This window comes from Carassius carassius, chromosome 18 (genome assembly GCF_963082965.1).
Source record: "Carassius carassius chromosome 18, fCarCar2.1, whole genome shotgun sequence".
Classification (NCBI taxonomy): Eukaryota; Metazoa; Chordata; class Actinopteri; order Cypriniformes; family Cyprinidae; genus Carassius; species Carassius carassius.
Window position 1 is genome coordinate 19,129,803 of NC_081772.1, and position 58,208 is coordinate 19,188,010.

The 58,208-nt window shown below is 37.5% G+C and overlaps 3 protein-coding genes and 1 pseudogene across 4 annotated transcripts; 1 reads left to right on the forward strand and 3 right to left on the reverse strand.

Annotated features, from left to right (window-relative positions):
* Positions 1–8,182: 8,182 nt before the first annotated feature.
* sirt5 (sirtuin 5) lies at positions 8,183–15,045 on the reverse strand. The gene is made up of 10 exons (XM_059497996.1): positions 14,699–15,045; positions 13,109–13,234; positions 12,890–13,023; positions 11,211–11,282; positions 10,510–10,663; positions 10,234–10,321; positions 10,076–10,129; positions 9,216–9,339; positions 8,659–8,774; positions 8,183–8,419 (listed from the first exon to the last, which is right to left on the reverse strand). Exons 2-10 carry the CDS (start codon positions 13,206–13,208, stop codon positions 8,347–8,349), a joined length of 915 nt encoding a protein of 304 aa, XP_059353979.1. The 5' UTR covers positions 13,209–13,234; positions 14,699–15,045; the 3' UTR covers positions 8,183–8,346.
* Positions 15,046–15,751: 706 nt separating this feature from the next.
* Positions 15,752–19,880, forward strand: ftr85 (finTRIM family, member 85). The gene is made up of 7 exons (XM_059497997.1): positions 15,752–15,908; positions 16,050–16,474; positions 17,418–17,513; positions 17,643–17,876; positions 17,953–18,112; positions 18,629–18,688; positions 18,802–19,880. Exons 2-7 carry the CDS (start codon positions 16,139–16,141, stop codon positions 19,332–19,334), a joined length of 1,419 nt encoding a protein of 472 aa, XP_059353980.1. The 5' UTR covers positions 15,752–15,908; positions 16,050–16,138; the 3' UTR covers positions 19,335–19,880.
* Positions 19,881–22,685: 2,805 nt separating this feature from the next.
* Positions 22,686–26,948, reverse strand: si:ch211-121a2.4 (transmembrane protein 205). 2 transcript variants are annotated; one of them, XM_059498926.1, is made up of 4 exons: positions 26,774–26,948; positions 25,305–25,458; positions 24,331–24,494; positions 22,686–23,127 (listed from the first exon to the last, which is right to left on the reverse strand). In XM_059498926.1, the coding sequence occupies exons 2-4, from the start codon at positions 25,402–25,404 to the stop codon at positions 22,825–22,827; spliced, it is 567 nt and encodes a 188-aa protein (XP_059354909.1). In that variant the 5' UTR covers positions 25,405–25,458; positions 26,774–26,948; the 3' UTR covers positions 22,686–22,824. The 2 variants fall into 2 exon arrangements, with proteins under 2 accessions (XP_059354909.1, XP_059354910.1); XM_059498927.1 differs by lacking the exon at positions 26,774–26,948 and adding an exon at positions 26,397–26,668.
* A 4,921-nt stretch (positions 26,949–31,869) lies between these two features.
* LOC132091727 (delta(24)-sterol reductase-like) lies at positions 31,870–39,727 on the reverse strand (annotated as a pseudogene).
* Between the last annotated feature and the right edge of the window lie 18,481 nt (positions 39,728–58,208).

Genomic DNA, 58,208 nt, shown 5'->3' on the forward strand with positions numbered 1-58,208 from the left:
AAAACGGCAACATTACACACTAATGTTAAAAATGTGAAATCGCCATCAACCACTCCTTTAAAATTTTGACAGCATCTGTTACAGTATATTGACATTTCTTTTGAAGTCTGTTTGACCAAGGTTATATTGTGTTATATCAAGTTACACTGTGTGATCTAAAGCCAAAATTATGGTATAAAAAATATATAGATATAATTATGAGAAAAACATCCAAGAAATAAAGACATAATTATGAAAAAAAATTTTATACAGATATGCAGTCACAATTGCAAGAAAAAAAAGGGGGGAAAAAAAGAAAAAAAATCACAGTTACCAGAAATAGTTGCAATTGCAAGAAATACATTTATGGTTACAAGAAATATATTCATAATTATGAGAAATAAAGTTACAATTGACTCATTTCAATTGAGTCAACTCAACCAGAGGTCTCCTGCTTACATTTTTTTTTTCTGAAGAAAGATAAACTGTGTAGTGATGAAAGCCAAAATATTAAACGTCATGGATGAATATTTACTTTTGATATTTAATATTGTTATTATTAAAAATGAAGAAGGCCTTAAAAATGAAGATGCCAAAAGGGAAGTTTGTTCAGACTGAATATCTTATATAAGATATCTTAATATTTTTTGAGTTACAGGCCTGCAAACATTGGAGAAAAAAATTGAAAAGTGCTCTTTCTCCATTTTTGATTGGTCACTATTGGCACATAATGTAAAAAAGATTGCTGAAGTCAACAGATTTTGCAAACAGACCTCCCAATCTCTGTGTAAATATAACATAAGGATGCTGCCATCTTTTTGAAGTAATTTTTAACCCCCAGTAATTTGTCTTTTTGACCCCCCTCTACAAAACAGTGGATTATTTATCCATGACATTTAATATTTTGCCTATCATCACTATACATGTTTATCTTTATCCAGAAAAATCTGACATTTGAGGCAGGGGCCTCTGGTTGAGTTGACATGGTATGACCCACTTGTAAGATACAGTCACAGTTATAAAAAAAGTATTCATGCAATATTGTTGCGAGAGATAGTCATATTGCGACATATAAAATCACATTATGAGATTTAAAGTCCCACTTACATATAAAGATATAAAGTTGCAATTAGGAGAAACAAATTCATGTTATTGAGAAATATATTTACAATGACAAGAAATAAAGTCAGTTATAAGAGGGATATAAATTCGCAATTATAGAGCATAGTCATTATTGCAATCATAGCTACTTGCTCTGGTATTTTCCACACGTGACATGCATTTTCTTGCAAATCAGTTATGTAAAGAACATAAATGTAAATTTAAATGTAATCGTGGGTGACGCTTTGGCCATGGCTCATTGGAAGTGTTGCCAGTGGGCTGGGTTTCTCTGTCAGTTTGCTAAACCTGAACGAGCTGTTGCATTTTTTTCTCCCCCAGACTAAGATGAGGACACATTTTGATCATTCTAGGCTAAAAATATCATTCCCCCCCCAACCCTTTGCACATATTAGCTTATGCTATCTGCTCAATATGGATTTGACTGTCTGCCTGAACAGATCAAGCCAATCCCATTCACACTGAATGCTCATTCTATCGAATTAGGGCTCCTCTTGTATATTAAACATCAAAAAAATTAGAGAGAGACTAACTGGTGAAGTTTAGAACCAGAAATTATCTGATATGTGACAAATTCCACAAAAAGTATATTAAAAGCATTTCTGAAGTTTGTGCTCTTCAGTGAGTTTGACAGTGTGCAAACACAAGAAATGCTATGATTGGCTATGTTTGTGATTTGATTGATTAATTGATTTTGACTTTCAATGTGAATAGACAAACTTCTTTCACATTGTGTCCGATTAGGTTTTGATTTCTCCCATTAAAACTGTAGTTCTATGTTTGATGTCTTCATCCTACTCTCTTTGGTACCTTAATATTCAAAATCAGTATGAAATATAGAATATTGGCAATATATTGTGCTACTTTGGTTTTACTGTGTCTATATTTGTTCAATAATTAAATTTTTTACAGGTTTGATATTTTGTTGAATTACTATTATTTTTACAACTATCCCCCCACTTCTTAATACATTTAGCACTTTTATCTTTGACACTGAAAAAAGAGCCTTAGTAAAGCAATCAATCAAGATGGCATCACTGAAAAAGGATAACTGAGAAATCTGTTCGATTTCCAGGCTGACAAAAAGCTGCATTTTTCACCAACCCCAAGCTGAGAACCATAGTTAAGTGTTGAGACTCCCTCCTGCTAGTACAGAAGCCACATGTACCAGACTGCCCTTGGTGAAAGCAAGAAAAAACTCTCAATTTCAGTTCAACAGTCAGTGATAATAATTTTAAAATTTCCAAATCTATTCCATTTATGCCCGTTCATTTACTTTCTACACAGCAAATATTGATGGAGTTGACACACTAACCACCCCCTCATAGGACAACTTAAAGTTTGCCACACTGTAGCCAATGATTGCAGTGGTGAGGACTAGAAGCTTCAGTAAGACAATTTCCGTACCTTTGGTTGCACTACGTCATTCATGTGCCCTTCCAGTGTACTATGATGGATCCATGTAGGTCTGCAATTGAAGTTTATGCATATAACATGGTTCTCCTTGATTGTGCCACAATCAATCCAGAACTAATTCCTCTCCGGAAGAAACTTCTAAAAATACTGCAAAGAACAAGAGCCTGAAGGGGATGCTGTCAAAGGTGATGGCATTCGTAAGTGGAATCTCATGATCCTTTATGTCCTACTTGGCATTAAAATGATATGGCCCAAATCCCAAGTTCTCTTTTGTTGCTACTATTACAAAAGCTACTATTACAAAATCCCTACTTGGTGGTATAATATTTAAAAACAAAAAATGGGTTCAGCTACCAAACATTCTCTGACAAAATGGAAATATTAAGACGGTCCAACAATTTCTTCAAAAATATCTGCATGTCAAAGTGGATCATACTTTACCTCCTAAAGCGCCAGGGGGAAAACAGTTTTCTGAATGTGTGGAAACTGTTCTTGCTCACTGTACTCTTCTCATCCAAATTGGGTCCCCAATCACATTCCCTCAGATCAGGGTACACACTTTATTTCCAATTCCAATTGGAAGGAATCTTAATCTAATGGACACTGACTGGTCATTCCTTTCATGTCATTCTGGTTATTAAATAGAAAGTGAAAATAAATAAATAAATACGACAAGGAGGGTATTCATCACCATTTTACCAACCAACAGTTTAAATTTGTGAGAACCATGAAAAAAAACCTTGAGGGCAGGTTATAGGAAGGGATCAGTATTTGGCTGGTTTGCTGGTTTTACTGTGTCGGCACCATGGAGAATGTTATACTTTTGCATTTCCAATGACAATTCCAATGCTTCCCTCTCAACTTTACTCACAGACAATAAGTTCTTGACCATTGTTTGAACCAGCCACTTGAGCCATGAATCAAATGTGACTAATCACATGAAATTGTTTCTGGATGAATGCTAACAGATATCTCTCTCCAAGCTTCCTAGACCTCCTTAGATAAGGGTAACCTCAAGAGCACTGGGATGATGGTGACAGCCTTGATGCCTAAGGAAACAGTTGTCCAAGACAGATGTTAAAGATACCCATGAGAACATCAGTCATATTGGCCTCACATTTCTTTAGCTAAACCTGAAAGCTAAGCTACTACTGAGTAGGGACCTCTGCAATTAGCCAAAGCCTCTAGATTGTTGAAACATTACTGAGATTGCAAGTAGAATTTAAGGCCCCTTGTTTTAAAATGCATAACTTTTGCTATGGTTACGATTATTATTAACACTACATGGGTACAACCTGCACTGGGGCCCCGCATACCTTAGCTACGGCCCTGCTGCAAATCCATATTGTGACGTATGTCAGAGTGAAACAGATTATCAGAAAACAACAAGAAAAGTAGAACGGGACTTTTTTATCCATCGGGTATTGAATGGAGTGTTAAAAGTGAGCATTGCATATCGGAATTGAGGCAGCTCTGAATCCATCTTGTTTTACTATAGAAATGGGGAAAGTCGTGGCCTAATGGTTAGGAGTTTGACTCCTAAGGTTGTGGGCATTACCATGACTGAGGTGCCCTTGAGCAAGGAACCGAACCCCCAACTGCTCCCCGGGACCCGCAGCATAAATGGCTGCCCACTGCTCTGGGTGTGTGTTCAGAGTGTGTGTGTATGCACTTTGGATGGGTTAAACGTAAAGCACGAATTCTGAGTATGGGTCACCGTACTTGGCTGTATGTCACATCACTTTTTTTTTCACTTTCAGAATACATCAGCAGAGAAGTGGGTCATATCACAAGAATAGTAAGTCATGATATTTCTATAAATGTAATATATATATGCAAAGAAATATAAATATAAATGCATGGATGAATCAGTCTCAACCAGATCATTTACGTATATAAAAATAAACGGGGTTCATTTTAATTTAATCCCACCTTTAAAATCATGTTCTAGAGACTGCACTCACACGCAACAATTTCTAGTCAATTAAATATTTTATAGCAGATAACAGTAATACTATTATTATTCACAGTAGAAATGTCAGTTGTCTCAATTTTAATGTCTTTTAAATAATTACTTTCCAGGCTTAAAAATGACCATGTTTAAATTTCCTGAAAAGTCCAGTTGCTTGAACTGTGTAAATTTTCTAAGAAGATATCTAGGAATGAATCCAAACAAAATCAACAAAAATAAATAAACTATAATAAGAAAGTACTGTATTTTCGTATTATAGTTTATTTATTTTTGTAGATTTTGTTGTAGTATACTATATATAATTACAAATGATCAAAAAAAGGAGGTGGGGGTCCTTATCACACCATAAGTATCTCCCACTAGTGTCCTCCTCCTCTCCATCCCTATTCTCCTGGATCGCTCCATCCCTTGTCCTTGAACAAGCCCAGACTGGGAAGAAGCTCATATTGGTGTGAAATCGACATGTAATGGGGCCATGCATGTATGTTTGTGTAGGACTGATGTTGTGTGTCTCAGAGGATTTTAGAGGCTAAGCGTATGTCAGGGGAGATATTTATTGTGCATGTGTGCGTACGTCGTTAAGCTCACATTGGTGTGAAATTGTGGTTTAATGGACAGGAAATGGTGTGTGTTATTTTTGGAGCAGACCTCTCTCATCGCCTAAGAAACTAATGAGCCACAGTCTCTCCAGGAGACCAAATGCACATGCACCCACCAACAGCATTCGGTTACTCAAAATGACACACTCATTGATCATTTACAAACTAGTGAAGGGAAGTTCGGATCATTTTAACGACTTGGACCTTTGAGTCTCGTTCAGCAAAATGAATGAATCTTTTTACGAGTCATTTCGTTCATTTTTATCAAAATAGAATTAAAATGTTACGTGTTACTTCCCTAACATGTCTACCAATACTTATGCAAATGTTGATAACACTACAAACAATACAAAACTATAATGCCATAAGAAACAGAAAAGATTAGTTCATTCTTTACCTGGGTCTTCAGTCTATGATTAGCTCACCTCATCTCTTATCTGCCAAGTCTTCGGGTTTGAGTCGTTCTTTTATCACATGACAGCACCATTAGCTTTAACAATAGACTGTAGGCTACCAAAGGCTTTAACCTATCATTCTTTCTTTTGTCATGTGACGTGAAAGCATTGGATAGAGAAATTAATTTACAAGCTTCCTTACAAACAGTTGCATAGTTATTATTATTATCATTATAATTATTATTTACTCTTACAGTTACTGCATTTCTGGTCTCAAATTGTAGCTTTTTACTTCTTAGAGTTTTATAAATGTGTGAATTTCTGTCATGATGGTTATTTTCCATTCACTGAATTTTGTAAAAAAGGTAATAAAGAGTTGCTTATCATTATTATTAAGTCTATTTCCTACTCAGACTGCATAGGTTAAAGCTTATGGGTCTGTCACGTGATGAATGAATGACTCGAAAAACCCGAAGACTCAAGAGATGAACTAATCAATTCTCTTTCCGGCTCAAACTGCATTGACTAAAGCCTTGTCCAAATACCCACACTTGCAGTCTTTGCCATTGACTACTTCTAAGACGTATTTCCTGTATTTGGACCAAGTGTTCAAGTGAGGATGAAGACCACAAGTGTGTGTCAAACTTTTCATTACCTGATGGGACACACAGCTAGTATTGTAAAAATTCAAGTGTTTACATAGCTTTATTTTATTTTAATTTTAAATACTTTGCATTTCAAAATCAACTTCTAAATGTCTGTTCAGTAGTCCCTATAACATGACAATTTTATGTCAGTTGACAATAATTTGTCAGTTGACAAGTCCAAATGTTGTACAAAATAAATATAGGATTACTAATCTATGCCACAAAATAAATGTTGCACTTTGTTTTAATGCCAAATTAAATGTAATATCTAATTATTAATATTTAACTTACATTGGAAAGGTTTCCGTGATCTTGGCAAAAAGTGTTGCAATTTATTTTCACTTTTTTAAAGGGTCAAAAATTAAAGGGCATTAAATTTCTTATACGCAAATGTGAATTATTTTTGCACATTTTTAAGTCAAATAAGTCAAGCGATTGTCTCTTATTCCACAGTCCTGTGTTAACATGCAAAGATTTAAGAACATGCCAAGAAAATGTCGCTTTTCTGCTGCTTGGTTGTACAAGTCATGACAGTGAAAGAGAAAGAGAAAGGGAGAGAGAGATTTACAGCTGGACCGTGGAATCTGGCATCGTACTAGACAGAATCAAGGTGACCTAATGCCACAGGGGTGCATGCACTCAAACAAACACACAGAGTCACTCAAACTCGTCTACTGACTTTGACCAAAAAAAACATACATATGCCAACGACTGGCTAAAAAGGCACTATTTTACCAGTAATCTCTGACAAATTTTGCAGTCAACCTTCATATCAATCAAAACACAAACTAGGGCTGTGTGAAACAAAATAAAATAGCAATATGGTTTAGCACGATTTTCAAATGGCAAAATCTGCAAAGTTAATACATATGTGTATTTGTAGACTGAAATAAGGAACTTTGTTCATTTACAAACAAGCAGCTCATGATCCAGTGTTTTCAGTGACTGTTTTCAGAGCGCCTCAGCTTGTAGTAAATGCTGCTCTAAACAAACTCGTCTCGACATGTGCGGAGTTTGGGACGTTTATTATGTGCATTTGGGAACACAACATGCACCAATCATCTTTCCATAACCGCAATGAGAAACACTTATCAACAAACAAGACATTGTAAGGGTTCCTTGTGGGGGTTTTTTCGCCTTAATAAAGGTTAGTATCCTATTTTCCTATTGTACTGTAAAATAAAGTTATTATTTTTCATAAATACTGTTTAAGTGAAAGATTTCAGTAGTTTTTGATATTATATTATTATATTATATTTTGAATGATATTATATATATATATATATATATATATATATATATATATATGTATTATACTCATAATAAAATATTAATATTATCATCATATTAAAAGTCATCATCATATAAGTACAGAAAACCTGGAGATATATATTGTATTTTTATATAGCTTTTATTTGCAATTTGATCTAACACCAACCATAAAATTGAAAGGAAAACCAGCCATAAATCCTGTTCATGTACTCTCATGTGTTCATAAATATTCCCTTTGGACACTGTATTTTATGGTCTGACTCCATATCCACTGTGTCTGTCTGTGATCAATTTGACACAGCTCATTCAAAATCATTATATTGCATTTATGTCTAGTCCTAAATTCAGGGTTCCCACAACATTTGACCAATCAATATCAATGATTTTTCCAGCCAGTTATTTTAAGCTGATTGAATATTCCATATACATGGAAGTAATGATTTGTAAATTCCCAGGGTTTCCATGACTGTGGAAACATCATAGATTATCTTAGAAGTTACCCATGAATCAGCTGGAAAAAATCTACTAAGGCTGATGATACACTGGGCAACTTTTTGGGCAATGTTGCCATCATTGGGCATCCAGGTGAGACACAGAGCCCACGACCGATCTAAAATATCCAGATAAAAATCTGTTACCCATTCTCAATGGGAAAGTGCCCAAGCAACAAAGTTGCCCGGCAAAATTGCTCAGAAAGTTGCCTGTGTATTATTAGCCTAAGACCCACTCCCAAAAACACAACTTGCACAGAATGCTGCTACATAGACCAAGCAAACAATCAAAGACACTATTTAAAATTGAATTTCAGCCAAGTTTTGCAGTAAATCTTCACAGCACACAGACCATATGAAAACCAATCACATGAAGGCATGAACCAATCCCATGTGCTCTCAGTTAAAGTGCTCTATGCAGTGGGCATGAACGAATGGGTCATGCCTTCTTTCTCCTTAAATGACCTCGCTCTCGTGGCGTTCCAGGGCGGGAGGCAATGTGACACCACAAGGACCCTCAAAGTGATATCTGTTGGTGAGAAACACATCTCAAGTCAACCACACGCAGGTGTTCAATCTGTTTTGTGAAATCTACTGTTCAGTGTTTGCTTTTCAATGTGACAGCAAAACACGTCACTTAAGAGTCAGAGTGCGTGTGGAGGCTTGTGTGCAATAGAGCAGTTATGCATTATCCCGTTGAATGAGGCTGACTGAGAGGCATCTCTGTGACTCATGTAAAGTGATAGTTTGTGTATTTGTATGTCTTACTTAAAGCGCATAGTAGCAGGTGTGCACTCCATGTTGAATTCAGCTACAGGCACTCCTCTACCTGCCACCTGAGGAGCAAACATGGCTGCTGGGTAAACTAAGGAGGAGGTGCCCACCTAGAGACATGAAACAGTCAGAGCTGACAAATTCTTTATGTAAAGCTGTCAACACAAACGCATCTGTATGAGGGATTAACAATATAGTTTTATAAATATTTTAGGCAGACATTTATGCTCCGTTCCAAAACAGGCAGCTATCTTCCGTTGGTCTTAGTACACAATGTAACTACATAAGTTTCAAGTTTTAAATAGGAAAACTATAGAAACTCTTTGGTCATTTTTGAACAAGATGCTAATGGCCTAATCAGATTCAATGAACTATGCTAAGCTAAGCTAAAAGTGCTAGCACCAGATCCGATTGGCTGAATTGATCAGATTGGCTGAATTGATTTGAAAACAGTAGAACTCTTTTTTTTAACTCTAGGGGAGTTGGAAAATGAGCCTATAATTAAAAAAAAAAATTAATAGAGTTTCGTGCATTAATTTGTTATCACTCACAATTAAGCAGAGATCACATTTTTCCAGTTCCTGCTCCACAGCGGTGAGAATATCTGAATCCAGAGTCTCTCCGAACCAAACCACATGAGGCCTCAGCAACCCATTACAGCCACTCCTGTCACACCTATAAACACAAAGTATACTAACATCTTTGAATATGAAACATTAGACACGTGGATATATGATGCCCGCTGTTGAAGAAAAAGAGTTACTTTTTCACAAGTCATTTCTCTTCTGTTCCCTTCTGATCTTTACATATATATATTTTTTTATAAATTGCCCCAAGTCCAGCTATAATCGTTGTTGGAGTTATTCAAATTTAAATTGACTGTTTTGTATTGCAATGTATTTAAAATTGTAATTTATTCTTGTGATGCAAAGCAGAATTTTCAGCAGCCATTACTCCAAAAAGAGTTGTGCTGCTTAACATTTTTGTGGAAACTGTGAAACATCTTTTAGGGTTCTTTGATGAATCAAACAAGAAAGTTTAAAAGAACAGCATTAATTGGAAACAGATTTTTTTTCATAACAATGTGATTGTGTCACTGTCACTTCTGATCAATTTAATTTGTCCTCGCTGAATAGAAGCTTTTATTTATTTCAAAACCCCAAACAGTGTAATGTTTAGTTCCCAGTTCCTTGCAAACTGTTAAAAATTCTAAAGTTGAAAAATGTGATCCTGCACTGAACTATGCAGAACATTTAGCAGTTTTGCACACAACTGCGTTTATTAAATATTTTGGCAAATATAATAATGGAACGGCACCTGGTAAAATAGCTGTATTTAACAAAGCACCACATTTTCTGATTAATCAGCACAGTCTACTGATCTGCATTTAATAAAGCCCACAATCACAAACCTGGGCAGGTGCTCCACTGGTATTCTGGCATCCTTGGCACTGGGGTCAGGCTCTCTGAGAATTGAAAAAAGAAAGAGAAAAGCAAATAAAGAGAGTGCAGTCTCTTGTGGTTTAAATATTTGATGAAATAATGGTGATGTGTTTGGATGAGCTTTTACCCTTTCCCTTCAAGAGCAGGACAGATTGGACTCTTGTGGTTGGCTTTGACTTCTCCACAGCTCATGCAGCGGGTTTTAAATAGACTACCTAGAGAGAGATTGAGAGAGAGAGAGAAAGAGAGATCAGCTGAGGGGAATAACCTCAATTTGAAGGAATGATTTCATGGAAGGATGATAGATGCTCTATCATTTTCATTTTTGTTAATCAGACATTAACCAATAATAAATGTACAATAATGGCATCATGCTCCAGTCCTGGTTTAGCTGTTGTCTCACCGTGGATTTCATAGACATGTTTGGAACCAGCTCTATGGTGCAGCTCATCGATGTTCTGAGTGATGATCACAACACAGCGCCCCTGTTTGCTCAGACGGGACTCACACTCTGCTATAGCCAGGTGTGCTGAGTTTGGCATCTTACTACGCATAACCTGCAATATTAAATACAATTAATTGAAATATGAATTTATTTTTGTGTAATGATTTTTATTAATTGTTTGATTGCAACCCCAGTGTTTAAATATATAATGACATGTGATGCTAAAAGTCACTAGTAAAATTTGAAAAAGGTAACAATAATCATCTCTCTGTCGTAGTTTATAATTATAATATAGCAACGGTTTTGGGGGGGGTATTTGTGCCTACAACAAAAATGTTGGTAATGTGAAAACATTAATAATAGCCTTTTTTTTATGCAATCATCCATCTCATAACCGATCTACTGTCCTATTGTAAAGTAACTCCACCCCCTTGTGGATGCTGTGTGAATTTCAGTCCCAGAAATAAATACTGACATTCCAGAAATAAAAACATGCATACAGAAAAAAAGTAATTGTCTCATTTGAAAATTAACATCAAATTCCAGGTATTTATATTTTACAACATCAAATTCATGAATATTACAGTGAAGTGATCACTTAAAAGAACCAAACTGCATTATGACATTGGTAACCATTTAGTCAGTAATGTGTAACCCACCTCGCGCCTGTAATGGTAAAATTCCCAAACTAAAGAAGGATCTCGAGAGAAAGCTTCAGGTGTTGCCAAATCCTAAAAGACAAAGAGATGAAAAGAGAGAAATGCATGATCTTACAAAGATTCATTAAAATGAATCCACCCCCAATCCAACAGTCACACAACTCCACAAAATATTATATTATTATAGTTCATTTTTTCTTATGTATATGTGGTGTGAAATTAAGAACATTTATAAAAACGGCAATGTTCTGTTGTAAACTAATTGTTATATTTACATTTGATTCAACTTTAAAAGGTTGATTAAAATGTTAATTTTATTATTTATATGACATCCTTTTTGACATTAAAATGTAATTACAAAGATTATTATAATCTAACTCCAAAAATAAATAAATATATATATATATATATATATATATATATATATATATATATATATATATATATATATATAATTATTATTATTACTGTTAATAATAATAATAATACAGATGTTGAAAGTTTACAGTCATTATTTACAATGCAAAATGTAAACAACGTTTTACAGGCACATTTGTATATAGTTCTGAATCATAAATGAAAGGCATGCAGTATAATTTACAACAGGTACCTACTGTCCCTCACAGATTCAGTGAGGTGTTTGACATAGCAAAGAAAAACTAAAACTTACCTCTTCATTTCCAAGTGTATTTAGGCTTCTTTATGTTGTCAATTAGAGCGTGATATGGCCTTATAGTCACTCTGCTTACGCTTATGCTCTGCCAAGTACTATATAAGTCAGGGGTTTTCAAACTGGGTATGTGGACCCCAGAGGGCCGCAGGGGGATGGTAAGGGGTCCGTGAACAATTTGACGTGTTTTTTTAGAGCTGTCAAAGTTAAAATTAAGATATTAATTAAATATGTGTAATGTAAATTCACATTCACTAAATTTTATACTATTTTATTATGGTTTTAAAAGATTAAAGAAATCTAAAAGACATTGATTTCAGTCAATTTAGATTCTTTATTTTTCTAATATATTCTGCTAAATATTTCTCTAAAATAAAAATAATAATTGTTAAAATCGCATACATTGTCAACACATACATTATCTTATTTCAATAAGATAATATTTGATCAATGTCAAGTCAAGTCTGCTTTATTGTCAATTCTTCCACATGTACAGTACATACATACAGAGAATCGAAACTGCGTTACTGTAGAGCCAAAAAATCTAGATCAAATATAAAATATAAGATACAACTATACAATAAGGGAATGTAAATAAGACATATAATAGAATTAAAAATAAAGTTAAATAAAGCAGCGCAAGGCACATGGCAGATAGAGTGCAAATCTGATTAAATTGACAAAGGGCTCAAGAGCAGTTATTTTATTTAACTGATGAGGTAGTAGAATGACGTCAGTTCCATGCTGAATGAGGTAGTGAGCAGACCAATTCTGCACAAAGTGACTGTGTTTTAGTATACTGACAATGTAAAAGTCAATTATTTAATTTTGGAAAATAATATTACATTTAATATTCTCCTTTATAAATAGCTACCTGTCAACAGGAGGGTTCATCACAAAGTGATTGTAATATTTGAGTCCTAGCATCAAAACGTTTGAATTTGTTTGAAATTTGAAAGTTTGAAGTCCTATGTGGAAACTAAGATGGTAAAAAAGATGTGATGTGTACCTGTGCCTGCCACTTCCTCCAATAGCCCCCCTGTCCTCTAAACGTTGGTACTCCACTCTCTGCACTGACTCCGGCTCCAGTAATAATAGTGATGTGCTTGGCATTAGCAAAATGCTCGCGAAACTCTGTTAAATCTGCAAATGAAACAAAGTGCAAACCGTTTAGATCACAGGTCATCCACTGCCAAACACACAGAAGAGAGTCTTAGAAGTGCTTTACTTGAGCTTGGTCTCGCCATCTTTGGAGCGCTCCAGTTCAGTCTGACTGCCGCACACAGCTGAGACGACAGTCCCCTACACGTCAACTGCCGCACAATCATTGAGGGTTAACTGTCACGCTGCACAGCTAGAAAATCCAAAAAATAAACACATCAACATCCCAAAATGCAACAAACTCACTAGCAGATATATACCGAATCAGAGAATGAGATTAAAGCACTTCCTCTCTCTGTAAGGAGCTGTTCCTTTGTGTGTCCAGGAAGCAGTCTGACAGGTTGGGAAATTCTGGAATGATATCTTTCTATTCATATTCTCACAAAGCGATAAAAACTTTATTATTTATAATAAAAGTTTCACTTTAACTTGATAATATTATGACTTACATATGTTTATTATGACTTGAGAGTTATGAAATAGATTACTATTTATAGTAAACATAAAAAAACTCTTTCGTGCATTGCTTTTTTTGACAAAAATTCAATAAAACAACATAAAATTGTTATGTTCTTATATTTTCATTTGACTAAATTTAAAAAATATAGTTGTTGTTTTTTGCTATTTATAACATGCATGTGTATATATATATATATATATATATATATATATATATATATATATATATATATATATATGCTATTTTTGTATATACAGTATATGTACTAAATATTTATTTAAATATACATTTTAACATTTAGAATTAACATTTAACATTAAGATTTACTACATTGTTAAAGTTAACAAAAAAAATATTTTAACCATTTAAATGCAATCTAGAAATATGAAAACACTGAATTAAAAAAAAACTAAAACTTTTTTTTTTTAAGGCTTTTACATAAGAGAGACTTAAGGAAATAACTGAGCATTAAAACTGACATTTTAGTTTGTTTTATAACAATATAGTAATATTTAAGTAAACTTAAAGTATGGGTACATTTTATTGTAACTATTGTAAATATTGTAACTACTAAACTGTTTCAAACCATTAATACAAAATTGATAATATTATCAAAATTAACTTAAATTTGACACCACAGTGTAAGCCTTTATTTCCATTCTGTGAAAGGCCCGTGTTTATTTCATTATTTGCAGCCTATTACATTTCATCCTGTTCATTTTATTGCCAATGTGTAAATAATCAAGTTAATTAATACAATCAAGTTAAAAACACTAATTAAGTGCCTGCTTGACCTGAGCATATTTCTGAATATCTGGTATGGTATACCCCTTTATTTGACATAGTTCCCAAATATATATATGCATGCACGAGACTCGTGGCACTATTGCAGGATCGCAGGAACATGAAAAGAGGACAGAACTGGGATGGTGAAAATACAAGTAAAACTTTAATAAACACATGTGGACCTTGAAGGACCTTGTGAAATGACCCCAGCTCTTCAGAGACACTAACTTCGCAAGTTCAAGTGCACAATAGTGTCCTGCTATCAAATAAGCCTATTAACTCCTTTATAATGTGAAAAACACTTGATACTGTAGGTCAAAAATGGACAACAAAGCAGCAGTAAAAGTGCAACAACCACGTGACTGTAAACGCACAGCTATCTGTCTGAAGGAAAGGAAAGTAATAAGTTACCTGACTCCTGTCACACAGACTGTGTAGATGTAGTCCGGCAGAGGGGGAGGTTAAATATGTATTTATTACAGCCACTCAGTTGCTGCCATGAGCCAATGGAAGACAACAACAATAACCATATTAAGACGACAAACGTTACTCTTAACTTTCCTACTAAACACCTCTGAGGGGTTGTTGGCGGCTCAGAAAGCTCAACCCTCCATTGAGTCACGTTCAAATCTCCGAACGCATTTGGAGTTATTGGTTATATTTGTTCACTATAAAGTATAAAGGATTACGTAAAGTCATTTCAAGGATTGTTATCTGAGCAACAAGCAGACTGACTCGCCACAGTAATATTATAAAAATCACATTTGACAAGCCTTATCCAGTAATCACTTTCGAATGTGAGTGGTCCATCCGTATCATCGCGGAGAAAAGTAACGGCTGTCACGCGTAAATGCGGTTCTTCAGCGTCAGGCTAGACAATCATTTGCAACTGAATAATGCCATTAATAACCTTTAATAGACAAAGAATTTATATTAAAAGGGTGAATATTTTAAATATGACAATTATTATTTAGAGACGTATTACTTGACCAATAAGAGAAGACTTCTGAGACACTAAACCCCGCCCTTTTTTACTTTTCATTCTACTCGCTGTGAGTGAAGACAGCCGGTGATGGTTAGAGCGACCTCTAGAGTGACACTGTCAGTGGTTGGATCACAATAATGAAAAATACAGCAGAACTTAGATGATTGTGATTTCATCCATAGCCTGGCAAAGTCATTTGAAGTTAATTTGATATTAAAAAAAAATGTTGATGTACTGTCCTCACTTTGCCCATCCGTCATCCATTTCCAATATATTGCCTCTAATTAGCAAATTATAATCAGCTTTTATATATTTTGTTATTCATACTATAGGTCTAATGCATGTATTTGTTGTGCTTGTGAGTTGTGTAGTTGTGTTTAACAATGATTTTAAAGTTGCATGATTTATTTAGTCACACCTTTTATATCTGTGCACATTACATTACAAAAACCCACACCCTCTTTATCTCCCAAAGTGCCCAAAAATAATCCAGAGAGATCTTATGAAACGTCATCCTGCACGCATTCATCCAGTGGACATGAACAGACACGCACCGGAACAACCAAGAACCAACATCATGGGGTTGATCTTTCCAGAAGCTTTACTTGTGTACTCACTGTGAATCACTTTTCTGAGGTAAAGATGAAAATACTCATTGCAAAATAACAACAACACAGATTTAATGACTTCATTAAGCTTGTGACTCCACTGAAATATGAGCACAGTGGCGCACACTGTACATGACAAACAGACTCCTCCCTTTACAATCTCATATAGCCTACAGACATTAGTGGGAGGCTCCAGCAAACGCCATACTCTCTCCACGACGCTGCTGTACAGTCTCTCTTTCACCTTAACTGTAAAAGATGGCAGAAGAAGAAGCTGGTGTTTTCGTCAACCAGGAGCAGTTCAGCTGTCCCATCTGTATGGACCTTCTGCGGGACCCTGTGACCATTCCTTGTGGACACAACTACTGTATGGAGTGCATTAAGAGCTACTGGGAACAGAAGAACCAGAAGTCGTGCAGCTGTCCAGAGTGCAGACAGACCTTCTCCCCGAGACCTGCGCTCAACAAAAACACCCTGTTTGCTGAAGTCGTTGAGAAACTGAGACAGACTGGAATGCGTTCGCCCACCATCCCTAGAGTTAAGAGTCATGAAGTCATTGCAAAAAAAAAGCAGGACCTCGTCATGTTCTGTCAGGTGTGTCCGACTTCTCTTCTGACTTTAAATGTGATGCTAGAAACTGTATAAGAGCTAAGCATCGCAAGAGCTTTGTATTAACTTTCGTAAATAAGTCATTAAAAGATCAGTTGACCCTCAAAAGTATTTTAACACTTAATCCCTCAAATGTGTGAATGTATTTAAATTATATATTAAAAAATAATCAAATTAAAAAATAGCACAAGTACATTATACATTCCATAAATAAAGTTTTATATGATTAAACATAGATTCAATTATGAAATAGATCAAATGTGTGGGTTTTATATGCATATAAACACACAAACAAAAACATGGAACCTACTTTTAAAATGTGTTTTCTCCAATAATCTTTGTTTTATTTAAAACTATATATATATATATATATATAATTTATAAAACTTTTTTAAAAATATAAATATGCATTTTTTATTTATAAACATCATTACTTTTGGAGTGAGTCACATCACTGCTTTTTTTCCCTAATAAATAATAATAACAAATATATTAATAATGATATGTCTGGCTTTTTTGCTTCATCTTGAGAGGACAGCTTCTGATTTTTAACTTTATGTCTCAAAAAAAAAAAAAAAAATAATAATATATATATATATATATATATATATATATATATATATATATATATATATATATATATATATATATCAAATTGAATCTTAATCAAATGAAAACTCTTCACAGAAGAAATTTTGAAAATATAAAATAGTACAAGTAAAACTAGGAAGCAATAAAAAGAAATCCAGTACAGTATGTGTAATGAAGGAGAAAAAAAAGGTTTGAAATGTTTAAAAACCAAAACATGTTGGTATTATTAAATGTATAATTCAAGGTTTTTTTTTGGTTTTGTGGTTTCCTCATCACATTTTTTATTTAATTTTTTTTTTTTATAAATTTCTTCATGCATGTATCCTTTGGTCTTCAGCAAGAGCTTAAAGAGTCACAGAAGGGATGCCAGCAGGTCATAAAGGAGCGCGAGACGGAGCTACAGGATCTGAGTCATGCCATAATCTCTCTCAAGGTGAGTCTACTGACAGGAGCTGGAAAATCTTAATGGACATGTGGGATAGTGTGGGTCAGCGTATGATCCTTCATTAGTAAGAGACCCAGGGAGGCTCTTGGACTCATCACTCCTCTGGTTCTGTGACAGAGCTCTGCTCAGGCAGCAGTGGAAGAGACAGAGAAGATCTTCAGTGAGCTGATTCAGGCCATTGAGGCACTGTGTTTTGAGGTGACAGAGATGATCAAAGCAAAGGAGCAGGTGGAACTAGATGAGGCACATGGATTCATGGAGAAACTAGAGCAGGAGATCGCAGAGTTCAAGAGGAGAGACGCTGAATATGACACGCTTGCACATCTTGATGATGAAACTCAGTTCCTGAAGGTAACATCAGTGGTTCAGTGGTTCAGGGCACTAAAGTTCAGTTGTGGGTTTGGTCTAAGAGAGTTTATTTCCTCAGAGTTATGAAACACTGTGTAGTCAGCCGGAGTTGGTGACCTCTCCTGCGGTTCTAGTCAATCCGGACTTTTCTTTTGAGATGATGTCGAGAAAACTCACATATCTGAGTGAGGACATTAAAGACCTGTGCAAGAAAAAATTGGAGAAATTATCAAAAAAAGGTAAATCATCATCTGAATATGTTTGGAATAGCATGCCAACTAAAAATCTCCTTGTAAATGTATAGGTTATTCTAAATTCATAATTACATTACTTTAATAGTAATTTCACAGCAGGACTTTTCTTGTGTTAATGACCAACTGGTTAATGACAGCTGTCAGTTCACAGTAAACAAGAGCTGAACATTTTACTTTTTACTACAAAAAAAAAAATATATATATATATAATATATAATAATTAAAATATTTGAATAAAAAAAAAAAAAAGAAAACAAATCCTTATTTCCAAGATTTCAAATGGAAACCATTCACATGTGAGGTTTTCTAATCTTGCATGCTATTGTTTGAAATGTTTATGAAGTGTTTCACTTACTGTTTTTAAAGAACTGTCAGAATTCATACAGTATTAAAGAAGTGCATGCAAATATGCCGAACACTAAAACATTAAAGGAAATTGAGAAAAAAGGAAACATGAATATTTAAAATGCCTGCACTGTTTATATTTTGTCTTATTATTAGTGACAAACCTGAAGTTTATTCCTACCCCTGAACCTAAAATCAGAGAGCAGTTTCTGGAATGTGAGTAACACACACACACACTCAAATGTGTAACAGAAAACAATACAATTTGCAACAGAATACTGTTTTTGTTAATCTTTATATTCTTTATAATAATTGTCTCTGGATTTCAGATTCAGGTCCCCTGACTCTGGACCTGAACACGGCTCACAGAAACCTCAGTGTTTCCTCAGAGACAGGCGAGGTGACGTGCAGCAAAACCTCTCTGTCTGTTCCTGACCACCCAGAGAGGTTTGACGGCTATTACCAGGTCCTGTGCAGGGAGAGCGTGTCCGGCCGATGTTACTTCGAGGCAGAGTGGAGTGGGAAGGGTCCCGTGCACATCGCAGTGTCCTATGAGGACATCAGCAGGAAAGGAAAGAGCACCCTGTGTGCTTTTGGACACAACGCCCAGTCCTGGAGTCTGGTGTGCTCTGAGGATACGTATGCATTCTGGCACAATGGACGGGAAACCAAAATTCCCAAAATGCAGTGGGCTCGCAGGGCTGGCGTTTATGTCGATTTCTCTGCAGGAATTTTGGCGTTTTACAGCATCACAGACTCAATGAATCTCATCCAGGTAATTCGGACTTCATTTAATCAACCGCTCTATCCTGGCTTCAGGATTAACACTGGGTCTAGTTTAAGACTCTGTTATCCACTTTAGTGGCATGAAATGGAGTTTATTCAGTTCCCGAGTATTTGTGAGAAACATATGAAGTACGAGAGGCTGGGTAATACTTTACAATATGGTTCCATTGGTTAACCATATTAGTTTGCAAATAACAATGAAAATGCTTCTAAAGCTTATAGAAGTCTTAGTTAATGTTAATTTCATCAATTACTAATATAACATTAAAATCAAAAGTTGTATCTGTTAAAATGATTTAATGGCCTGTGCTAACATGAACTAACAATTAACAGCTGCATTTTTATATTTGTAATTGTATACAGTATATTTGTATTTTAACGTAATAAATATGTAAAAGAAATGCTCATTTTTCATTAACATTGTTAACTAATGGGATCTTATTGTAAAGTTTCACATAAAGGACCAACACACTCTCATTGCAATTCATAACTATTATGAGTTTTGGCTAATTGGTGACTAATTCATATGCTCTCATATGTAATTTTTTATTTTATTTTTTTACGTGTTTCTGTACAAATCACATCATACAAATTCATACTATATTGCCACCATGTACAGCAGTTACATTTAGTGAAGGTAAGATTTGGCTGGCTGTGCTAATTGTAGAAATGTTTTCTGGAAACTTAAATAAAATAAATACAATGTTTTTTTTTATTTGTTATCTTTGTTAATGTTTTTGTATTCACCGCCTTACTCAAAAATAAATACTCCAAAAGGTTTTTTTTGTTTTTTTTTTGCAGCAATGCCATTAGAGAACAGTTTTTGGTTCTCCAAACAACCTTTCAGTGAACCGATCTTAAAAGAACATTTATTTCCCCACACCTAAAGAACCTTTTGTTTAGTGGAATGTTAAATGTTCTTCATGGAACCATCGATTCTAACGAAGAACCTTTATTTCAAGAGCGTAACCTTCACTGGTGGTCATAAAAACTGCAGTTAAATATCATTTTCAGTCACAAACTGATGAATTTACCAATCATTTTCTGGAACCAGAACTATCGTTTGTATAAAATAAGTCCACATATATTTACAAAATGTTCTTATTTTAGTGCTTTTGTAGTTGTTTGTAAATATATATTTGAATTATATGACAGTAAAATATTTAACTCCAGTTCCAGAGTCTCCTTGACATTTAATATGCACAGTATAAACCTGTTAATGAACAAAAAAACTGAAGAATCCAATTTTACAAATTTATTTGGAAATAAAAAACATTCAACCCATTTCTATACATCCTACAGAACTGCACAGCTTTATATTCATCACAAATTCAGACATTAGTCTTCATTCTTGAAGGCAATGTGTAATTTCTGCACAAATGGAATTGCAAAAATAACTCTTTCCAAACAGATTTCCCAAACACTCTTAATCTGTTATTGGTCAAACAGGCAAACAGTCATTCACACAATAGTTGAACCAATGTTGCTGTGTCAGGCTGGTTGCTTTTCACATTAACTTTCACTGTGCCGTTTAATCGAAAAAATTACATACTTGAGCTTTACTTAAAGAGATGCAGTATAAATTGCAATTACCTTTTATTCAGGCAGAAAACCTGATAATGCAAACTTTTCTTCATCTACTACTTCATTTGCACGTGCAGACAGGAATGAAATTTCAGCTAAAAAATCATGGAACTTCAATAACAGCACAATAATAATAAGCAAAAACTATGCATTTCATTCTATTGACCATATGTTTCACTAGATGATATTTTAAGTTAAGTATAGTAAATAAAACCATTAAAAGAGAGTCCATGGCTGCCGGTTCATTTGCATTGATAAAATATAGTCAATCCTCAATTACAGGGACAAACCCATAGCCTCATCTTACTGGACACAGTCATAACAGTATTAAAATTTAAAGATATCTCTATGCAAGGCACAGTACTGTCACTGACAAGAAGATACAAAATATGAAGGACAGACAGCAGATTGTTTAGGGCAAATGAAAACAGAAGCTACATTCCAAAGTAAGGTGTCACCATTATAATAATGGTGCTTTATATCGGAAAACACACAATTTTATATGACTAACACATTAGATAGGCACATCACATGTGTATATGACTCTACAACACACAATGTGTCATGTACATCCAGGAAGTCTGGTTTGTTGTTGCTTAACATCTGCAAAAGGCACAGTGTGCAAAAGCGGTCAAACAGGACATAACTTGTTCGTGTTGAATCGGTCACAACAAAGGTCAATTTGATGGATCCAGATAGAGTGTGTCTTACCAGCAGAATTCATAATCCAGGCTGCCATAACTATTTGTGCAAAAGTTTGGGGTCTGTAAGGGTTTTTATGTTTTTTGAAACATCTTTTGCCTAACAAGGCTGCATTCATTTGATTTAAAAATGCAATTAAAAAATAAATATTTAAAATAAATGTATTCTCTTTAAATATATTTAAAAATGTAATTTTTTTTCCCATGGAGGCTAAGCTGAAGGATTCAGAGTCACATGATCCTACAGAAATCATTCTAATATGCTGATCTGGTGCTAAAAATTGACCGAATTCTTCCCGAATTCTTTGATGAACAGGAAGTTCAAAAGAACAGCATTTATTTCAAACAGAAATCTTTTGTTACATTATAAACGTCACTTTGATCGATTGTGTCCTTACTAAATAAAAGCACTAATTTCTTAAAGAAAAAAAACTTATTGACCACAAACTTTTGAACAGGAATATATATAGTATGAAATATATATAGTATAACGGTAGTAGTGTAAATAATTTACATATAAACATTTAATATTAATTTATAGTTAATGAAAAATATTTAATTGTATATTCTTATTTATAATATAAGGCACATATTAGCTCTGAGTGGACAGCCATAGCTGTATCCAGTGCACTAAATCAATACTAAACACACTGTAAATCAGTATATAAAAAAAGAATGTGTTTGTGAGTCATTAAAAATACTTGTATAACACACACAAACACATTCTGTGGTGCAACTGCTGCTGGGTGCATTTAATTTCAGCTCTATTTCAACAAACAGCAGCAGAACTCTAAATCTACAGCCAGATGAGAGCATCATGTGCATATTCATCCCTGTTAAAAGGTACTTATAATGAGAGATTGTGCGTGAACATATTGCTACATTCAGACCTATTCCAGGAGAACAGGGTGAGGCTGGCCATTGAAACAGAGAAAGCCTTCAGAGAGAAAATAGAAAATATGTGCCATAACTTCTAGAACGTCAAGAAAAGTTTTGAAAATGTCCCTTCCACTTCCCATTTTTGTTCAGTTATACTCATTCCTCAACCATGCAAATCTTATAATTTAAATATTCAGAGCCATTATCTGTAACATTTACAAAAACTTTTTTTAAAAATCTCTCTATATATCATGTATCTTAACTAAAACTAGCACAACAAAGATTAAAAAAGACAATCTGTAACAATAATGATTAGATTTGTCGGGAGGTAATCCAGTATCTAAAAGCAGGTGATCGCTGCCGGAGCCACACAGACGTTTGCATTGCATTGCAGGAAGGTCATCAGAGTGTGGTGAGGTTTTCTGCCAGATAATAAAGGCTGTATCCATTACATATGATACAGCAGAGGTTACACAGGGAGGAGAGCAGGTGATACAGCCACAGCCGACCACTCAGCTTTTTATACTTGGGGTCTGTCTCGCAGAGCTTGGCATATGCTTCCCGATTGGATGAGAGTCCGATGTCCTGACCCAATCCACAGGCCTGCTCAATCAGGTGCATGTCTGCCATGATTTCTGAGGTCATCTGACCAAACCACTGGGCATTTACTGCCGCCACAGTCACACAGACTAAAAAAATGAAGATCTGGGGGGAAAAAAAAACAGAAAGCTGGTGGAATCAAGAGAGAGTCTGTTACTCACTGTGAACATAATGGCATTGTGTGAGAAACAGTTCATCTAATAGTTGGGGGTGGGGGGTATAATGCTGTTTCATGCATTCAGAGTTGTTTACACTGTTAAAAGAGTTGGATTCTCATGCTACGCATGGACAACGTTTCAAAAAACTATTTGGATGTATGATGGGAGTATTTCTGTGGCAGAAATCATACTTTCAGGTTCATACAGTTTTTTTTTTTTTTTTTCGATCGTGGCCCCTCATGACGTAGTAGACGCGGGTGGAACTCCTTATATGGGCATTTCTCCCGGAAGAGCACGCCCGCGTGCACATCGACCGGAGTGAGAGCAGATCGCGGCCATCAACGCGCTTCATCTGGCAGCACTACTCCACGGTACTCGCCCAGGAAGAATGTCTCCAAAAAGAGTGTTTTTGGTTGTCAGGGAATGATAACTTTGTTCAGCTTCAACAGCTTTTGTTCAACAGCTTTTGTTCAACGTTTTATAAACAAGGTCAAGTTCGATGCTGGATTTGCACATCTTTTGATACTGAAAGATGGAGCGGTCCCAGCTATAAAAGATCCCAGTCATGATTCAGGTAGGTGGTAAGGTAAGTGAAACGGCAGCAAATGTCTGTGTTTTTTTGGCATTAGGCGCTCAAGTGCTCATCACTCTTTAACTCCGCCCACAGCACGCCTCCAGGAGCTCGGCTTTTTGCGGAGAGAATCGTAAAGCAGTATCTTTCTAACACTAAAGACTTTTTGGAAATATGAAGGATTCAGTACTACTCTATAGGTACTCAAGATTAACATGAGATTGGGTGAAACTGTGTGTGTTATGTACCCTTTAATAATTCAGACTGATCCAGTTCTCAAATTCAATCCAAAGATTCAGTCACACTGGTTTTTAGCTCAGGTAAAGCTAAAGGAATTGTCTGTTAATAATAAACATTTGGATCTTCTTGTGTTCTTTTTAAAACTTAAATGTTCCAGTCTCTATTTATTGCAATCGGATGGAAAAGAACGACAAGCTAATTTTTCAAAATATCTCTTTTTTTGTTCCTCAGAAGAATAGAAATTCAACAGGTTTGGAATGACATGATGTTCATAATTTTTGGGTGAACTATTCAAATAACATCTTTTCACAATATCTGGGAACGTTATGTTCTGAATACCTGGAAGGCCTCTTTGTCATCCAGCATGTTGCTAGGATGGTACATGGCAAAGATGGTGAGGTTGAAGAAAGCGCAGGCTGAGCCGATATGCAGGTAAAACGGAAAGAGCCGGCTCTGGATGAAGCCAAACGTGTGTCGGTTCAGATGGCTGTCCATTACAAAGCCTGAAAAAAAAAAAACATTTAATTAAGTTAACCTAACATCAAAACCTTGTTTATAACAGAATACTAGTTTCATGTATAAAACTATCCTTGTTCGAAAAGAAGTACACTCCAGCATACTTTTTAAAATAGTACTTATGGAAAAATATACCTTGAAAGAATGTACCTAAGTGCAAACTGAATTTAAGGTTTTCAGACACTTATCCGCAATTTACAACTACATAAAAATATATTATAATTAAAATGTATTTTAAAATGCAACTGTTGACCAACTTAAGTACATCTTTAATTGTAATTACTTCTACTGTCTTTGATATACATTTATAAATTGTTCTACTGAATAAACAAACAAGCATTTATGGTCAACTGAAATATTTCTATTTAAATGTGTAATACATTTAAATATATTTGTAATTACTCATTTGAATTGAAGAAGCAGCAATTTAGTACACACACACACACACACGTATATATATACACACACACACACACACACACACACACACACACACTTATTTAAATGTAAATGTGAACGATAAATGTAATATAGCTAAAATTATAATGAGGTACTGATGATTTAGTATGTTAGTCAACACATTGTATTTTTTTTAAAGCATGACAAAAGATAAAGTAAAATTATTTTATATTATACTTAAAGTAAAAGTGTACTCTCTTTAAGTGGCCTTTTATTAATATTACATATTATAATTTTTTTTTTTTTACACAACTTTCTTAAAAGTAGCCTACACTAGAATCATTCTATTAATGATCTGCCATCAATGAAATGCAATGAAAAACAGTGATCACACCTACCTGATATGAAGGTGACCCATATCTGCATTCCCCAGAAGGTGGAGAGAAACACGAGGTGAAGGAGTTTGGCAGTGACGGGAGGCTCTCTGTCTGTAGACATTGTGACAGGCGCACGCGTGATCGTCTTTCACCAGCCTCAATCACTGTCACTATGCTGTTTAAAGGTGTGACACAAAAATACCATCTGCCTTATTGTTCTTGCATCACACAAGGTTTATGTGAGACTCACGGGAGGTCTTAACAGTTTTAATATGTTACACAAGTCTTAAGACATGTACTTGATGTGATGCACTCTACAAAAACACACCCTGCATTATAAACAAAAGAGCTGGAGGTGATCACCTTTCACCCACATTACTAACAGAGCATACCATAGTGGAACAAACCTTCTTAAATAAGATCTGCCACCTAATATAAATCATCTCAGGCACTATGACTGCAAAGTGTGGTGCTAGCAAAGCAACAAGACAAATGGAAAATGCACTTGAAAGCTAAAACCTTTTTAGGTATTGTTCAGCCCCCCCAAAACCAGCCCAAACAACAAAACCCAAAATATGCAGCTTCTATATCTAAAATATATATTTTACAGTCACTGTTACACATTACACACATCAGTATATATACAAAATCACTATATATATAGGCTAGTAGTAATCATAAAAACAGACTATTAAAAAAAAGAGCTCACAAGAGCTCAAAGACTACCAATTCACCCTCCTCACAACAAGATCTCCTTAGTCTGCCTCGTGGTCAGGCACAGTTTTATCATTGGTAGAATATAAAATGGATTAAATATCTCAATACGAACATTTAAATTAATTATAATGTATGCAATGTGTAAAAAGTTTAACTTGCGGGAAAAAGGGTACTTGGCAACCCTGACTCCAGTCACCATTCACTTCCAATGTAAGGAATTATATGCCTATAAAGTGAAAGAGGACGGAGGCGGTCAATCTAATCTAGTATTTTTGTGTTCCACAGAAGAAATAAAGTCATACAGGACATAAAGGTGAATATATAACAATTGTTCATTTTGGGGGCAAACTGTCGCTTTAAGAATGGTAAGCGTGAATGCAGGAGTCGTGCACTTACTGTGAAGGGAGATAACAGGCCGATTCACTATGTCCAGAATGTGGACTGTGTCTCAAAACCTACTTCGCTGCCTACATATACTGCATCTCAGGACACTTTAAGGAAGTACGCGCCTATAATGCCGCTAATAAAGCTGTCTGCCTAGTCTAGATGTTGAGACACAGCCATGGTGTCCAAACGTCCAAAGCTAATGATTAAGCACAGCGACACTCTCCAACAGAGGAAAGTCCTTTACTGTTTGACATGGCACCAAAGCGCAAGACAGACAAGTACACGTAGCACCTCATTTCTGTTGCGTCATGTGAAAGCTACACCTGGATTATGAAGGACTGTATATCATATTACTGCTACATGCTGTCACCATGATGCCGTTCTACTTACCGGACACCTGTGACTGTTTAAATCTTCGGTGGCCAGTTGCGCGTCACGGCCAGTAGCAGCACCATAAATGTACGATAAAGGAGCAGTCGCTCTCGGACTGGCAGTCGGACCGGTGGGCGGGGTTTATGCGTACTCTGCGATCAAAGCAGGTTTGGCGGCTTGTGGGCGTGGTTTATGGCCGTTGTCGCTGTTGTTGGGCGTGGTTTTGTAGACAGGTTTTCTTGATTACGGTAATTATTGATTAAAGAAAACGTGTTTGTTGTACATTTATAAACACGCACACACACACACACGCACACGTTTAATTTTCCAAATGGGGAACAAAAGACATGTATTGTTTTATATACAAATAGTTAGAAAAACAAGGCGTATAATCAAACCCACACCTTAACCGAACCTGTGTAAATATTTATTCACACCCATTAAATACAGACGGAACGGTCTGGGTGTGAAAGTGTTTCTATTGGGTCACCAAAATCTATTTTTAAAAGCTTTTTGTATTATTTGAAATACAAAGAGGTCCTCCTTTAACCACATCAACTCTGGGGACCCACCGGTGGGTCCAATATTGCATATGCCTAATTCTCCAAAAAATCAAAATAACAGTTGAAAGTGGTTAATAAGGATTAAAAACATGACACATTTTAATTTATATTAGAATTTTTCTTTTTTTTTCTTTTTTTTGACCATCTATTTTGTCATGTTCCTCATGGCCTTCTATGAAAGTGTTTGTCATGTTCAATCCTCTCCTCAGTGAAGATACATGAAAACACAATTTGCAAGAAAGCACTTAAAGAACCCTCAGATTGGGAGAAACAAGATTATCTGATGAACCTCAATTCCAAATATTATGTTTGGAGGAATCCAGGCACTGCTCATCACCTGTAGAGTAGCATCCCAGCAGTCAAGTTTGCTGGTATCTCCTCATGCTGTGGGGCTGTTTTTCAGTGGCAGGGACTGAGGGACTCCTCAGAGTAGAAGGAAAGCTTAACACAGCCAAAATATAGAGATAGCCTTAATGAAAACCCAGTCCAGAGCACTCGGAACCTTAGACTGGGCAGAAGGTTCACCTTCCAACAGGAAAACGACCCGAAGCACACAGCCAAGATAATAAAGGAGTGGCTATGGGACAACTCTGTGAATGTCCTTGAGTGGCCCAGCCAAGAGCCCAGACTTGAACCCTATCTAACATCTCTGGACAGATCTAAAAATGGCTGTGCAGTGTGCACCGACACTCCCCACCCAACATGATGGAGCTTGTGAGGTCCTGCAAAGAAGAATGGGAGAAACTGCCCAAAATAGGTGTGCCAAGCTTGTAGCATCATACTCAAAAAGACTTGAGGCTGTAATTGGTGCATGCCAAAGGTGCTCCAACAAAGTATTGAGCAAAGGCTGTGAATACTTATGTACATGTGATTTAATTTTTTTTTTTTTTCGTTTTCATTTACAAAGATTTCAAACAAAGTTCTTTTACATCGTCATTATGGGGTATTGTTTTTAGAATTTTGAGGAAAATTATGATTTTAATAAATTTTGGAATAATGCTGTAACAACAAAATGTGTAAAAAGTAAAGTGCTGTGGGTTTATAATGCTCTAACTATGTTATTGTTGTTTTTCCTGCAGTCAGGTTAATAAAACTCTTTTCATTAGCGATGTATATCTGTTGTTTTTCTAGGTTACATAATGAAATACAGTGTTTATAGAAAATCTTACAGTGAATTTGAGTAAAAAACAACTGTTTATATGTTAAGATGTATTTGTCTCTTTAACCCCATTACCCTAGTCTCATCATTTTACACTTACATTATGAATAAAGTTCATGAAAAAGCAATTTAATGTTTGCTGAACAGTCTGAAATGTTCAAAGCAATCATAAGAATACTGATTTTAGTTCAAATTATGAAGTTGAGTCACTTTTTTGATCAAAATTATGAGGTTGCTGTCACAAAAAATTAAATTTCAGGCTTTAGTATAGCAAAAGTGAATTAGTGTGAGGGACATCTGATTAATAGGAATATGTTGATTTCATTATAAATACATTTTATAAACATATTAAGAGAGCTCTCATGGTGTCCGTAACTGGGTTGAAGACTTATAGTGCCCATATCTTAAAATAATGACGAATAATAATAGGGATTTGATGCCTGAGGTGGGAAAATATGTTTATCTGGAAATTAAATCTGTCATTAATGTTGTGGGGTGTTCTGAAAAGTAATACATTGTGGTAAAAAAAATCTAAAAATGTGTAAGTCCAAATCGTACCGGTTTCGTGGAATGATATTTAATATAATATAATCCCATAAATTAACCAAGAAAAAGACTTTTAACCTGTGTCCCAAATACTTGTCAAAAAATATTCAAGTGTTTTACTTGTTTACTACTACTACTACTTAAATAATTACTAATGATAATTACATAATAATATACCTTGTGTGTGTGTGTGTGTGTAATATCATCACTTTTTTTACTGTATTTCTGAACAAATAAATGCAGCCACGATGAGCTTAAGACACTTCTTTAAAAATAAAATAAAAAATAAACCTTTCAACATATGGTTTGGCTTTCTAAGTATATTATTTTATTATTATCATTAATAATTATAATAGTAGTAGTAGTAGTTATATACTAAGTAAACCACTTGATTATTTTTTGACAAATATTTAAATGCATTTTTGTACAAATATGATGTGTCAGAATGGCTTGCCACAACATGGACCAGTTAACTGATAAAAATGCTTAATTATAGATGTTCTGATTGTAAATAATCACAGCATTCACTCTCACTGTGGCTTTATATGACATGTTCAAACTGGAGGATTAATTAGTGCTCAACATGTCATTGGTTTGTATTTAATAGGTGTGAACAAGCAAAAGACAGGCTACTCTTGGGTACTTTCTTCACTGTTGTCTCACTGCTTTGATGAACACTTGTTCACGGCATAAGATTACAGCGATTACTCTGTGCAACTAAAGGAGAACAAAATCAGTGATTCCTAAAAATACTTGGAACTTCATGCAGACATCTGTGAGTGGGTTTGTAAATGTGTGTAGAAAAGAAATACCAAAGCTTGTGATGCAGATGCTGCAATAACTGAATTCCAACAAATTTAGCTTTAGTAATAATTATATTTATTATTCTATAATCATAGATTTGTATGACGTTAAAGGGAAAATGACCATCTCTGCATTCAGACATACAGTATTTTCCTGATATCAGCAGTACCTGAACACATTCAGCACAAAACACATATCTCTAGCCCTTCAAACTGAAAAAAAAACCTACAGCACAGTGACCAAGAGGAACAAATTTCATTTTGTGAAATAATTTGCTTGAGATATATTTTTATAAAGTAAAAATTATATTTCTATAAAATAAATGCCTCTGGAAGGGCAACGAACATGCCATTACACCTTTAATTTGCATCACATTTACATATTTAATTTGCAGCTTAAAAGTTGAAGTACTTTTTGGGATGCTATGTATCTATTTAATAGCTTTAGTTGTTGTTGTTGTTTTCTCATTTAGAAAACTAAAGTTGGTTCATGTTCCTATAAAATAACTAGATATTATGTAGAAGAAACCTGACAATTTCATAGGCATAAATGAAGATATTATTCAGTCACTAAACGGGAGACATGGCCAGAGGTCTATTGAGTCTCAAAATTCTGTAAAGTAATGTTTACAAAAGCTATTTAACCCAACTTACAGCATATATATATATATATATATATATATATATATATATATATATATATATATTCTGCATGTAAGAAATAATTCTTAAGCGTTTTCAATCATTTATGTACATTTTGATCATTGATAGTAGGCATTGGTTTTTTAGATTTGTATACTTATTGATATTTATAGATATTGGTATAGATATAGATATTGGTATAGATATTGATTATGTTTTCCAAAATTAGAAAACCAAGAAGATAAAAATGTTCTCTTGAAGCAAGGATGTCAATTTATATGACGGGTAAATGACTGCTGAGAAAGGTACAGTATTATCACAATGTGGCAGGCATCACATTAAAGTGAGAGACTGGGAGGCGTTAATGTTCAACTGGAGCAGATGGATGATTGTTTTCTACAGCATATGTTTCTCAAGCATAACACATTAAGCACCACCATAAAAAGCAGGAAATCTCTCCAAAAGCTCCATTATTAGAGATTCGTTGAAGATTGTTATTATGATCAAAGCCAAATTCACTGTTATTGACAGCACAGCAGTCTGTAGACGAATTAAATTATTGATTTGAACGGGGATCTAGAGACTGCTAATTATATAACATCCAAAATACAAATACAGAAATATATTGTGAATGAACACAGTATAAAAAGGCAAAAACAAGTTCAGAAGGCCACAATATGAATACTGTTATTGTTTTGTTTCTAGACTTAAAATAGCCTAATCTATATGTAATAAACAATAAATGTACTAGTGACAAAAGTAAATCCATAATTAGAACAAATATACAGTATGTGCTTTATAATAAAAAGTGGTGTGTTATGGGTCAAAAACAAATAGTAAGTACATTTACAATTTGTGCCAGGCTTATATAAAGAAGTACTCTAATGATTTTAGTAGATAAAATATCCCTTTGCATACACCTCCAAAATCAGTCACTTTGTTAGATATTAAGACATTAAGTGCCGAGGTAGACAACATTCACAATGTAGGAAAATAGAGAATATCTTCTTAAATATATATTTTCTAAAATAATAATTGGTAACTCTTATTAAAACTTTTTTTTTTAAATATATATATATAATGCTTAACAGATCATTGGTCAGTATACTTTGAAATAGTGTCATTTATAGGATTTATTTATTCACATCTGAATGCACATAAACTGTCTGTTAAGCAGTATATATGGTATATATGAATCTAATCACGTGTTAAAGTTTAGGAATAATTACTTTTTTTTAGACGTATGACAAGGGGGTTGAAAATTTAGCTGGTGCTCCTTCGTAAAATAAAAGTATTTTTCCTTTAAGTGCATCTGCCCCAATATGCTAATTTACTTTAACAAAAGGGTTGTACAGTTTTTACAGCTGTTCTACTGGTCACAAATTTCAGGTTTGGATTCAGTGTCTTGCGGACTTGCAGATTTTGTCATAGACTTCAGGAAATGCATCTTCACAGCTGAGTTGCTTTCTCAGTTTATGATACAATGTCCCATCGCACATCTCCCAGAATTCCTGTCGTTCCATGTATACATCAGCATACAGCATCTGGAATCTAGAAATGGAAGGAAGGACTTGTGTTATACAATACCCTACTTCAACAATTACATTTCAAAGACCTTTTTCACAGACAATAGTTTTCCGAATTCTACAAACTGGTTGTTGAACTTCGGCCTAATAACAATGGAAAGGCGAAAAGTGATAACAGACCCATGAACATCTCTGACAAAATTCTCTAGCTGCCGTGTGGATGATCTGGCCTCAAAGTGTTTGACTTGGGGCTCTCCGTACGCTCCGATATCAACATACAGTTCATCTTCATCTCCTTTAGGATGCACCATTCCTGGCTGGTTTGGGAGCATGAAGGGACAAAGCCACAGAGGATAAACCTACAACACACACATAACCATCAACAAATCTATGCACTAACTGTAGCACATCCAATCAATTTCAAGCTTTTTATCATATACTATCATTTCAAACTTAGGCCTGGTACGTTTTTAAAGTGTTCTGCAGGTCTGCTGCTCAAGAAACATTTCTTAATTATATAAATCTTGAGAAAAATTGTGCTACTAAATATTTTTTTGCGGGAATCATGATACATTTTTAGGGGATTCTTTGATAAATAATAAAAAAACCCTTTTATTTAAAATAGAAATATTTTGAAACATTATTAATGTGTTTGCTGTCACTTTTGATCACTTTAATGCATCCTAAATAAATTGAATACTTTCTTATATATTACATATATATATATAATATTGCCACTTTTTAGATCTTGCACATTGTTCTGATTTGGCTATAAAGTCTTAAAGCCTGGAAAAGAATTCGCTTTTTAAGTCATGCTTTCCTTTAAGAGTTTCTAATGGGTTTTTAGAAAAGCAGCTTTCAGTTTTTGAGTTGGATCTGTGTAAGGTCTGTGAACATTACTGGAACACATTTTCTTCTACAGTAAAGGATACTTTGAAGCCTGCTTTCACTTGAAATTAATATACATTTCCTTACTGAAGCTTTAGTATGTTTTGAAATAACAGTTTCAAAAGTATTAATAAAAAATAAATCTATTATTTATTCTTGAAATAAACAAAATATATACATAATATACATAAAACAGGATAAACGTGTAATATAAGCGATCAGTTCTCATCTAATGTGTGTATGTTTGTGTGCGTGTTTGAATGTCTCACATGTAAGTCCTCATGGAAGCGTAGGATGGAGGTCTTGATGTGTTTCATGGGGACCAGCATGTCCTGCACCACGTGGTGCTGCTCGTACAGTTTGCGGATGGTCTCTCCCTGAGTGAGCTTCAGAAGGGAGATCTTAGGAGGAACCATCCAGCCAAACACACACCTGAACAACGGGTTATTCCCAAACGGAATGATGTCCTGAGAAACACACAACAAGGAATGGTGGATGGAAATGTGCTTATATCCATAACAGATGAAATAGTGAAGGACCACAAGATACAGAATAAGACAACAGACAAGAAATGACCAATTAATATGTTCAGTTATTACAGAAAGCACTGTTAGTAAATGTATATGTAATTATACGTACACTTTTCATCACAATCAGAAAAGTCATGTCTGAGAGTCAAGACACTCAAGAAATTGTCCATTTCAGCTTTGGCTGGATAATTTATTGAGTAATGTTAGATTAGTGCTGCCAATCAACAGACAACACTCACTTCCTGTAGCTAATGGACAGCTTTAGTGGATATATTAATGCATCAAAACTGTGTGAGTGTGTTTGAGAGTCAAAAAGAAGGATTAGAATAGAGAGAGAGGGAGAGAGAGAGAGAGAGATGGCTTCAAGATGGATGAGAAGACTTTGCATTATGGGACATCTGAAAAATACTACAGCTAATGGAATCATAGGAGGAAGTGCATGTCTGACTGTGTCTCAAACTCTTGATTAACTTTAAGGGTACACCACAAACCAAAAGCCAAATCGAAAGGTAAAATTTACAACAGGCTTTCTCAATAAGATATTAGTAATATTAGTAACAATCCCTAGAGAGCCATTCATAATACAGCACCAATCGTACAGCAAATATTATCTTAGTGTAACTATGGAGAAAGTCTGCCAGATCATACTTGCATATACTACACTCCTCACACTAAAATAATAAAAATGTTGGTATTATGGGATACTCGTTGAGACCTGAATAATAAAATGAATAAGGCAATAATAAAAAGAAATGTTTACAATTCTAATCAATTTAGAATAATGGATGCAAAAAAATATATAATATACTGTCTGTACAGGTAAATATAGAGCGGTCCTTGAAAGTATTTTGATATTTATGCTTTACTTAAGAATGAATAAATGTCATTGCATTATATAAAACAATATCAAACCAAGTGGGATTTATCTGAAAGAAATAAAGTAAATATTTTCAAGCAAAACGTTGAAAAAAGTTTGTTAGGTTTTAAATGATAAAACAATCAGATACATTGCCTTTTAAAAGAGTGTTAAATTTATCCAAAGTGACAGTAAAAGCCATTTTTAACGTTACAAAGGATTTCTGTTTCTAATAAATAATTCTCTTTTGAACTTTATTCTTTTCTACTGACCGAATAATCCTGAAAAAAAAAAAAAATTATCAGCTTTGCCATCACAGGAATACATTACATATAAAACATAAAGTAGTAGTAAATGCAGCCTAGAAACTTTCAAAAAAACATTAAAAGAAATTGCATAACCTCAAACTTTTAAACGGTAGCGCATGCTGTTAAAAATGGAGAACTGTTGTGAATAAATTTAATGTGCTTCTCTAAACCTGCAATCAATCCTGTTATAACAACTGTGTGAACTTGACTTCACCCAGCCACTAAAAATCACTGTGACAGCAGATGGCAAAAGATTTGCGGCAAAGTGGCTAAGAAAAGTGATGGCAATTTATGTGGGCACTACTAATATATTTAGCTATAAAAAAAGTTTGTGTTTGTCAGAGTTTAAATAAATTAATAACCCATTTCTGTTTATGTTGTTGGTATTTCTTAAAAAAGAAGAAGAAGAAGAAGAAGAAGAAGAAGAAGAAGATCATTTGGTAATTTTGTTGATGAGTGCAGTTTTCCAGAGCAATACTTGTAATTCCCAGAAGATGCTGCGGGTGTGTCTGTGGTAATAGTGCTGGAGAGGAATGTACTTCACTGCAACTGGGTTCTGCTTCAGGAAACCCTCCACATGCCGAAAAAACCATGGCTTATAATAGTAGCCTATACAGTTAGTCTAAAAGACAAAAAGAATATGAAACGGTGTGATAATACAATGGCATTTAATTGTAAATGAACATGCACCAGGTCCATTGAGTAATCTGGAGTCTTTAATGGCCGATGCCATTATTTAGAGAACTAGCAAGTGGGCAATAGAAAAAAGTACTAAGTAGAAGCAATCAGATTTGCATTACAGAACATTAATTATCACCTTGTCAGACTCTGCATGATCTGTCATGGTGCCTGTCATAATCACAGCCTCGTCCCGAGAGTACTGCAGTCCTTCCACAAACCGGTTCTCCTTATTGGCTGATTCCTCAGCGAACTTCTTGCAGATAGCATCCAGCCCACGCACAGGCTCGTAGCAAAGCTTCACCCATTTTCGAGTTGGGATTATCCGGATCTCTGCCGCAACCAGGAACCCCAGAGTACCGCAGGACCAGGGAACGGCATGTGTGTGTGTGTGTGTTTTATATCACCTGTAACACTGGACTCACCTCAGTGCAGCGGACCAGACTACCATCAGCCAACACCAGCTCAAAAGCCACACAAATGTGCTGAAACAAGCCATAGATATGAGATGAAGACTCAATGCCTGTTCCCATTACCAGCCCACCTGAACACAACATGAGACAACCATGAGAGAGCGCTTCTTGATGGGGAAGACCTCTATAACAATGAATGGCTAAAAATGCATTAATAATATACATAAATATTTAATATTACACTGTTCAAAGGTCTGTACAAATGTTTTTGTTTTATGTTTTTGAGAGAAGACTCAAGGCTGCATTAATTTGGAAAAAACAATACAGTAAAAACTAATATTGTGAAATATTATTTCAAGATGAACTGTTTTCTATTTTAATACATTTGAAATGGGATTTTTTTTTCTGGGATGGCAAAGTTGAATTTCAGTCTTCAGATACTTCAGAAATCATTCTAATATACTGATTTGCTGCTCAGGAAACATTAATTATTATCAATGCTGAAAACAGCTGTGCCACAGAAAGTTTTACAGAACAGCATTTATTTTTTATGTATAATTTTTGTAACAATGTAAAGTCTCTATTGTTGCAGTGTTAATAAAAATATATATGATAATAATAAAATAACATCTTATTGAGCTTTTGAATTAAACTGTACAGTATATTGAACCTGAACTATATATTCTTTCTGTTCATCTTGGCTCACAAAAAAGAACTATGGATAAAATTTACATTTGTATAATATTTCAGTGATTTATGTTTCTATCAATAAATATGAAATAAACCTCAAAACTGGCTAAGTGACCAAAATGTACAGTAACAAGTGATAAATGCAAAAACGAAGACTGGAACAAGATTCGAAGTGCACTATATAAACTTTTTTATTTAATTTTTTTTTTTTTTACAAATTTTGACATTTATGACACGTTAAATATCCTATAGTGCACTTAAAATGTCATTTAATTTTTTTCATTATATAATATCACGTCATGTAAGTGTGGCCCAGACACCTATTTGTAACAAAATCAATTTGTTGCATTAATTACTATGTGAAGATTTCTTTGTTTTATATTGTGTTACTTTCAGTTGGGATCTGCTTTAAGTAATACCAATTTATTTTACAATTGCATTAAATTATTTAAAATATTTAATAGTTCTCCCTGCTTCTCAAGCTTTAAAAAAAAGAAAAGAGAGTGTAATAGAACACCAAAGTCAACACTATTCCTGAAAAGTGCCAACAGAGAGATAAAAAAGAAGAATCAAAAGAACCAAAATATTAAAATAACTAACCTTTGATTATAGATACAGGACTCTAAACTGCTTTTAGAAATGGTACTGTATAAAAAAAATGTATACAGTGCTTACAGTATCGAAGATATAGGAATCAATACATGTGGCCAGAAATACCTCATATCATTCAACACTTTACAAGCACAACACACCTTTCCCATGTCTTATCACTCAATACTGTGTCTCTACAGAATTACAAATGAATTTGAAGGAGAGTCCGTGATAAAACATTTCTCCGCCAATGAGTGCTTTTTTTCTGGGATCTATAAACACTTTCAGCAATAGGACCCGTATCCGCCCTAATCTAATCTGCCTCATTGAAACAGGGACTATGCTTATCTGTAACCTAATTATAAGCAGGCTCTGATGCACCACACACGGCATTTAATATTGATCAGGAGAGAACGTTATGCTCCATTTAAAGAAAGCAAATATCTGCAAGTGCTCAGAGACATTAAACAAATCCCTTGTGGAACATGTGGAAAGAAAGGGAGAGATTATACAGCGCCAAGATGTTTTACAGTCTTCATCTAAATGAGAGAAGTGTTATTGTGTGCCGAATAGAAAATGTTCAAATGCATCTAGATGTCACATATATAAGAGTTTGCTGTAATCTGAGACTTGGTAACAAACAAGCATAACTAGTCTTAACACACAGCAGCAGGGAAAAAAAATACATGAACCCTTTGTGTGTCTGTGTTATTGAATTTATGCAAAAATAAAGGTTCACATACTTTTTCCAGAAAATTTACAATAATTGAAATAATAATGTAAATACTCAGATACACTATTTTACAGAAAATGTACTACAGAGCCACATCCTCAAAGGCAAAGTCATTTTGGATTAAAAATAAAAACAAAAAAAGCTTCCAGTGAATGATGCAGGAATAATTAAACATTTGTTTATTTGTTTCTCTCATAAAACCTACCAACTGTGAGGTCATCGAGTTCAGGCACCACAGGCAGTGTCCAGCCAATAGAGTTGAGCAGAGCGGTCACCTGACCCATGTTAGCTAAGGGTTCCACACGCACCACCTGGAAAATGGTTGATTTGTTGTTTATATAATAATAGTACATTTCCTCACTTTACATTTTATTAATGCTAATAATCACATATGAAAAGCCCTGTCTTTATAGTTCCCCCAAAAATGAAATTTACTCACCTTCTCAGGCCATCCAAGAAATTGAGCATTCCATCACTTGCTCACCAATGGATCCTCTGCAGTGAATGGGTGCCGTCAGAATGAGAGTCTAAACAGCTGATAAAAACAACACAATAATCCACAAGTAATTTAGACGACTCCAGCCCATCAAGCGTAAGCATAAAACTGTGTATTTGTACAAAACTCATTCATCATTAAGACGTTTTTAACTTCAAACCATTTCTAAACCTTTGTTTATCCTTAATATTGCTTCATAAAAGTAATTTCATCATAACCAGGAAAGAAACCTGCACAGATCAAGCACCGTTTACCGTTTACAAATGAAAACAGTCCAAAACTGTTCTAAACAAATAAATCAGTGTATTTTAAGGACAACAGAGAATTGTTATTATGGATTTGAAATGGTTTGATGTTAAAAGGACTTAATGATGAATTTGTTTATTACAAACATGCAGTTTTTTCGCTTCACAAGACATTAATTGTTTGTTGGGAGTTGTATGGATTATAGTGATGCTTTTATCAGCTGTTTGGACTTTCATTCTGACGGCACCCATTCATTGCAGAGGATCCACTGGTGAGCAAGTGATGTAATGCTACATTTCTCCAAATCTGTTCTTATAAAGACAAACCCATCTACATATTGGATGGCCTGAGTGTGAGTAAATTTTCAGCAAATGTTCATTTTTAGGTGAGCTATTGCTTTGACTTCAAATGAGGAGTTGAGATTTAGACAATTTTACTATCAAAAAGTAATATCTGGCATCAGCCACTTGCCGTTTTGTGTCCACCTCCAGAATGTCCATCATGTTAATCATGATGTTCTTGTTAGTCTTCTTGTATTTTCCCACCCTGAGAGATACAGTCAGCCATCCTGGACGACCTGTGCACATATGTGTCTTCCCTCCCTCTTTTTTCCATTCTCGCACCTGAAAAATTTAATTAAAACCAGATTGCATCGAAGTCTCATCCAGCTCAAATGTTCATTATTGTTTACACTGATTCAGCAAAATAAATACATAAATAAAATTACTGAAAATTACATTGGTGCACCTGTCATGTTGTGTTGAATAGTAGCTAGGGGGCGTGTCAGTAACTTTTCGCCACAACTTGCAGAGAGACTGCCCGGCCCGCTACTTTTTATTGTACCAGCAATTATTTTTGATCAGACTTTCTTTGAAGAGGCACTGCCTACCTTTATAGATCAAGCCGTTTGCACATTTCATGTTATTTTTCATGGATATTCATTAATAATACATGCATTTCTCATTTGTATGAATAATGTATTATCATCAGTGCAATACTGAAGTATATGGAATATTAAATTATAACCGAAAGTATAATGGGTAACATATGAAAGTTACCTGTCTCTGGATGTCTTTGACTCGCTGGTCGTGCTGCTTGGGCGCTGAGCACATCCTGAAGATGATCCACGCGCGCAGGTAATAGTACACATCAAAGATGACTGACAAGGGGAGCAGAAAGAGGCAAACGAAGATCCATCTCTGGTGTATTATCACGTACTCCAAGCCCTTCACTTTAATCCATGCCAAAAACAAAACCACTAACGCACACAAATATAACAACGGATCCATTCCGGCAGCTTTTTTAATCACGAATTAAAAACGCATGGAGCTTGTTGCTGGCTTTTGATTTAACAAATACTTTTATTTGTATTTACAGTGGACGAACATAAAACCACACATAAAACCTTTCTCGTATTCCTTTGCGCACTATTTGTCATCTATATTTTGAACACAGTCACTTTCGGTCACTTTGACGCAGTTTAGGAACTTGCCAGGTGGTCTAAGCACCGCCACCAACTTGCGATGATTGGCCAGTAGCGTGTCAAATCAGATGAGCCAATCACAAGAAAGAAACACCGTCACACTATTGCCTCAGTGAGATGTGTTCATAGAGAAATGAGGCGACTAGTGATAGAAGTACAGTTACAGAAATGCATTTCAGTTGAAAAAGATTATTCCAATTCTATAATGTAATATTTTTCCCGGACTTAGAATAGGGTTTTTTCATAGTGGTTACTGGTAATAAATAAAATAAAAAGACAATGGTTAAAATTAATGTAAAACTAATCATTCTGATTCATACAATGTTCTGGGAACGTTATTTTATGTGTAAAAATTATCAAACCAGCAGCCATACTAGACTGCTTAGGGGAAGATGTTTTTGTTCTGTAACACAGGCTACATTAGACACAGTTATACCTTTAATGTGAATTTTGAATCCACTAAACTGTTTTGTTTTATGTAATTGCTAGTAAACTGCTAAAAAAAAATGCGACTACCACAGAAAACAATTTTAGTTAACCTGCTTGTCTAAAATTATTTAGCAACAAAGTTACCAATTTTGTATTTAACTTGAAGATTGAAAACATGGATAATAACATCAGACAAATAATACAATATGATGCATTGATGTATTTATTATAAAGACATTAAGCCACATTTTTCATATAGGCCTATGTTGTTATGTAAAAGGAAAAGAGTTAAATGCACAGTAAGAATTGCTTGACTGTTCTCTAGTTCATTTTACTTAACAACAAACACAAAACAGGCATAGCCATAGGCCTTTTTGAAGGCAAAATATACAATCTTGCAACACCCCTCACACAAAACTTTCTATTTTAAAAACATTTGCGATTTTCAAGACACTTCATTCTATAGGATTTATAAGCTTGTTTCCTCATGGGGATGAAAATATGTCCCCACAAGGTCAAAATTTACTACACATGTTGGGACATCTGGTCCACATGACTGGGATACCAGGTACACACACACACACACACACACACACACACACACACACACACACACACACACACACACACACACACACGTTTGTTTTTGTGAAAAGTGGGGTAATTGTTTTTATACTGTACAAACTGTATATTCTATGGCCCTTCACCAACCCAACCCTCACCTAACCCTAACCATCACTGGAAACTTTGTGCAGTTTTACTTTCTCAAAAAAAAAACTAATTCTGTATGATTTATAAGAGTTTTGAAAACTGGGGACATGGGTTATGTCCTCATAAGTCACCCTCTCCTTGTAATACCTGTGTCATACCCATGTCATTATACAGAGTTGTGTCCTGATATGTCATAATCACACACACACACACACACACACACACACACAAACACACGAGAACCTATTTGGAATATTATTCCCTTTCTTCTTTTATCCAACCTCTAGGCGGCATACATTTTTTTCTTGTTTGTAACTTTGACATCAACAAAATACCAGTAATGCTTTCTGCATTTCATCGACAAGCTTTTCTATCATAGAATTTGATTTTCAAACACAACTTTTCACCAAACCATTACATTATTTGGAATAATAAGGACATCTTATATAAACAAAAGTCTATTTTCTAAGAAAATTGGTTTCAAAATAATATTGTTTTGGTAGATCAACTATTTAATTCAGATAGCCTTCTTTTTTTACATACAAGGAATTCATTAAAAAAATGTAACATTCCCATAACACCAAAGTACGGAAGTTCTAAGCGGCCATGCATTATAATTTTTTTCCTTCTTGTTTTAACGACTTAATTTTCTCGTTATCTCGACATAACGAAAGTCTTTTCTCGTTATAACGACATGACAGTTTTACTGTTGTTATAGTAACGAACTCACCTTTGACAGGCATCCGATGGACAACCATGCAGGCGCTCTTACTGTAGCCTATATTTCAGCTAATTTTGCTTCGCCTTGGTAATAACGTCTACAATACTGTACATAAATAAAGGCTGATCAATCACTGTTGATTTTTCCAGAGACAATACACCAAACGTTTTGTTTTTGTAATTAACATGTTTAAATGGCATCACCGCAACACTTCAGAAGGATGCAGACCTATTCTAAGATCTTTTAGATCTGCTGTTATGGAAAAGAACGATGGAAGACCAGGGCGAGGTGCAGTTTACAGTCTTTAATAAAGCAAATTGTCTTCACTGAATAATATAGAACAAAAATCACAGGCTTCTATCAGAGCCCAAAACAGGAACAGCCAGACGACTGGGTCTCAGACAAACTACATAAATATCCACGAGGGCAGAGGCAGGGACCCCGGGATGCATACAGCCAGTCCGAAAAACAGTGAAGACAGCCGGCAGAGTGAACAGCCAAGGGTAAGCGCTGCACAGGTACTCTGCAAACAGGCACAGCTGGATGATACACAGTCCAATGACAAAATAACTCACAGTTGCAACAATGACTCCACAGACAAGACAGAACAGGACTAGGAAACAGACGTGTCTCACGAGAGGTCATCGAATAATCCGACAACAAGACTGGGCTAGAAAGAGGGAATAAGAAGCAGAGACAATCAAGGGCCAAAGAAGGGACAGGTGAGGAGAAGGGAACGAAAGGGGAAACAGCTGAAATAGATAATGAGCGGAGGAGTGTATGTGTGTGCGTGATAGTGTGAATATGTGACCACAAGAGGGAGACAGAGAAGGAGAAAATGACAGTACCCCTCTCTCAACGAGCGCCCCCTGGCGCTCCTGAGGATGACTGGCGGATCCGGAGGAAGACAATTTACGTGACTCGGACTGGAGAGGTAAATTTGAAGTGTATAACCACACTCTCTGGCCGCAAACGTAGCGAGGACTCTTAATTCTGCGCCTATTGGCTGTTACTGTCATGCGTCTTCTAGCTCGACAGAGAGCAGATCGCACTCTCCTCCAGGTGCGTTTGCAACGGCTAATAAAAGCTTGCACTGACGGAACATTAGAATCAGAGTCTTGGGACGCAAATATCGGAGGCTGATAACCGAGACAGCAATGAAAAGGCGAAAGACCAGTAGCAGAGGAGGGGAGTGAATTAGGGGCGTATTCGGCCCAGGAAAGCTGCTTTGACCATGATGCGGGATTCTGATGGGTGAGACTGCGGAGCATACGGGCGACAATTTGATTAGTCCGTTCAGCTTGACTGTTCGTCTGGGGATGAAACCCGGACGAAAGGCTAACGGATGCCCCAATCAGGCGACACAACTCCTTCCAAAATTGAGAAGAAAATTGGGGGCCTCTATCAGACACAATATCAGTGGGTAAACCATGTAGTTTAAAAACATGATCAACCATGATCTGAGCGGTCTCCTTGGCGGAGGGGAGTTTAGAGAGTGGAATAAAATGGGCCGACTTAGAAAAATGATCTACCACGGTCAGAATAATGGTGTTACCCTCTGAAAGAGGAAGCCTGGTGATAAAGTCGAGAGCTAAGTGAGACCACGGTCGGGTTGGAACCGGTAACGGACGAAGTAGACCGGCCGGAGGGGAATTGTCAGCCTTAATCTGAGCGCATGTATCGCAGGAGGCAACAAACCGAACTTCTCGTTCTAAAGAAGGCCACCAAATGCTCTGACGGATAAAAGCGATGGTGCCCCGGACACCAGGATGGGCTGTCAATTTAGAGGTGTGTCCCCATTGAAGGACAGCTCGACGCGCGGATACAGGGACGAAAAGGAGCCCCTTAGGGCAGTTGCGTGGGACTATGACATGAGAAAGAGAACGCTTAACCAGCTTCTCTATTCCCCAGACGATCGTGCCAACAACATGACCGCGGGGAATAATCTCCTCAGGCTCTGAAGATGCAGAGGAGTCAAAAAGACGAGATAGCGCGTCGGGCTTGACGTTCTTGGTACCCGGACGATACGAGATGGTAAAATCGAAACGAGTAAAGAATAAAGCCCAGCGGGCCTGACGAGCGTTTAGTCTTTTGGCCTTGCGGATATATTCTAGGTTACGGTGATCTGTCCAGACGATAAAAGGAACGGGAGCTCCTTCAAGCCACTGTCGCCATTCGCCTAACGCTAGACGAATGGCGAGCAGTTCGCGGTTGCCCACGTTGTAATTGCGCTCAGCAGGAGAAAGACGGTGAGAGAAAAAGGCGCAGGGGTGTACCTTTCCGTCAGCGGTGGAGCGCTGGGAAAGCACAGCCCTGACCCCTACTTCAGAGGCATCGACCTCGACTATAAATTGTTTAGTGAAGTCAGGAGTAAGAAGGATAGGCGCGGTAGTAAATAGAGACTTTAGAACATCGAACGCAGTCTGCGCAGAATCTGACCATCTAAACTGGGACTTGACTGAGGTCAGAGCTGTAAGGGGTGCGGCTACTTGACTGAAATTTCGTATAAAACGACGATAAAAATTAGCAAACCCGAGAAAACGTTGTAGCGCGAGACGGGAGACGGGCACGGGCCAATCGGTAACCGCCTGGACCTTAGCGGGGTCCATACTAATCCCCTCTGCCGAGATGACCGAACCCAGAAACGTTACTGAGGGGGGGTGGAAAGAACATTTCTCGGCCTTTACATAAAGTCGATTCTCTAGTAGACGCTGAAGAACACGACGAACATGTTGGACGTGCACCTGGAGTGATGGCGAAAAGATCAGAATATCATCAAGGTAGACGAACACAAAAACATTGAGCATGTCCCGTAGGACGTCATTGACTAAGACTTGAAAGACCGCGGGGGCGTTAACCAAACCGAAGGGAAGAACCCGGTATTCAAAGTGCCCTAGGGGCGTGTTAAACGAGGTCTTCCATTCATCCCCCTCCTTGATACGCACTAAGTGATAGGCGTTACGTAAGTCGAGCTTTGTGAAAATCTTAGCTCCCTGTAAGACTTCGAAGGCAGATGACATCAGTGGTAATGGGTAAAGATTCTTGACAGTGATATCATTTAAACCCCGATAGTCTATGCAGGGACGCAGGGAGCCGTCTTTCTTTTTAACAAAGAAGAAACCGGCTCCCGCTGGAGACGAGGAAGGAACGATGGTACCGGCGTTGAGCGAATCAGAAAGGTATTTCTCGAGCGCCTCCCTCTCGGGGGCGGATAATGAGTAAAGTCTACCTCGGGGGGGGCGTTGTACCTGGGAGAAGATCTATACTGCAGTCATACGGGCGATGAGGGGGGAGAGAAGTGGCCCGGGAATGACTGAAGACCTCCCGCAAATCGTGATACTCCTCCGGAACTCCAGACAAATCACCTGGCTCTTCCTGAAAAACAGTTACGGGCAAGACAGGGGACACAGCAGAAGACAGACAATCGACATGACAAGACAATTTCCAAGAAAGAATAGTGCCTTCTGCCCAGTTAATCTGGGGGTTATGAAGCACTAACCACGGGTGGCCTAAAACCACAGGAGTAAAAGGGGAATGAAAAATAAAAAAATAAATAGTCTCTCTATGATCTCCTGAAACAGTAAGAGTCAATGGTGAAGTCCTTCTCTGTACCCTAGGAAGGGAACTACCATCTAGGGCGAACAGGGGGGTGGAGTCTTGTAAATCTAAGAGGGGAATACCTTGTTCTAAAGCCCAATTCTCATCAACGAAGTTCCCCTCCGCCCCTGAATCAAGCAATGCTGAGCAGGAAACAGACGATCCCAGCCAGCGGAGGTGTACGGGAAGGGAAGTGCAGGACTTAGACGGAGAGACCCATGATGTAGCGCTCGCCAGCAACCCTCCACCTACTGACGAGCGCTGGCCCTTTACTGGGCACCTGGAGACAAAGTGATCTGAGGCAGCACAGTACATGCATAGGCGATCCATAATCCTGCGTTGGCGTTCCCGTGTAGATATGTGAAGCCCCACTAGCTGCATCGGCTCGGGATCAGTAGCAGATGGCAGTGGCGGCCGGGTTGCTGTGGAGGAGGGAAGAAATGAAACCTCCGATCCGCAAGCCCTTCGTCGCATCTCGAAGCGTCTTTCGATGCGAAGAGCCAGCTCGACAAGGGAGTCGAAACTTTCAGGAACCTCTCGGACAAAGACCTCATCCTTAATCTCAGAGTTCAAGCCCTCGAGAAAGCGGGAGATTAGTGCCGGGCCGTTCCATCCACTCGAGGTGGCCAGGGTACGAAACTCAATAGAAAAATCTGTGACTGACCTCTTCCCCTGGCGCAAGGTGGATAGGAGGAGGGATGCTTCATCACCCTGTGCAGACCGGTCAAATACTCGGATCATCTCCTCCTTGAACAGAGAAAACCTAGAGATGCAGTCTACCTCTGCCTCCCAGTTCGCTGCCGCCCACTCTCGAGCTCGTCCATTGAGAAGAGAAATCACATAAGCCACCCTCGATCGATCCTTGGCATAAGTGGATGGCTGGAGAGAAAATACAACTTCGCATTGGGTGAGGAAGGCTCGACATTGTGCAGGCTCACCAGAGTAGCACGGCGGGTTGTTTATGCGTGGCTCAGAAGAGTCGCGCTGTCGGGCTGAAGCAGTGGTTTCGTGACGGTAGTGGTTGAACTGCTGGGTTAGACCCGAGAGCTGGGCGGTCAGGGATTCTACAGCACGTCTCGTGGCGGATAAATCCTCCTCATGTTTGCCCAGCAGAGCACCCTGGAACGTGTCTCACGAGAGGTAATCGAATAATCCGACAACAAGACTGGGCTCGAAAGAGGGAATAAGAAGCAGAGACAATCAAGGGCCAAAGAAGGGACAGGTGAGGAGAAGGGAACGAAAGGGGAAACAGCTGAAATAGATAATGAGCGGAGGAGTGGATGTGTGTGCGTGATAGTGTGAATATGTGACCACAAGAGGGAGACAGAGAAGGAGAAAAAGCCAGGATCATGACAGCTGCTTGGATTAAACTCACTTTAAATTTCCCTTTTTTTGAAATAAAATTATATATAGTTTGTATTTTTTTAGTAGTCATTATATGCTGTGACAGATATATCATGTGCGTTTCAAGCTTCTGTTTGAAAAGAGCATTCTTGTGCAGTGTACAGTATGTGTGTGTGCAGAAAAAAAAACGATTACAACATTATAGAACAAAACTGAATTAAATTAGCCTATGCACTTTACATATACATCACATTTCTCATCAATATGTTTAACAATAAAGATTAATAATAAGGAAAAGAAGCACATCACAAATAGCCTACATCGTTAAATCCCGTCCTACTGCAGATAAACAGAACATCTCCGCTTATCTATTACCTAATCATGTGCCTAAAAGAAGCACAAATAAAGATATAGGTGCAAACAGAACTGTGACATCAACCTTTATTTTGATAAGCAGTTATTTTATGACACAGAAAGCGTTGGTGAAACTCATGCATCTAGCAAGAACTTAATACACAAAATAATCATATTGATTCAAGCATTTAACATTTATAAATTTATTAAATGTCAGTAATGAACAAGACTGCACAAATTATAGCGATCATGAGGAAGGTCGGTGTACAGTAAGGTGGATAGTGTACAACACCCCATCAGTTATATTCAGGTCTATAGTGCCACTTGGTGGCGCAGTTTTGTAACTTCTTAGAGAAAACTAAGTAGTTATAACGAGAAAACGACTTTCATTATGTCGAGATAATGAGAAAATTAAGTCGTTATAATGAGAAAACAAGAAAGAAAAAAATTATAATGCATGGCTGCTTAGAACTTCCGTAAAAACGACTTTGGTTATGTCGAGATAACAAGAAAATGAAGTCGTTATAACGAGAAAATGACTTTCGTTATGTCAATATAATGAGAAAATTAAGTCGTTATAACGAGAAAACGACTTTGGTTATGTCGAGATAACGAGAAAATTAAGTAGTTATAACGAGAAAACGACTTTCGTTATGCCGAGATAACGAGAAAATTACATCGTTATAATGAGAAAACAAAAAGGAAAAAATATATAATGCATGGCCGTTTAGAACTTCCGTACCAAAGGAATTTGCAACTATTTTTGGTGCGATTTCTTCTAAAATAGGCTATATATGTTGTTTAAACAAGAGTTTAAAAAAAGAGTTAATTATCGGCAACGTCCATGCCTTTCACCAAATCACTCCCCTACAGTTAAAATATGTTTCTCCTGTAATAATTATAATAGATCAATAAGAGCCCTTTTCCAGAAGGATGTTGTTTCGAAACCAAATGTAATTGCATATTGGAGTATATACAACAACAGTGATGTTGACTGGAAAAAAAGTCTGGCTTCTGCCCAATCGATATCTCTTAACAAATAAGGTGAAAGAAGTATCCTTTAAACTTCTCCACAGACATACCCTGCTAAACATTATTTAATAAAATTTAAAAAAGATATTGATGTTATGTAGCTTTTGCAAGCAGAAGCCAGAGACAGCTGTTCATTTATTTTGGCTCTGCCCTTTTGTGTCTTTTTTTTTCTGAAGTAATATATTAGATTTTATTGGTGGATATGTTGATGGAGATTTTCTTTTAGAATGGAAAGATGTTCTTTTAGGCATTACTGTAAACTATAAAGATAATCAGACCTGCATTTATTGTATAAATGTTTTTATTTAAATGGCTACATCTCATATCCATAAATGTAAATTTTCAGGTTAAAAAAACATGTTTTATAGCATTTAAAAATTATGTGAAATACTATATTGAATCTATATTATCCTCGAAGAAACAAAAAGCTATTCAAATTTTGCAAGCATGTATGCTTTTTAATGCAGGCCTATTCCTGTCATTTTTGTTTACATTTCCCTCTAGCATTTTTTTTTTTGTATTGTAACTGTAACTGAGAGGTCATGATTTTGATGAAATGACACAGCTTTTGCTAACCCTTAGCATTTCAATGGCATTCATGTATTTATGGTGGACATTCTGTCATTAATTACTCACCCTCAAGTTGTTCCAAACTTTTATGAGATTCTTTCTTCGGCTGAACACATAAGAAGATATTTTGAATATTGTGTTTAATCAAACAGTTGCCAGTAGCCATTGACTTTCATGTAGTATATTTTCCCATCAAAGCTACGGCAATGTTTCCCAGCATTCTTCAAAATATCTTATTTTGTCTTCAAGAAGAGAGAAACTCATAGGCCACAGGTTTGGAACAACATGTGAGTAAATGATGACAAAATTATTATTATTATTTTATTATATATATATATATATATATATATATATATATATATATATATATATATATATATATATAATTTTTTTGTTTGGTGAACTATTCCTTCTAATTTTCCAAAAAAAACCATCAAATAAACTCATAAAGAAAAATCAAAAATCTAGGCATATGTGTACTTTGAGAGCAATATGATTTCTACAAATAACTACTCAACGAACACACGACGTAACAGTTAGGCTACGTATTTTGTTAGCTGGGTGGACTTACGAATCCACGTCATGACAGAGCAGCTCGTGAAGGGTTAACCGGCAAACTAATGTTTATAACGGTTAACACTCATAAAGGCTACTACATGTATTTATCAACTGGATTTTCATTCAAACCTGTCCATATTTTGGGGGAACTCTCATTAAAAAAAAAAAAAAAAGATTAGGAATCGCCATGTAGCCTACAACAAACATGGGAATCATATTTTCAAATTCATGCCGATAAGCATCTGGCCTACAGACGGCTCTGGGGTGGGGCATGAACTAAAGCGAGTCTGACAGCACAGCAGCTGCCCTCATTTGACAGCATGGACTAAACCTGATGCGCGTGACCAGCAGCTCACCGCTTCGATCGAGTGCATGGCATGCTACATTTGTATAATGCACTTAATGTGCTTTTTTACTATAAATGCCTAAATCAAGGCATTTGATGATATGAGGGTATTATCAATCACAAAATGCGCACATGATATGCAGTTTCCATTAGAAGTGAACCAATGCAGACAAGTCTCCGATTGATGAACTTGATTCACCCTGGAGTCTCAGTATCATCTTGAAGCTGGACGATGCGCGCGGAACTTTCCAGATAGATCAATGTTATGCATTTACATTATGCCTTCACTACATCATGGCGCTATTTTTATTGGAGTATTTTTAATAGTCACTGGTGGCGCCACCGCTTTTCTAACTTTTAATCAAAGTCGACTGCAGGCGTTCAGCATGTGCTGTGTGGTGCTCGGGGCGGTGATGCTCATTTTAGGTCTCTTCTGGGCGATGAACGGCAAGAGAAACCCGGTGCCTTATAATGAAGAGTACAGCCACGACTACAGTCAAGTCCTGTTCACCCCACCGCCCGGAAACCGCTTCCCCGAGTCCCAGTCCGTCTGTCTGCACGGGTAAGTGGGAATTTGCATCATGAACTAATAAATGCCTGCGCTGATGATTCTGATAAGGTGAAACAAAGGTGCAGAAATAAAATCACAGTCTGAGCAATTTGGAGTTGAGTCATGGAGGAGTTTCCATTCAAAAGTGCACTATAGCCCTAGGTTATATGCAATCAGGATCAATCTAGAGTTATTAGCAGAGGTTTTCAGCCTTTACAGTGTATTCTAAAAAAAACTCTCCTCAATGACATATGAAACATTTTTATTAAGAAAAACATCTAATAAAAATAACGTTTTGTGTTATCTTAGTACCCATAAATGGGCACTCAAACACACTCATAGCCATTTTAATACAGCTGTTTTGAGTTAAAAAGTACTTTTACAATTATTTCAAGATATATTTTATATAGTATAGATAAAGAGGCAGATAGTAGATTTTATACGTAGGCTACCGTTTACTTTTTAAATTGTACTTTTTACATTTCTTATGTATTTTATGTTTTATGTAAAGGATTATGTATATGTGTGTGTATTACAGTATATGTATTTTTGGACTCTAAATGACCCTTGAAGAAAAAAAAAAAAAAAAAAAAAAAAAAAAAAAAATATATATATATATATATATATATATATATATATATATATATGTATATACAAATATATATATATGTGTGTGTGTGTGTGTGTGTGTGTGTAGTAAAATTACTCATGAAATTGCAATTTTAAATGCACTTTTGACTCAAAATATGTAGTCTTAATGTTGCATAATGTTTTTATTCCAACACTCATAAATCCAATGTGATCGCTCAGAACTCAAATGCCATCTCACAAACATTTTGTCACAGGCATTATAAAGCCATGTTATTCATTACATTAAAAAACATTTTTAATAAATGTAAACAATTTCAACATATTTTCAACATAAAATGAAAGAGGTGACCTGGTCTGCCATAAAAAAGAGCAAGCTTGAAGATATGTAAATTAAAGCAGTCCACATAAAATAGATGCATACTTTCAAGCAGCTTTTAAAAAAAATATTATTATTATTTGATTGGAATAGATAGGAGCAAACATGGAGATAATTGTACTTTTCCACCCATATCCCATATCCCTCCGGATTTGTGCCATCTCTCTTTCCCCCTCTCTCCCACCCTCAGATGTCATTAAAAATCACTTAGAGGAGAAGTCTAAGAGCAGTTGCTGCTCCTCTGCACTGTTATCTGATACTGAAAGGCCCTCTAGTGTTGATAAACAGCATATACCACCCTACATTCAGTTTCCACTTCCCCAGGCCCTACACTTATAATAATAATGCGTAATTGTACTTTTTTTAAGGACTTTGCAAAGTCGAGATGTATATGGTGAAGATTTGGACTACCCCCCGATGGAGCCAACCAGTTTTAGCCCGACCAGTCGGGGTCGGCCGCCTCACTGGGACATGGAACCTCCCCCGCCTTATGAGGTGGCCATCAAAACAACTAGGAGCTCCACGCACCTGAGACGCAGCTACTCAGACACGCAGCTGCTCACTGAACCTCTGTTTGGACGCTCACGGGAGATCAGTTTTGAAGTGTGACATCTGAGCCACATTCATCTTTTGAGTCCCGAACTAAGCAGCCGAATACCCAACCTAACAAGTGTTGATGAAGCTTCAAAACACGCATTGACAATCCACAGCTCGTCGAGGGGGTGTTTTGTGCCTCTTGAGATATGTTTACAGCCTTATTCAGAAAAAAATGTAGAATACCATGCTTATAATGTATGATAAATATAAAATCTATACATAAGCTATTGTAAATAAGTTAATATCTCATTAAACATAACGCTATTTTTTTTCTTTTTAAAGAGGAGGCTTTAATTTTAGTTTAGGTGTACAAATTCCCACCACTTCAGTCATCTCAATAACTGATGACTATGATTCTGTATATTCTAGTATACTTGAATGTGAGAAAATTAGCTTCTGCATATGGGAGCGTATTTTGTTCTGTCAAAGCTAGTGAACCACAAAAATGTTAAAATTAATTACAATGAAATGTTGTATAATATATTATATTAAAATATTATTATTTATCATCAATTAATATGTTGGTACAATAAAAGCTATTTACAAATATAATTGTACAAATATAATTAATTACAATTTAATGTCCACAATTCATCATAATCACACACAATTGATAACATTTTCCGAAATATTGAAAAAATCAAAAATGTATTTACTGTACTTGCTTTTAACCATTGCACTCAAATGCATTGCAGCCATGTTGCTGTCCTGTGATTTGCATTATATTCTAACACTTTTGAAAAAAATATCAGACCAGTTTTAATTAATGACAACGAAAAGTGTTCAATTTAGTTTAGTTTATCCATTTTTAGACTCCCAGTGTCAGACAATGTAAAGAATATTTTCATGGCACATGAGCACACTTTTCTCTTAAAAACTGTACGGTCAGGTCACTGTAGCGATCTGGCCAGAGATATGATTTATGCATAAAGCACACATTGTGGTTCCTGGTAATGGTTAATAGTTTAATGGTGAACTAATGCTATGTTAATATCTTTTGGAACACTAGAAACACGACATTCACAGCCACTGATTCATCATGACAAAGATATTTCTTTTTTTCTTTTTTTTAAAGGACTCTTCTATGTATTCTCTACATTGTGTATATATTCTGTGTGTTTTCTTTGAACTGCAATGAATAATCTACCAAGGGCTAAACTAAAGGATAAACCAGACAATTTAGCTAGTATTCTTTAAATCTTAACATTTTATACAGATGTAGCTAATTATGAGAGGAGTGCTGCATGGTTATTCTGAGACCACTACAGAGTTTCTGAGATGGAAGTAAACTTTTTCAGTGATTGTTCATCAAAGATTAATAGTGGCCATGTGCAAATATTCTGAAATTAACAGAAGCGTTGGAACATTATCTTTAAACATTTAATTAAAATGTTCTGTATTAATTTGGCTGATGTTATGACGGTACAGCGTGGCTGTGTATTGTATCAGAAGTCTCAGAACTCTGTCTCTTCCACGCCCAGCCAGGAAGACTGGGTGTTCCCTTTCATAGGTCACTTCGATGCTGCGGTGACGTCACCGTATGGAAAAACCTCTCGGTGTGACGAATGTCTGAAGCCCTATACCATCCCGCCAATCCTATTGGCCAAATAGCGCTTGGCACTGCCCCACACATGCGTACGCATCGTATACCTGGGTGCCGCGCGCTATTTCAATCAGATTTCATTTCCTTCAAAAAAACCAATCATCTGTGCCCTAGGAATCATCTCGCGTTCTCAGTGGTTTTCGCCGAGAAGTGTTAACTACTCTTTGCGGACGCGATGAATTTTCGGAAGTGTAAGGAACCGTGTACCAGGTTCATCACGAAGGGAGACTCTCATGAAAGGTGCGTAGCGGCGTTTCTTCTTGCCCCCACTGTGATGGCCTGCGGCTTAGAGTACTGCGCTCGAGGGTAGAAGTGTTTTCTAAGGTCGCCCCCGCGTCTAACCCCCGCCGTGTCACTTCTGCGGCTTGCTTAGGCACCGCACGAGGCGATGGCTTGGGGAGACATGTGCGACATGGACTATGAGGAGTTTTCTCCACGTCACTCGCTCTCCCCTATCCTAGTGCAGGAAGCGAGTTTTGTCGAACCAGTCGTTTTCTCAAACGAGGATTTACAGCCCAGCCCGGAGGCATATGATGCTATCTCCTTCGGTTGTGGACGATAAGACGACGACATCTTATCCACCGTTGCCTCGGGGTCTGAGGACTTCACGGCTGACGCTAGCCCTCTCCCTCCTAGTGGACAGGAGAAGCGTGTTTCCCCCTCCTACAGCGAGCTGTTGGACGTGGTATCCCGCGCGGTGGGTAAACTGGGACTGGATTGGGAGGTTGAGAAGGCCGAGGCCCAACCTTCATCTAAGCTGGACGACCGTTTTCTAACTAGTCGTACACCTGCGCAGCCCCAAAGGCCTTTGCCTTTTTTCCTGGACCTCCACCAGGAGGTTTTGAGGTCCTGGAAACAGCCGTACTCGGCTCGCATCACTAACGCTGCGGCTGTGGATTTCGCCACCATTTCTGACATGGCGAACCATGGCTATGCAGCAATGCCTCCGGTGGAAGAGACTCTCGCCGAACATCTCGCGCCTAATTCGGCCACGGCATTGAGGTCTCGTCCCCTTCTTCCTTCTAAGGTGTGTCGAGTCACGTCCAGCCTAGTCGGGAAATCCTACATCGCCGCTGGCCAGGCGGCCGCATCACTCCACTCTATGGTGGTCCTTCAGGCCTACCAAGCGGAGCTCTTAAAGGAACTCGATGAGGGGGAGGGTATCACACCCGAGGCTGTGAAAGAGCTGCCGCGAGCAATGGATTTGGTGCTACGCGCTACCAAACATACTGCTCGAGCAGTGGGCCGTTCTATGGCTGGATTGATTACGGTTGAGCGCCACCTCTGGCTTAATCTCACCGATATCAAGGAAAAGGACAAATCTTTTCTTATAGACGCCCCTGTTTCTAAGGATGGTTTGTTTGGAGAGGCGGTCACTTCGGTGGTGGATAAATTTAGGGCAGCGAAACAGCAATCAGCCGCCTTCCGCCAGCTGATTCCTCGCAGGTCCAGGGAGATTGAACGGCGGCAGGCGCCCACGCATTCTTGCTCAACCTCCTCTCACTGCCAACGAGTTGCCTCACGAGAAGAGCCTTCACCTATGGCGCCCCCTCGTAAGGATTGGGGTCCTAAGGTTTTTCCACCGGCTCGCCAGCGACAGCGAAAGAGGTTAGACCTGAGCTCGACGGCTAATGCCTCTCTTTCTCTGGCCCCTAATAGCAGCTCCTGATACTCTTGCTGCTTGCCAGGGACTGTGCCCTCCGCTAGAGAGCGCTGTTGGACCATTTTTGCGCATCCAACCCTCTCACTGCAGTCCCCACGCTCAAAGATTGACTGTCTCGACGCAAAGGGCGCTTCAAAGAGCATTGGATCGAGTTATCATGTCGAGCGTTCCCTCAGACACTCTGCGCAATTCAGCCTTCAGAATCCGAGGTACGGTTCAAGGGTCTGGCAAAGGCCCGTTTATGATGGCTCACACAGCGGCCACTTTTTTGCTAGCGGCAGAGCCCGATGTTCATCTTGTTGGATTAATTCCTGCCGTGGACACGCTTCAGGATTATACACAATGAGAAGCAACGACTTTGACGCATGCACTTCCCCTGCTTACGAACGCCACAAGCCTTTCGTGCCTGGATATTTTAACGCGTATGAAAACGTTGCAGAAGGCGGAAATCTTGAAACCGCTAATGTTGTTTCAGGCCGCGTGGGAACGCTTGCCCGGCATTTCACAATGGGTGTTACGCACAATTCGTCACGGATACTCCATTCAGTTTCGAAAAGGCCCGCCTCCTTTCCGCGGAATTCTTCCAACGGATGTGAAGCCAAAGGAAATAGCGGTGCTGTGACATGAGATGTCAGCTCTGCTGAGCAAAGGGGCTATAGAGGAAGTACACCCCTCTCAGATGGAGTCAGTTCTTCCCTTTGGCTTAGCTCTGGCTCCCCAAACTTTTTCAAAATGCATGGACGCAGCTCTGGCCCCGTTGTGGCTCCAGGGCGTTCGCGTGTTGAATTAAATAGACGATTGGCTGGTGTTAGCACAATCGCAGACTTAAGCACACTCTCACCGGGATCTTGTGCTGAATCATCTAAACAGCCTGGGCTTATGCACGAATTTCCAGAAGAGTGTTTTAATTCCCTCTCAACGGATAACCTTTCTGGGAATAGACTTGGACTCCCGCGCGCTCGTTCTTTCGCGTCATGCGTGCGTTGCTTCAAAGTGGGTCGCACAGTGACGGTGAGCTTGTGCCTCAGACTTTTAGGTCTAATGGCAGCGGCATCCCCTGTAATCCGTCTGGGCTTACTTCATATGCACCCCTTTTAGTGGTGGACAAAAAGTCGGAACATTTCACCCCGTTGTCTTCCGCATCGGACGATTTCGGTGATACGGAGGTGTGTTATGTCAATAAGACAGTGGATGTCAACGAATTCCTTCTAGCTGGAGTTCGACTGGGGATTTGTGCTTCCCGAGAGACTGTCATGACGGATGCGTCTTTGACCGGTTGGGGAGCTGTTTGTCAAGGGCGCCCAGCTCACGGAGTATGGATGGCGACACAACACAGTTGGCATATAAACAGGTTGGAATTACTGGCGGATTTTCTAGCTCTCCAGTACTTCTCGAATCTGCTGATCGGCCGTCATGTACTGCTCAGGTCAGACAACATAGCGGTTGTGTCGTATCTGAATCATCAAGGAGGATTACGCTCTCGCCCCCTGTGCAGGCTGGTGAGAAATATTCTTCTTTGGTCTCTCTTATGGCAGATATTTGGAGAAGTAAGAGTGGACTTATTCGCGTCGAGCATGACTACGCATTGCACGCTGTGGTTCTCCCTATGCCCTCCATCGCCCCTCGGCTCGGATGCGTTAGCTCACAATTGGCCCAGAACCAGCTTGTATGCTTTTCCCCCGATTCGTCTAATTCCAGCGGTGTTATCCAGGATACGGCTGGACAGAGTGGAGCAGCTGCTGCTGGTGGCTCCGTGGTGGCCCACACAGCGGTGGTTTGCGGACCTGGTCAGTCTGTTAGCGGGCTATCAATGGGAGTTTCCCCTCAGACAGGATTTACTATTGCAAGCACAGGGAATGATTTGGCACCCAAGTCCAGATCTATGGAAGCTGTGGGCGTGGCCTCTGAGCAGGGTGAGTTAGTATGTCCCGGTCTTTCTGTTGAAACCACCGAGACTATAATTAATTCTAGAGCAGCTTCTACGAGACGCTTATATGCTTTCAAATGGAAACTGTTTACGGCCTGGTGTGGAATTCGTAATATGGATCCAGTTTACTGCCCAGTGGCTTCAGTACTGGAGTTCCTTCAGGACCGTTTCTCTGATGGAGTAACGCCAGCCACTCTGAAAGTTTACGTGGCAGCCATTTCAGCTAACCACGTATATATAGATGGTGCTTCAGTGGGCCGTCATCCGCTGGTTTCTCGTTTTTTTACAGGGTGCGCAACGGCTGAGGCCTTTCCGCCCTGTGCGAGTTCCTTCATGGTATTTATCCATTGTGTTGCAAGGTTTATCAGGGCATCCGTTTGAGCCCTTGGAAACTATACCGGATAAAATCCTGACTCTATAGACAGTTCTTCTTGTGGCTTTATCCTCCCTTAAGAGAGTTGGGGATTTACAGGCTCTTTCTGTTTCACCCTCGTGCATGGAATTTGCACCAGGCTCTGTGAAAGTATTGCTGCGACCGAGACCTAATTATGTCCCTAAGGTCGCTTCTAACCCTTTTCGCTTTCAACAAGTGGTCTTGGAGGCTTTACCCCCTGCAGAGGCGGGGTCAGGAGATCTGAGTCTTTGCCCTGTCAGAGCGCTAAAGACTTATGTTGATCGAACAGCCCCATGGCGTGAGTCTGACCAGCTGTTTGTCTGTTTCTGACACAAGAATAAAGGCCATGCTGTCACAAAGCAACGCATGTCCCATTGGCTATTGGAGGCAATATCTTTAGCCTATGAGGTGCGCGGACTCGCTTCGCCCTTAGGAGTTAGAGCTCATTCCACGAGAGCAGTGGCGTCTTCACAAGCTTTTCTCAGTGGATCTTCTATTGATGATATCTGTGCTGTGGCAGGATGGTCCTCACCAAGCACTTTTATCAAGTTTTACAGTCTGGATGTGAGGACGGCTCCTGGCTCCCGGGTTCTCTCCACTTGAGCAGATGCTTCCTTGGATCCCAGCTATCAGGTATGTCAGGCGCTATGGGATAGGGTTCCCATACGGTGACGTCACCGCAGCATCGAAGTGACCTATGAAAGGGAACATCTCGGTTATGTATGTAACCACGGTTCCCTGAATAGGGAACGAGATGCTGCGGTCCCGGCCGTTCCATACCTTGATAGCATTCTTCTTCAGTTCATGAAATCTGAGCGAAATAGCGCGCGACACCCAGGTATATGATGCGTACGCATGCGTGGGGCGGTGCCAAGCGCTATTTGGCCAATAGGATTGGCGGGATGGTATAGGGCTTCAGACATTCAACACACCGA

Excerpts from the sequence above, each read along its gene's own strand:
- ftr85 (XM_059497997.1), top strand. The coding sequence starts at position 16,139 with ATGGCAGAAGAAGAAGCTGGTGTTTTCGTCAACCAGGAGCAGTTCAGC. Across the intron at positions 17,514-17,642 it reads ATGCCATAATCTCTCTCAAG|AGCTCTGCTCAGGCAGCAGT; the intron begins GTGAGTCTACTG and ends GTTCTGTGACAG. Across the intron at positions 18,689-18,801 it reads CAGAGAGCAGTTTCTGGAAT|ATTCAGGTCCCCTGACTCTG; the intron begins GTGAGTAACACA and ends TCTGGATTTCAG.
- si:ch211-121a2.4 (XM_059498926.1), bottom strand. The coding sequence starts at position 25,404 with ATGTCTACAGACAGAGAGCCTCCCGTCACTGCCAAACTCCTTCACCTC. Across the intron at positions 24,495-25,304 it reads ATGGGTCACCTTCATATCAG|GCTTTGTAATGGACAGCCAT; the intron begins GTAGGTGTGATC and ends TTTTTTTTTCAG. Across the intron at positions 23,128-24,330 it reads ATGACAAAGAGGCCTTCCAG|ATCTTCATTTTTTTAGTCTG; the intron begins GTATTCAGAACA and ends TTTTCCCCCCAG.
- sirt5 (XM_059497996.1), bottom strand. The coding sequence starts at position 13,208 with ATGATTGTGCGGCAGTTGACGTGTAGGGGACTGTCGTCTCAGCTGTGT. Across the intron at positions 10,664-11,210 it reads TTTACCATTACAGGCGCGAG|GTTATGCGTAGTAAGATGCC; the intron begins GTGGGTTACACA and ends TTAATATTGCAG. Across the intron at positions 10,322-10,509 it reads ACATGTCTATGAAATCCACG|GTAGTCTATTTAAAACCCGC; the intron begins GTGAGACAACAG and ends ATCTCTCTCTAG.